This window comes from Pempheris klunzingeri, chromosome 11 (genome assembly GCF_042242105.1).
Source record: "Pempheris klunzingeri isolate RE-2024b chromosome 11, fPemKlu1.hap1, whole genome shotgun sequence".
In the NCBI taxonomy this organism is placed as follows: Eukaryota; Metazoa; Chordata; class Actinopteri; order Acropomatiformes; family Pempheridae; genus Pempheris; species Pempheris klunzingeri.
The window spans coordinates 12,898,056-12,964,053 of NC_092022.1; the positions used below are offsets into that span (position 1 = coordinate 12,898,056).

At 41.4% G+C, this 65,998-nt stretch overlaps 5 protein-coding genes and 1 long non-coding RNA gene across 6 annotated transcripts in view; 2 read left to right on the forward strand and 4 right to left on the reverse strand.

The window, feature by feature from the left end:
• Positions 1–594: 594 nt before the first annotated feature.
• Positions 595–18,631, forward strand: LOC139210381 (rho-related GTP-binding protein RhoA-D). Its single transcript, XM_070840417.1, has 5 exons — positions 595–703; positions 12,688–12,843; positions 15,006–15,126; positions 16,448–16,578; positions 16,681–18,631. Exons 2-5 carry the CDS (start codon positions 12,688–12,690, stop codon positions 16,852–16,854), a joined length of 582 nt encoding a protein of 193 aa, XP_070696518.1. The 5' UTR covers positions 595–703; the 3' UTR covers positions 16,855–18,631.
• Positions 18,632–18,667: 36 nt separating this feature from the next.
• Positions 18,668–31,174, reverse strand: LOC139209541 (putative helicase mov-10-B.2). Its single transcript, XM_070839290.1, has 23 exons — positions 30,940–31,174; positions 30,750–30,852; positions 29,710–29,891; positions 27,404–27,497; positions 27,163–27,304; positions 26,808–27,060; positions 26,580–26,693; positions 24,931–25,111; positions 24,297–24,439; positions 24,000–24,176; positions 23,249–23,361; positions 22,895–23,091; positions 22,574–22,671; positions 22,305–22,402; positions 22,125–22,223; positions 21,861–21,963; positions 21,641–21,758; positions 20,501–20,692; positions 20,323–20,391; positions 20,114–20,239; positions 19,946–20,034; positions 19,702–19,814; positions 18,668–19,588 (listed from the first exon to the last, which is right to left on the reverse strand). Exons 1-23 carry the CDS (start codon positions 31,071–31,073, stop codon positions 19,527–19,529), a joined length of 3,000 nt encoding a protein of 999 aa, XP_070695391.1. The 5' UTR covers positions 31,074–31,174; the 3' UTR covers positions 18,668–19,526.
• Positions 31,175–32,798: 1,624 nt separating this feature from the next.
• On the reverse strand, positions 32,799–35,845 carry LOC139209542 (putative helicase mov-10-B.1). The gene is made up of 11 exons (XM_070839291.1): positions 35,710–35,845; positions 35,116–35,213; positions 34,930–35,028; positions 34,627–34,732; positions 34,372–34,489; positions 34,095–34,283; positions 33,771–33,839; positions 33,554–33,679; positions 33,242–33,330; positions 33,039–33,136; positions 32,799–32,912 (listed from the first exon to the last, which is right to left on the reverse strand). The coding sequence occupies exons 1-11, from the start codon at positions 35,775–35,777 to the stop codon at positions 32,878–32,880; spliced, it is 1,095 nt and encodes a 364-aa protein (XP_070695392.1). The 5' UTR covers positions 35,778–35,845; the 3' UTR covers positions 32,799–32,877.
• Positions 35,846–36,249: 404 nt separating this feature from the next.
• LOC139209279 (putative helicase mov-10-B.1) lies at positions 36,250–37,807 on the reverse strand. The gene is made up of 5 exons (XM_070838926.1): positions 37,744–37,807; positions 37,494–37,639; positions 36,788–36,955; positions 36,452–36,558; positions 36,250–36,281 (listed from the first exon to the last, which is right to left on the reverse strand). Exons 1-5 carry the CDS (start codon positions 37,786–37,788, stop codon positions 36,250–36,252), a joined length of 498 nt encoding a protein of 165 aa, XP_070695027.1. The 5' UTR covers positions 37,789–37,807.
• A 41-nt stretch (positions 37,808–37,848) lies between these two features.
• Positions 37,849–39,304, forward strand: LOC139209543 (uncharacterized). The gene is made up of 3 exons (XR_011585220.1): positions 37,849–37,978; positions 38,530–38,635; positions 39,130–39,304. It is a non-coding gene; the product is annotated as an uncharacterized lncRNA (long non-coding RNA).
• A 14,189-nt stretch (positions 39,305–53,493) lies between these two features.
• LOC139209460 (protein Wnt-2b-A-like) overlaps positions 53,494–65,998 on the reverse strand; it is a 12,758-nt gene continuing 253 nt past the window's right edge. Inside the window, exons 2-5 of the mRNA XM_070839181.1 lie at positions 62,744–62,968; positions 57,300–57,573; positions 56,197–56,461; positions 53,494–54,745 (exon numbers count right to left, since the gene is read on the reverse strand). Coding sequence (XP_070695282.1) covers positions 54,516–54,745; positions 56,197–56,461; positions 57,300–57,573; positions 62,744–62,968 — 994 coding nt within the window. The 3' untranslated portion in view covers positions 53,494–54,515. The remainder of the gene's footprint in view (positions 54,746–56,196; positions 56,462–57,299; positions 57,574–62,743; positions 62,969–65,998) is intronic.

Consider the following 65,998-nt stretch of genomic DNA (forward strand, 5'->3'; position numbering starts at 1 on the left):
TACTTAAAGTTCCCATATTGTGCCAAATGCACTTTCTAATGCCTTCTCAAAATAAATGTGTCCAGTCCATGTGTTTATTCCCCTGCTCCATCTTTCAGTAAATGTGTGAGAAAACACCTCATTCAGATTTACCTCCCTTTATGATGTCACAAGGGGATCTGTTGATCATATCCTCCAGCCAATCAGTAGGTGGACTGTCTCCACCCATGAAAACCTCCTGAGTCCACCTTGGTGTCCGCCATTGTTTTTTCCTCACTAAAACCAACTCAGGGTAACAGAAAGATGGTGAATGCAAAAGCAAAGCACAGTTTGTCCTGTTCATCTAAAACAGAGTGTGCAGAAAGAGGCTGGAAAAACTGCAGCAGCCCTCTCATGCACATTAAACCATTTAAACCTATTCTAGTAGGACCCCCAAATACAAGTATGGACTTTAAAATGAATATAATATGGAACCTTTAAATAAAATATCTGAGAAAAATAAAAATTATTGTCAGTTGCAGCCCTGTTTTCCAGCGAGCACAGGCATAGATGAATGCTAAATGTTCCGAGGGGTCATGAATGCAGCAGTATGGGAGGGTCTAGTGAGTAGCAGTCTGGCCGCTGCCTCGGTCCTTCACTCCGACCACAGCTGCTTCACGGGAAGGACTCCAGCGGGAGGGAAACACGGAGGTCTCAGACACTTGAAAGCTCACTGTGGGAAAAGGTAAGAGAACAAACTGTGGCTTTTTGTCTCTTTGGCTTCATTTCACAAGCGCCGAAAAGCGCCTGGAGCCGTTCGAGCGAGTTTGCGGTGTGTAGGAAAAAAGTAGTTCAGGCGAGCACCGATCTGTGAAGACACGCTAATGAGCCGAGACAGCAGCGGCAGCTCGGCCAGCTGAAACCTGTTACTTGTTTAGAAGTTTTCCAACGGAATGACTCTAGTGTTTCGACGTTTGGTGGCTGGAAATGCCGGAGAAAAGTGTGAGAAAGTGGGGACACTCCTGTTTGTCCTCTCTCTGTCTCTCCAGCAGTATCCTGTCGGAGATATGGATCATATCAGCATTCCTGCCACACAAACCCAGCCCAGTCTGTGCCCATAAAATACTTCAATACGTATTTAAACCATATGGACTTGAGCTGTGGAGGCAGACAGACGATATTTACCCGCTGTAAAAACTTTATCTTTTCTTTCTCTTTGGGAACCTGTTTGGCCAGTAAAGGGAAAGGATGGTATCGGATGTTTTTTTCCTCTGGACAGGGATCCCTGGAAAGCAAAATATACATATATAAAAACCACTTTTATGCTAACGACAGAGTATTTTTCACGTTTTTATCTGCTCAAGAAAAGTCTATCCTCTCGCCTGTTTAGAATAATTGCTCAAACATTTGTCTGTCCCGAGGAAATTCCTCTCTCCGAGTCACCACACCCTTGTTGTGTTGCTCGGCTACTGTAGCGCAGACCCTCATATCTCTCCCAGGCTTGCTCCCTTGTCTTGACATGTCCCCCATAGCAAAATGCACCACCAGCATCGACCGTCAATCCTGCAAAAGTCAACCATGCATCCACTGGGTGGGTTACTCCCTTTTGTGATTGTGCTCTGGCACACAGAGATGATGCTAAAAGGCAAGACACAAACAGGATAAGGATGCATGAAATGTTTTCCTACATCTTCATCGCCTTATGTGTGCATGCAAAGTGTTTGTGTTTGTGTGGCTACTACAGGAGAAAGTATGATGTCATTGTAGCTGAACAGCTGAGTGCTGACCAAGCTGTTTGCAGGTGGTGGTCAGAAGTGGAAGTGTTACCCAGTGGTATACACAAACACAAATCAGTGTCAATGCAGTGGGAGGAAATGTTGTGGAAATCCCCAATCTAGACTATGTTAGTGTAAAAGCAGACGTTAGGATGTCTGCTCTTCACATCCGTGTGTGGTTTTGACTGTGGTTCCACTAAGTGATGTAATCCAGAGCCACACTGTGTGAAGTTAGCCGTGTTAAAGGAAGTAGTTTTAATGGCGTTATATGCACATATAAGTGCTGTGGATTCTGGGTTGGATATTTTAGTATGCAGACAATAAGTAAGAGCCCACACACAGTGGGAATTCCTGCAGAAATGTAAGTGGGGAAATGGTTGAAGATGAATATCTCTAGTCAAACCATTAAATAATTAAATGTTTTGCAGAGAGTTCCAAGCATTTAGAACATAAACAAGCTAAAATTTAATATATTTCTAAACCATCTGTCAATAGTAGTACAGTAGAATGAGTTAAACACAACAAAATATGCAGACAGATATATTAATGTAAATATGATTACCAGCCAGGTGGTATTGTCATTTCTTGATTGCTTGTTCGGTTTTATAAAATGTAAGAAAGTAGTGAAAAATGTCCATCACAGTTAATCAAAACTCAGTGTTACGTCTTCATGTGTCTCGTTTTGTCTGGCCAACAGTCCAAAACCCAAACATAATAAATGAATGTAAAACTGATTAAAGCAGCAAATTCTCACATATTGGAAGCTGGAAGTTAGTTGGTGTTTTTGCTTCAAAAATGACTTCAATGATTAATCAATTAACAAAATAGCTACCAATTGATTTTTGGTTGATTGATTAATCAGTCCATCAGCCAATTATTTCAGCTCTATACCAGAGGTTGTTATACTGATCTAAATGGACCATCATATCCCTCCACTTTTTTTAGACCTGAGTCCTACTTTTACATATTTTCATGTCTAGATGACTTTTAGGTAGAAAAACTTTTGTAATAATCCACTGGACCTTTTCCAAAAGTTTTTGCACCAGTCATTTCAAACCCAAAATATGTAAGTACAGGGGCCAGGATGACATATATTTGGGTTATATTTTAAGTAGATATAAGTATCGGATGGGGTATCACTATCGGCAGATTCATCGTTAAAGGACTCTGGTTGGAATCGGGTCTAAAAAAACAAAAACGCTACCTCTGCGAATAACCTTTAATATCCTAAATTTCAAATTAAGATAACAAGACAAGGTGTTTCATGTTGACCGAGTTGACATTTGGATATGGTATCTTCCATCTCTAGCTTGTGAGTTCTACGTATTTTTCTTCTTGCCATATTGAGGTCATTTCAGAATACCACTCAATAAGCTCAGTAGGTCAGGATGAAAGCCTTCATGGAAAACTATTATGGATCAAAAGCTCCATATATGCCAGGATCGCCAGAGGCCATTTCACCCTGGTGCTGCGTCTCATTTTGCTCCCCGTGACATGCTCTCCACCACCGACCGACAATGAGTGTTTTACTATTCACCAGCCGGAGCTTCAGGGATGGTGAACATAGGAAGTACACTCAGAATAGTTCTCCAAAGCAAACCCCCTAAACAAATATTTAGGAAAAGTGCATGAACAGAAGGGGGGTTGCTCAGATGGCATTTTTTCCATCCTTCCTGCTCATGTTATTACGCTATAGGTGCTTATCAGCAGGGGTATTCAGACACAATGCTCCACAGTATCCTTTCTTAGATTAGTCAACTTTCCATCAGTGGTGATTTCCAAGGAGGCCAGCGTCATCCTGAAAACTAATTTTACTGCAGTATCTTTTACACAGAGAACACAGGAAAATGCTGAGTTCAGGCTCTTAACTGATTCTGTTTCCCAGTCATCTGATGGTGACCAACGAACATGTCCGCATGGAAAATTGTGTCTGTGGCCTGTGGGGTGTATCAACCACAGACAGCAAGCCAGATGAGCAAATCCTCTGTGGTTTAAAAAAATAAAAAATAATCTCTTGGAGAGTTTCCTGTTTGGATCTTGGTGCTTGCTGTCTCAGGAAGTCCCAAAAAGGACATTTCAGAAAGCTGAACACTTCTTCTGAGTTAGCAGCAGAGTCCGAAGGGATGGTTTCTGATAGCCGCTTCCATTTCGGATCCAGTTCCCGCTTAGCTAATTACCCAGATTTGTTTAGCTCAGACACTAACGAATCTTTTTCTCTCCTCCACAGTTAAACCTTAACTTATATGATATCGACATTTTGAATAGTTCCGAATCAGGACCTTCAGTATTTGGAGTAAAGAGGCTACAGCTGTTAATTAAATGTGTCCAACACATTTATTTAACATGTCATATATTATACTAATTATCTCATTCCCAGGTCGTACATGATGTGAACATTGATTGGGCTGCCAGTAAAATTAGTGTTTCTGTCTAGTCAGCCAGTAAAAGGCAGTTAGACTATCTCAGTTGGTTAGCCTTGAGTGTCTCGCAGATGTTAAGATGATAAGATTCAATAAAGGATTTGATAAAACGAAACTGCCGAGGTGATGTGGGTGGTGACTCCATCCAGGCTGCATGCGTGTCTCAGCTTCTGCTTTCATTTGTGCTGTGTGAGTCGGAAAGGAGGAATGCAGCACCCTAAGGATACAGAACATTAGCTCCCCGATGGTGACATCACACTGCAACACAGGAAGAGAGGGAGAGGCAGAAAAAGGAAGGGATGAGAGGAGGACACAGTGTGAACAAGAGCCCGGAGGAGGATGTGTAGAAGAGGGGAAGCTATAAAGGAATAAATCATGAGTGAGTGAGAAAGACGTTGTAATAAAGTTCAACAGAGGCGGTGTGTGTCCGTAAATATGCACACTTTATAATCTTGTAGCAGCAGCGGAAACTTAGAAAACAGAAATGCAGTCATGAAATGCATTCAAATCCTGATTAGCTCCATTCCCAATCCACTCCATGACTAATTCATCCTCTTTTTTTTATTTCATTCACATGGAATATTAATCAAAGACTTGCTTACTTACTAATCTTTGATATGTTTTAAGTTTATCCAAATGTGTTGCTTGTGCTATAACATGTTCTAGTTTTGACCACCACGCCTCTCCTTCCTCTCTTCCCTCCGTCTGTCCGACTTTTCTTTCTGTTTGTACTGCAAGCGGAGGCTCAGGGGCGGATGAAAGCATAATTCTGTGTGATATTCCTCTCTTTCGTCCTCTGCTCTGAGCTGAGCTGTGTGCACTGTGATAAATTGGGCTGGGGGAGTCTCAATGGCTCTGTCCTATTTTGGGCTCCAGCTAGGTTCTCTGACTTGAGCTGCCTCCCTGGCCTGGATCCTGAGCAGCCACTTCTGGTCTCAAGTGTGATTCAACCTTGAAAATTTGAGCTTGGCTTCAACTTCTCAACAAGAATTTCTCTAATCCCACCTCATGCAAAAGGTTGTTTAATAATAACAATATATTCTATAATGAGAGAGAGCAAAAATCTCATCGGCCGCAGCACTATTTTGTAGGTGCGTCTTAATGAGTCTGGTTTGCTCTCCCAGAGTTCGATCCAGTATGTATATATCTTAATTGTATATTTAATTTGTTTTCCCTACACAGCTCCTATACATCTCCACAGTGCACTCCTAGCCTTAAGTAGGTCTACATAAAAATTACGAAAGCAGTCTGAGTGTTTGTCTGCTAAATAGCTCTGCATTAAGAAAGTACAGCCAGCATCTCCCTTAATGGTTTCTATTAAAGGGGAACACCAATGATCTCACACATCAAACTCTGTTTACGGGTTTTAAAGAGTATGGTTTCAAAAAAAAAAAAATTATAATCCAGAGGGAGCTACTTGAAATCTGAAGTTTGAAAATTTGTAGACACTACAAGGCATTCATTAGAAAAGCAAACTTGTTTTGTACGTAAGTACTGTATTCGCCATCCTTTGTCCTGTTCTCATTAAGCAGTTCTCATTAAGTGGTCACATGCACCGTTTTTTTTTGTCTTTTTCATGTTGTCCAGCCAAATTGAACAAAGGACCTCCTCTTCCTGTCAGGCAGCCGTCGTCATGTTTTCTAGCGTGTATGTGTGGAAGGTCTGAGAGACGAACTTTTGCATATTTGGGGACAGTAAGCTAATTGTGAATGTAAGTTTAAACACATTTGTTTAGATACACGTTCTGTATGTTTATGGTAGAGTGTGCTTCATGTATAATCCTGTCCTCAACATTTCAACCCGGAGAAACAGAGGCAGACGCTGCTGGGAGGAGGGATGTTGTGTGTTTAGAAGAAAAGGGTGAGGGGTGTTGAAAGTGGGTGAGACATTCCTCACAGCTTACGTCCTTCCACAGTCAGACAGGGGTGTGTGTGTGTGTGTGTGTGTGTGTGTGTGTGTGTGTGTGTGTGTGTGTGTGTGTGTGTGTGTGTGTGTGTGTGTGTGTGTGTGTGTGTGTGTGTGTGTGTGTGTGTGTGTGTGTGTGTGTGTGTGTGTGTGTGTGTGTGTGTGTGTGTGTGTGTGTGTGTGTGTGAGAGAGCATCCAGTGACCCGTTATTAATCATCATGTGGAATGCATTTTGCTGCTTTGACCAATCAGTGTGTCAATACCTGAGCTGCTATCCCTCAGTTAATATTTGTCTGTAACAGCTCAAATGTTTTGTTCATCACCAGCAAGTGTAGAGGTAGTTTATATTTGACCGGTGGGGGGTCCCAGCAGAGCTTGTGCCACTTTCCAAAGAAAAGGGATTTAGGGAGGACATATTTATTCAGTCGTGGTCAGGTGCAGATCTGTTGAGCAGCTGAAATCCTCCTAGTTTATCTTCTTGTAATTCTATATTTACCCATTTTTCTGTCCTTATTCAGTAAACATCTTTAGCCAAGGTCACAGATGTTGTATGTACTGTCCTTAGCCTTTGGCTGAATAAGGAAAAAAATTCAAGCTGGTAAATTTAAGGAAAGTGAAACCACATTTACCCATGTGTGTACCCAGACTCTTTATTCAGGACAGTACAGAAGAAGCACGAAGTTTTGACTGTTTTCACATCAAGATTTCAGCGATTTCTTTCTATTTTCCTTGCTGTTCTGAAGTGACACCTTCAGTTCTCTGTAGATTTTCATTCAAGACCAGACTCAACGTAACCACTCACAGACATTTACCAACTTTCCTGAAGGCACTCCAATCTGCGTTCTTCAGGCTGTTGAGAGTACCTCACCTCTGTCGAGGTGGTTTGCATCATTGAGCTGGTTTTCTTGAGGAGCCTGTGAGACATGAAATACGGCCCAGGACTTCCACTCAACAGATCTACAGTCTGAAGGCTTCTCAGATGCCAAAACACTGTGCGGCGGTTTAACTATACTCTGAGGCAAGTTATCACACCAGCAGCCGTTTTGCCTTTTGTCACACTGATCACGAGGTAAACGGTAGAAATATGCTGTTCATGTTACAAAGTAATCCTCCGGGAATGTGTGCTTGCAAGTATTTAATTGGTCACACAACAGCGCCTTGCTAGAAGACGTCACATTGCTTTGCATTAAAACTTGAGCCAGGTTTAGGTTCTAACTTTATTGCTGGCTGACCCTACATTTTTTCGCCTGAACCCCCTCATTGCCGGATTGGCCTCATTCAAATTAATTAGGATGCAGTATTATTTTTCCTCGCATAGTTAAAGTCCGCCTGAACACAGCCTAAGCCAGGTGATGAGTGTTGTTTGGTTATGATCAGATGTAACATTTAAGTGATTTCCTAAATTATTTTGTACAATGGCCTGTGGAGTGGTGTGTGGTGGGACTGCCTGTGAAGAGAGACGTGTCTCTCATTGTGGGTGGCAGAAAGGTTGGACAGCTTTCCACGAAACAACAACATACTAATGCTCAAATGTAGCTGCCAATAATTGGCAGCTTTTTTAAAAGTGTTCTCTCAAAATCAAAAGAAACAAAGGCAAGTTTTTATCTTCTTTTTTCATCCATAGCAGCCCTGATTGCATTGTTTGCTGCTGTTTATATCATTTATTGAAACAGATGTTCTCCACACATAATTCACCCATTCACAACACTGTGCAGTTCCACTGTTTTAACAGAGCTCAGTGGGGTGTTTTTCAACAGCTGGCCCATCTAGAACAAACCGAGAAAAGATTGGAAATGCTTTGGGCTTTTTTGAATAGTCAGAATGATTAATGTCTTCAAAATGTAATGAGTAAAACATGTATAGTAACTGTCTGTTTTGATCTTTGGAACTCTTGAGTGCCTTCAGCCTTTAGATAAGTCTAATATCATACAGGATTAGATCAGACCTAACCTTTGCGGCTCCTCGCCCTGTGGGGTTGGATCATATCTTAAAGGCATTTTATCAGCTGGGAAATGTCTCTGTTGTTCAGGTGAAAATACACAAATCCCTGTATGTACTTTGATGATTCTGCTTGAGTTGGACCGGTGCAAGCCTTCGTGACTTAATGAGTAAGCCATGAATACTGAAACTCCTATTATTAAATCATCTTAATGACCGAATCATTATTAAGACATGAGGATGATTTAATTATAGGAGTTTTATGGCTTCTGCATACTCTTGATGGGATGATGTAAATAAAACGAGTTTGCTGATTAGAAACTGGTTGATACTTCAAGAAGAGAGGGTTTCTTATTGTCCCTCCTGGAGCTCACTGGGTGGTTTGCTTTCTCTACCACTTCTAATGAACAAGACCGGCTAATGCGTTACTCCCGCAGGGGTGAGTCAAAACCTGCCAGGGAGAAATGAGCGTATGTGCTGCATGTGCTAGGAATGAGAACTTTGTCCTTTGCTACCCCGCACAGGGACAAACATTACGCAAGACAGGATCATTCATCCCAAGACACGTGTGAACACGCATTCTCCTGCACAGCTATACGCCCGTTCTCCGAGGTGTGTGTGTGTGTGTGCACGTGCGTGTCTGTGGACTGGCACTTAGAATATGTCTTCTGTTCATTTTCGCGTTCTTCTTGTTCTTTGTAACTCAGATTTATGCAGCTGTAATGACATGTGACCAGCTTGGTCTCCGGCTCTCATATATCCAGTTCACTGCTGCTTCTATGAGTGAGTTCAACGCCACACAGATAGCTATCCTTATTTCAATTATTTATGGGCACATTTTGACTGTTTTTTTTTTTTTTTTTAATTATTTTTCCTCCATCACTGACAGAGGCCTACTTAGTACAACATAAAATCCAGGGCACACTTAATTATTGATTGCTGAATATGGCACAGAGTGTCATAATAAAAAGCAAATGGTAAAACAATGAATAGCTGCTGACGCTGTAAGATTTAATTCTTGGGTGCATTTCCTTTGCTTTTAATGAGGTGAATGTAGCCTCTGTAATATGATTAAGTATCATATTAAAATGCAGTTAAACTCACTTGAAGGCCATAGAAAAGTGAAAAGTGTCCCTAGGTAGTACTGACTTAATATAATATTCATATGACCCTGTGTAAGTCTGCTCTCCATGAACCCTCACACACACTATCTTTTAGCAGACTGATAAAATGAACATGGAAATTGCACCACGAGTCCCAGCTGTTTAAAGATGAGGAAAAAGAAGAGGAGTGACTGGTTGCCTTGGACTCGTCCTTGTGCTAATAAGGATTATTTGAAGTGACCCGAGGGGAGAAACTCAGAGAGGGAGACAGTTGTCTTTCCTGTTGCTCATTACTCTCCCCCCTCACTACTGTTTATGTCTTACCAGGAAGTGACAGGAAGCAGAGAAAGGAAATGAGAAAAACACATTAAGCACCTGCAGATCTTTACCAGTTATTTTAACTGAAGACTGACTTCAGCTTTGTATAAGAAAAGTCATGCTTTGTCATCTTCAAAGCAAAGCTTTTACTGTCAGCCACCTGCAGGGAGTGTGAACTGTGCACCAAGAGCATACAAGTGAATCATTTGAGATAATTAATGCAGTGAAACCTTAAAAAATATATTTTACTGGTTCCCCTGCCACCAGCTTAACAGGTGTCGACTCACCTCTTCACTGTCTGGGACTTTGTTTGTTACATGTAAATGTCACAGCTGTCAATTATTTTGTATTATATGTATTTTTATACTTGCATGGTTTGAAGAAGGACTATTCATCTATTCTAGGTCTGAATTCAGTACTGTGTTGTTAATTCAGCTGTGTTGCTTTCCTAATCTCATATTTAAGTTATATTTTACATATATCCTTGCCTTTCTTTCTACCTCTTGATTAACTGATTTCTCCTTTGGATTAGATGCTAGACAGTAGTGAAAATGTTGATCACAGCTTCCTGAAGTGACATCTTCAAACGTCCTGGTTTGTCTGACAAACAGTCCAAAACCTAAAGATATATCGGTTACAATCACTCAGGCCAGAAAGGCTAGAACTCTCTAATGTTTGGCAAGTTTTCATGAAAACTTACTTCATCCTATTTGATTTACCAAAATAATTAGGCTAAATGATTAAATGTTTCAGGTCCATTTGTCTTACTTCCATAAACATCTCTACTACTACAATTACTAGGGGTTTTTCGGAAATTTTCAGTATTAGTCTTTTTGGTTTGGTTCGTGTGTATATGGAACTAATGCACCGTTGTTTTAGCCTTTTTTAGTGCATGTGCGGAACTTAATTTAAAACTCAGTTTCTCTCCGTAGCAAGATATACCCATGTGCTGGGTGTCATCCATTCAGCACATGCACACCTCATGAAGTAATCTCGGTCACCATGCGTGCATTCACAAGCGCATGCCGCAGAGAGATTGCATGTAATTTAGCACAAACCAGTTTGTAGTTATGGCGAAAGCAGATAAGCCGGAGCTGGAAGATCCTCCAGTATCATTTAAGGCTGCTGTTTGGGAAAATTACAGTTTCTCAGTTCACAACAATGACGATAGACTAAGACAGGTGAAGTGGACCAAAGCTATATGCTGGCATTGTTCAGTTGTGATCAGGTATGCTGCAGGCTTCATTGGAGTCCTTGGTGTCACTGCCCCTGTCCTTGTAGTGGCACAGTCCCCCAATACACACCATGTGCTGCCAATGTTGGAGTAGTCAGCATGCTATCATCATCAATAAACTGCATTATTTGTCACAACACAAAATCTGCAGGACAAACCCCGTTTTCTGAAGCTTTCTGGGGCTGCACGGTACCTACCACTCACGTGTGTGTGTGTGTGTGTCTTCCCTCTGGCAGTGACAGTATGATGTATGGAGTAGCAGCAGCCTGCTATCACAGAGAACAGGTGGCTCTCTCCAGAGACAAACTGACAACACACTGGCCTGATTTAATGTGTGGGAGAGAAAAGCAAACTGAACAATTGCGTTTTTTCTTCTTGTGGTGAAAATGACTGTGGCCAATAGAAGCAGAGGAAACTGTGGAGATGCACATTTAATTCTTGAACGTACACAAACACCTGGTCCTGGGTCCTCTTGGTTATCTCTAGGACTCATTGTTTACAGAGCTGAAGAAAATAATGTACACTGCAGGGTTTTGACAGAATAAATTGTTTTGGTCACTCTGCATTGACGAGCCATCAGGCAGTTTGTAAGAATTTAATTGGCTTTAGTTTCTATGAATATTTTGTATCTATTATTTGTATTTTGTGCCTCCCCAGCCCACTCAGACCATTTCAGAGGAACCAACTGTTTATACACAAGTGCAGCAAAACTCTGTTGGAGAGATATTACAGTTGTATATTTGTTGGTGTCTGAGTGGTTTGTTGAGCTGTACTGATTATGAAAGAAGTAATTTTATCTGTATTTAGATTTGCTGTTTTCTTGGGTCACTGTTTTACTCCACAGGATAAGTTGTTTTACTTCTAGGCTCCTTAAACATGTAATGACCGACTGTTAAGCCTCTTGGCAGGGAACACAACACTTAACACACCAGACACATGACCTTTTTAAGTTGACATGGCAAACTTGTTAGCAAACAGTTGCTTATTTGCTGCAGATACGAAGCAACATTATCACTTGTTTGGAGTCACGTCTATGGCCGACTGGCAAATATAAGCCCAGTACTCCTTTTAGGTCCCTACTACTTCCTGAGGGAAATATGAGGCTCTGTAGCTGCTCCACTATGTTCACTAGGGTTAAGAGCCTAAACAGTGCTATGAGAGCGGTTAGAAACCAACGCAATGAGGTGGAAGATGCTATAAAGCTCTGTGGAGTTGAGAAGTGCAGTCGGGTGATAATTTTCTACAGGTTCATCACTATGAGTGACACCTTTCACACACCAGTAGCCATACCATTCACTGTTAATGTAAAACTATTGATTATTTCATTAATTAGGGTGTATCTTTCTACCATTTATCAGCTGTGATTTAGATGGTTTTGTGATGGCGGAGGTGAGAGTCTTTGTTTTGGTCCAGGTAGTCTTAGACTGGTGAAAGCTGATGCTGCTGGCAGGCAGCCAGTAGGTTGTCTCATCACCTACTGCGTTCTCTCCATTATTGTCAGCTTGTGGGTAGATGGCTATTGATCCGTGTGTGTTGGTGTGTGCGTGGCCACGTTGCACTCACACATGCACTCCTTCCGTGGATGAAAGCAAAGAGAACAGGAGAGGATTTGTGTGCAATACAGAGGTGTCATCAAAAACCAGTAAGAGCTGTGGATCACGTGGCCACAGGGATGTAGAAGTGACACATTAAAAATCCTTTTTGTGCCAGAGGCCATGCATGTGCAGCAGTGTGTAGAGCACAGAGGCTCTCCTCCTGTTCTCTTCCCTCCCACTAATGTTGAATCCACAGCCTGGCTCTGTTTTTCACCTCACACACAGGACGCAGCCCAGGAAAGGGAAGAGGGTGCGGCTCTAAAATGGACTTTGATCGTCTTTTTTTCCCCCTCGTTCTAACTCTTAATATATCTGGTTTCATTGTTTCACCTCCGCCCTGTTTGAATCATCTTGTTTTCACCAGTTCACTGATTGTTTGGTCTATCCTATGCATCTGAGTCTTTTCCATATAGACTAACCACAGTTTGTTCTGTTTGTAGATGGCTGCCATCAGGAAGAAGTTGGTGATAGTTGGGGATGGTGCATGTGGGAAGACCTGTCTGCTCATCGTCTTCAGCAAGGACCAGTTCCCAGAGGTCTACGTCCCCACTGTGTTTGAAAACTACATCGCTGACATTGAAGTTGATGGCAAACAGGTACTGTATCTTTAAAATAACTTAATATTTGTTTTGGTGAGATGGTTTTTAATAATGGTGGTATGAAATAACCAAGCACATTTACTCAAGCACAGTACTTTACTGCTAATTTTGAGGAGTTGTACTTACTTTTACATTACTAGTTACCATACAGAAAATGGTTTTATATTAAAAAAGTAAATGTTAGACTTGTAATACACAACACATTGTGAAGATTAAACCAGTGGTCCCAACCACAAAGTCTGGTTTGGGCTCCATGTCACGTTTCAGATGTTCCACCAACAAGACATTTTCCCTTTTAATATCCTCAAATGGTTTAAGCTGTTTGAAGTCCAGAGAAATACAATTATAAAATATTTCACAAAGGAAAAAGTTATAATAGTCCAAAAATGAAATTAGATTCATGAAACAGAACTTTGTTTTGTTTTTTTCTTTCCTGTCCCATAAATCTTCTCTGTCGCCTTGGATGGGAACCTCTTGACCTAACCACCAAACTGTATATAAAGTAGTTAAAACTAGCTCCACCTTAACCAGCTACAACAGTAAAATGATGCTTACACTTTCTTTCATTAGTATTAACAATTTACTAATGTAATATTTAATTACGTAACACTCATGGGGGACATTTTACTGCAGAAAAAATACTTTTACTTTTGATTCTTGAAATGTATTTCGCTGATAACATGTCTGTATTTCTACAGTAAATAGGATTTTGAATGCTGGACTTTTACATGTAATGGAGTACTTTTGCTTGTTGTATAAGGATGTGAATCTATCTTCCACCACCAATAGACACACAGTACTCGGATCAGGCAGCTTCATGTGCCACACACTAAAACTGCTGCTGTAGTGCTAAAAATGTGACCCTGTGACCACGTGCCATCAAGGCCGATGGGGATAAGTGTGTATTGTAAGCAAATCCTTGGTTCTTTTCATTGTTGTAAAGCAGTAGACCTCTAGCCAACAACAGGAAATGGATCAGTGCCACCTTCCTGCCCAGTGTTGGAACCTGCAGACCCCTCATACATCATGACTAATGTCCCGTTTCCTGTTCCTGTTTCCTGTGCTGTACAATACAAAGCTGCTTGTACTCAAAGCTTCTCATCTGTGGTACAGAGATTTTTAAAAATATATATATTTGATGTTGTGAAATATTTAAGATTTACTGTCATTATTGAACTTACAGCTTCCCCCTCTTATGATTCTTTTATATTTACTTGTGGTGACAACAAAGAAAAGAAGGCAGCGTTTCAGGCAGGCAGCATTGGTGGTAAATTAAACTACAGACGAGGCTGACTCCTGAGAGACATCTAGTGGTAAAAGATTTCAAAAGCAGAAATGGACACCAGTTCGTCATGGTGTGGTGTTGCTCACTTTCCCAGACAGACGATGTGATGCAGCCCAGCCCACTGTCTCACATACTGTGGAAAGGGCCCCATCTATGCTAAACTATAAGTCAGGAGGCAGTGTGGCTTGCCAACCTTGCCAATGCGAGTAGTTTGTCAGCCAACAAGCCAGACGTGGCAAGACATGAGAGTAGAGATATGTCAGACAGAACCACTAATAAACTGTAGTTGCTCTCTGGGGGACAATTATAACTGTTTTAACCCAATACTCAGCTGTATCGGGCTCAGAATCCAGCTGTGATTGTAATGGTGGTGATGTTACCATAGAATTAAATCAGCATCATGCAGGATAAGCTAGGTCAAGATTACAGTGAAAGCTAAGTGACCACAGTCAATAAGGAGACTGTTTGAGTCAAAAGCGAAATGTTGTACATATGTAATGACACTTCAAGGCTACTGTGTATACAACACTCCTATAATGGTGCTTTGGGGCTGCATTGTAGCTTGTGCTACAGCAAGCAAATAATTATTTTCTGGGCATTTGTTTTATGTAGAGCAGGTCAGGCACTCTGGGATTGCCAACAGTTTGATTAACAGCCCAAGAAAAGCCTGCGAGAGCCATCTCCACCTCTGGGGAGTTGCTTTTTAGGCGTGACAGCGGAGGAATGAACTGTGTTAAATCCTATTTTTCCTTCCTCTTTCCAGCCTTGTCGCCCAGATTCTCTTTGTTCACTTCCCCCCTCTTCTTCTGTCAGTGAAGTGGAAATAACATATCCTCTTTTAATAATGTGTTGTTTTGATCTTCGTCTCTCTCAGGTGGAGCTGGCGTTGTGGGACACAGCAGGTCAGGAAGACTATGACAGACTGAGGCCTCTCTCGTACCCTGACACAGATGTTATCCTCATGTGCTTCTCCATAGACAGCCCCGACAGTTTAGGTAAGGCTGCATGTAAATTGCTTATCCACTAAGCAAAACTGTGAGTAACATTTAAGAAAACCAGTGTCCCAGCAAAGTCATTTTTTGATGACAGAGGAAGAAGTGTGCAAACCTGATTAAAATATTGATGAAAATAAAGTAATGTTTTTGACCTTTTTGTAGTTGTACTTCAGTGAGTCAAGGCAACTGGTCATGTTTTTTCAGTTTAGACTGAGAACAAGCAAGACGAGGCCCATGTATGGATTAAATCTGCAAAGTTAAATGCAGAATTTGCATGCCATGCTGATACTAAACATAGGCTAATAACACCTGGTAGGGGGTTCCCTCTGAGTCCATAAACCTATTAACATTGAACAAGCTACAATCCTTTTTTTGTTTTTGCACCGATGCAGGAAGGTATTTTGGTTAACGCTCCATTAAATGTCCACATTTTCCACCACAAGGAGAGCCCATCCGTCGGTGCAGTAAAATCACAACTGATCCTCTCTGTAGGATTTTCCCTTCTGGCAATTGATGTATTTTTGCTGAATTTCCCCATTTACAGCCTGTGTTCAGACTTCATTCAGCTAACGATCCATTTTATGAAAACTTTATTCAGATGGTGTTTTTAATGATTATGATTAAATTATTACAGTTGGCTGTTAGTCTGCTTTCATGTTCCTGTTCAGTGATTCAAGTCCACATTTGACTTTTTCTCGGCTACAGAAATATGAATGACTAATTAGGAAGTTAAAACATACAGTAAGAAGAACATGTTTAAATTAATAGTAAGTTGACTGGATCATCACTATTCATTAGATTGTCCAAGATCGATGTAGATGTAGATTGACTGATCAATTCTAAGAGAGACTTCCATTTTTTTTTTATTCAGTCAGTTCCACATTAAAGGGAAGCAAGATGAACAAACAAATTTCCAGACTATAACCAAGCTGCTGCTGCTGCTGTGTGAGACTATGAGGGCATTTTCCAGAGGGATACTCAGAATATATCACATGTATTTCAAGCAAAGACTGAGTGTTCTTGGCCATCAAAAACCTAAATGAAACTGATGGAAAAAAACAGTCTTGTTTAGTAAGTCTCCAGCCCTGAGGCTTTCTCCCAGTGTTTGGAAATGGGCATGCCTATGCTTATCACAGCACGGCATCTCCTTCTAGACGGCACAGATTTTTTTGGCTAGCAGACTCGACTGTGTATCTGGGAGGGACCTCAGTGACCTCTCGATGTTTGTATGGTCACAAGGGAAAGTACAAAGCCTCTCCCATCTGTCCTTGTAGGGAGAAAAGACTGGACTTCACTGTGCAGTAATTTTTCATTCTTGTAGAGAACATTCCCGAGAAATGGACGCCTGAAGTGAAACACTTTTGTCCCAACGTCCCGATCATTCTCGTGGGTAACAAGAAGGACCTCAGGAATGATGAACACACACGCAGGGAGCTGGCCAAGATGAAACAGGTGTGTGTTTCTGTATCATTTGTGTTACTGGCAACAAATGATCCCAAAACTAATCAATCTTCCTGTTTATTTTAACCCACTATGTGCTCGTTACACCTCCAGGAGCCAGTGAAGTCTGAGGAGGGCAGAGACATGGCCAACCGCATCAGTGCCTTTGGCTACCTGGAGTGCTCCGCCAAGACCAAGGACGGTGTGCGGGAGGTGTTCGAGATGGCCACCAGAGCAGCACTGCAGGTCCGCAAGCGCAAGAAGAGAGGCGGCTGCCAGCTGCTGTGAGCGGACACAGTTTGTCAGCCAATCAGCACCTGAGGGAGGACACCCCCCTCCCTCTCCCTGTTACACACAGAGCAAACCTAGAGAAACCTTAAATCAATGGCTTCCGTGGACTATACTTACTTCACAGATGCAGAAATGCCATAGAAGAATATGAAAGACTGACACACCTGTTTAAAAGCAAAACAAATCAGCCTTTTTTAAACCTTATTTCCTCTGCTACTCACACACTGTCGGTTTTGTTTCCTTGCCATTTTGTTTTTCTCCACCAGCATACCAGCCTGTCTGTGTGAAGGATCTGCCCCTTCCGCCTATATGAATGTATGTTTGTATTTATATGTGCATATACTTTACAAATATATCATGCGTCAGCCTCTGTCATGATTGTTTACAGAGAAGGGTCTTGAAGCTCACATACTTACTGTCTCGCTCTCAGCTCACGGCTGCAAGTCGCAGACAGTTTTAGATTTGCTTTAGATTAGTACAGAGCCCCATGCCTCTCTTGAACCTGCATGTACGACTCAGTCTCCTTCAGTCACGATCCACCTGTTTGTCATACCGCTATTCATTTCACACCCTCAAAGTGCTATTTCACCAATTGCTGAGTCAGCAGAGCTCTGTTTTTCCCCAGCTTTCGCTTCTGACAGAAAGGACTAAATTTAGAGCCTGTTCACTCTGCATTAATCCACCGAAACCTACATAAACTGAAGCAGCAGCGACTATTTTGTGCAGAGATTTTGGACTGCACCTAGCTCTGTCTCTCTTTCATGGTGACAGCTTAAACTGGCACTGGAGACAGTGGTCCATTGTCATGGGCACAGTACTCTCAGTCACGCTCACACTGGCTCTGACAGACTCGCCTCTGTCATGACGTCACCTCCGCCTTCCTCCTGTCTGAATTCTGTACTGGGGATTCAGATCCAGTAAACAGTGATTCCACATCACTGTGTCCTGGACTCCCTGAGGAAAACTGTAATCTGCAGGTTGGATAATGGATGCACAGTAAATACAGCCATATTGACATTCAGACAGATCGTAAGCCTGTTCTGTGTATAAAAGTTTTAATGAAATTACCAACTGACTTTATTACCAGTGTGCCATCTCATCAGAGTGGCTCACCAGATCAACAGCTCTCTGGACTATTTGAAATTGGGCCTTGATTTTACTCCATACCCAAGAGGCATTTCCTTTAAATGTGAATAAGGATATGAGTGCATCGCCAGCGTCCAGTCAAATATTTTCTCTTGAGTAGCCCCTTGATAAAAATCTACAGAGGGCGTATATGTCAGGGAACAACTGTGGTGTTTGGCCTCAAAGCTGAAACTAAATTTGAACTAGTTTTTACATCTGTGTCATTAAATTGCAACAGAATTTAGAGGAAAAGCCTGAGAGGCAACTTCATGTGGCTGTTTTCACAATTTGGACTTCAGTAATTTTCTCCACACTTCTTCTTCTCATGACATAAAGTCATCAAGCCACCTCATCTTCTTAGAGCTAACCCTCCGATGCTGTCAGTGTGTGCTTCTGTATCACGACTGGAGCAAAGAGATGCAATACACGTTACTTAACAGGTCCTGTCATGAAAGAGCCCTGAACACACTGTATGTAAATGTAATTTGGCTGTTATGCGGGCTTAGGCTAATTCCTGAAGAGTGCCTCTATGTCTGTAATGTCACACACCATAGTTCAAGAGAAAATGTTGATTGTGATGATGCTTTACAAACAGGAGTTGAATGTGTGGGTGAGACAAACATGTTATTAAAGTATTTTTGGAAAACTACGTAATATAAGCTGGTTTGATTTGCTTGCAGTTTTATTTATTTTTTACAAATTAGCAGTGAAAGTCAGTCTTACAAAGGCTTTTTGTTTTTTTGTAAATGCATTTTTACATTCATGTTCTTACTTGGTTTGTCCAAGTAAGATTTATCAAAATGCTATTTTACTTTTACACAAATTTTACATTCGGCATCTAAAACTAACCATTATTTTTCCCTTTTAAGAGCAACACCCAAAGAAATCAAACCCAACAAATGCCAAATGGGCTGAACAATTTGCACATTTACAGCTCTTTTATTTCATGTTTTAAAATAGCTTAGGTTTTCAAATTCAGAAAATAGTTAAAAATGGGCCATACACAATTTTTATTTGCTAACTGTCAAAAATAGCTCCTAGTGATATAAAACTAGATTGGACACTTTGACACCGTTGATTCAGTCAATCGGCAAACTACACGATTGATGCAAAAACTTAAATCAATTAAGTAACATACCTGAGACTCCGTTCATTCAACAATATACATTCATTTCAAATTGAAAATTAAAATCTCCAAATCATATTAACTGAGTAAGAAGAGCAGAAACAGTGTTAGTACAGTCCACTGAGGTAGCTAAGACAGTCTATACAGCAATCAGCTCCCTGTCCTTCATGGTCTTTGGTCTAGTTCATACAGCTGACATTACAACAACCTGACATTTCAGAGATATTTGGAATGTTATTTTTGTCTTGTAGATACATACCTTTTAATGTGGAAAATGTAAGCTGTTTTCTGAGAATTTGAGTGAAAATACAGAAACCTTTTCATGAATATTTTGTTTCAAGTACTTGACTAAAAGCTAAATTAACTAAAATGAATCCTTTCAAGTGCTCCGGATGGTAGTTTGGGCTCTCCTCTCCCCTCACAGGTCGTGCCTCCACTCGGGGTCCAGGTGCTGCTGAACGCCACTCTCTGCTGTCTCCACTGGCAAGAAAGGATTCACAGACGGGAAGTGAGGTGGGCAGTTTTGAAATCAGTTCAAAATGTTAATTTTTGAAGGGGGGTGGGGTATTAATGAAAATAAAAACGTGTGTCACCTTGAACTTCGATATCAATGTAGAGGGCTGCGAGTCTCGCCACCACGTCCTCGTCTTCCTCCGCTTGAACAAAACCGGTGTAGCCGCCTTCATCTTGACTGTACTGAATGAACCTGCAGACGAGTATTTGAATAACGACAAAGATAACAGAGGCTGTTCTCTTGCATTTAAAATCCAATTTAAATGTTAATGTATATGTATGCTGACAGCCAAAAGAGACCAAAAGTAGCCATGTGACGCTTACCGGGCCCAGGTAGGGTCTGTGCTCAGCACTCTGGGGTTTCCCACCACAATCAGCAGGTCTTTAGCTCGAGTCACAGCCACATTGAACCTCTGGACAGGAAAAGAGCGCCTCAGAACAATGTTTTGTGTGTACATATATAGTGTATGTGCATGTGTTGCTGTTCTGTACCTTCTCATTCTTGACAAAGCCGAGGCTGAACTTTTGGTCTATCTCTATGTAATTGGGGCTGCTCCGAACTGTAGACACCAGGATCACTTTCCTCTCTTGGCCTTGAAACTCCTCCACCGACCCAACCTGAAACAAATGTATACATACACACTTAAGACAATGCTTCTGCTGCGTGTTTCACATTACACAAGAGTGAAGCGTTGAGTTACCTTGAGGGTGCTCATGTCCTTTTTAAGGTCTTTCCCAACTTTTTCCAGGGCCCTACGGATTTTCTGCACCTGTGTGACACCAACACAAATGGGTCATTTATCCACTTCAACGTGTGATCATTTGAACAATAAGCTACAATGCTGTATTCTGTGTGTGTTCACTTAAATTCATACAGACCTGTTTCCTGTAGGGGGCGATGATGCCTATGTGTGCTGGTGAGATGGTAGCCAGGCCTCTCTTGCCTTGCGTCTGCAGCAGTTTCTTCACGTAGTCCATCAGCACCTCCACCTCTGCTACGTTGAAGAATGAAGGACTGCTGGCCTCACGCTCGTCGACTCCGGTCACACCATGAAAGATCAAGGGGAAGCCCTGAGAGATATGTGAAATACATTTTATATTTTACACTAGAAATATTACAGAAAATGTTTTGTCAGAACCCATTTTGATTAGGTGCTGCTGTGAGGTGGAATGAAAAGAACCGTTACCACAGTTCACAACATTTAACCAAGTTTTAAAAGTGCAGCATTAGGAAAATAAAATATAAAAAAAAAAAAAAAAAGTACAGCATTAGTCTTGATAAGCGTGTATAAATCCACGCAGTCCGTTATATGGCTGGTTTCTTGGTCTTTAAAACACATGCACAGTCAAGTGAGTATATAGTGTGTTATACAGAATTAACTGGCACCTGCTTTCCTCAATAATGAAATGGAAATCACTAATTTTGTATTTTTTTTAATAAAGGTATTTATCAATAAAATCATTAAATTAATCAAGATATTAAATGTAATTTATGTCAATGAAAATCATTTGTCAAAAAGGAGAAAACTGCACCTGAAAGTGACTACTAGTATTAGTTAGAACAGTTATTTTCATTATCAATTAGTAATCTTAGAATTAGTAATCATCTAGTCTATGACGTTCAAAAATAGTGAAAAAAGGCTCATCATAATTTGTTGTGTCAGATTGCTTGTTTTTTCAGCCAACAGTCAAAAACTAATATATATTCAATTTACAATTACATAAAAAAAAGAAAATCAGCAAATCCTCACCGATGAGATTAATTAACAATAAATCGATTATCAAAATAGCTGGCAATTAGTTTTATGTCACTAAATTAATAGATTTGGTCAACTTACTCGACTTATTTTAGCTCTAGAATGATAATGAATGTCTACATTATATATTGAATAACAAAGATATAATTAGGTGTTGAGGTGCAGGTGTGTTAGTCACTTTTAATGCTTTGCTTTCTAAATGATCAGTCTCTGTTTGTACATACACTGTACAGTATCTGTGTGCCAAAAGAGGAATGGTTACCTGCTTCGGGAGGTATTCCCAACTGCAGTAGGAGTTGCGTAAAATTTCATCCGCGCAAGCCTGCAGCTCCCCGTCGTAGAAGAGCTCATTGGGAATCTTCAGAATGGCAGGGTGGGACCTGAAAAGGACGAGCGGAGATGAGAAATAGATTGGAAGATGTGCAAACTCAAACATATAATTTCTATCACGGAGTGACTCATAACCATCTGCACTACCATACCTGTAGTTGCGCAGAAGTTTGGTGACAAAGCGATTGCTAAACACACCCTCGTCCTTTCGGTACAGAGAGAAGTCATTCATCATGCGCTCCAAGAGGGACACTCCTGCAGACAGCAGAGCCTTTAAGCTCCAGATACTCCAGAAGTACACACACAAGTACAGCAAGGGTGTGTCAGCTGACAAAAACAGTACTGTAGAACTATTTACCCTCATTTATCCAAACCACAGTGTTACACAGTGGAGATGTGAGTGTGTCTGCACTTACCCATGCCGCATTTTAGTGCAAAAGGGGATCTGAGAATGGGTCCAAGCTGCTTGGGGTCTCCAGCCAAAACAACCTGACCAGACCCTGCATCAAGCAGCCCTGTGTTCCATGGATAACAAAAATCAACCGAGACGTAAAAATCACTTGAATTATGGAAAACACACTGTTTGTTTTCTTTACCTGCCAACGGGACTAAACACTCGGTCTCCACGGCGTGTCCTGCCTCGTCCACAAATATGTGAGTGAAATGACCTTGAGGGATGTCTCCTGTTACCAGCCTGTAGAGATCAGAGAGGAAATGCATGGTGGCAAACTGTTACCATGACTGTTAGTATTTTTGGATGGCAGAGAATATACACAGGATGTGAACACCGTAGTTTCCAACAGTTAAATGCAACTTTTTGACAGCCCCATGCAGGTGAGAGAGCTGCACTGTCAGAGTTAACTACCTTGCAGCAGTTATCAGGGTGGTGACCATGATCTTATACTCCATCAGCTTCTCTTTAGCAGGATAATCATAACACTCCCCTACCAGGTTAGAGCATTCCTGTGAAAATACCACAGTGAAGAAAAAGACTAACACACAAAACACTAGGAAGAGCAGCAGTGTTGCAGCAAGAAAACAAAGAAATGGTGGTGATTCATTTTGACGGCTGTAGACGCTGCTATGCATCATAAAGTCCACTAGGGGGCAGATAGTTTAACTGTGACCAACTGAGCATCAAAGACATGCAGGACAAACATCATGTGTCGAATGCACCGGCACTCACCTTTAGGCTGTCTGAGACACTATCTGGGTTCCAGCTGCTGGCGTACATGCGGAAGACTTTATGCTTGTCCACGTGGTCCACAATCTTCTTGCAGAGCAGATCAGCAGCACTGTTGGAGGGAGCGCAGGCCAGGATGTGGCAGGAGGCCTGGGTCTTCTCTATCTGCTTGATGGCCTCCACCAGAGTCACAGTTTTGCCTGAACAGACAAAGAACCATCATAGTTAAGTCAGGTGCATTGAATCTCTAGCTTTGAGAGCGGTTAGAAAGATAACAGGTCAAACTTAAATTACAGTGCTGCCACTGTATATTGAAAATCAAGATGAAATAATGAGCTGGTTGTTGTGTTGCTGTACCTGTTCCAGGCGGGCCAAACACCAGGTAAGGGGCAGGTTTGGATGAGCCAGCAACAATGTGCTGTACAGCCTGATACTGCTCTGGGTTCTTCTGTAGCTTTGAGTCAAACAGCCTATCAACAGGAAGACAGAGGAACAGAGATACATTGTTAGAGCTGAGCCACAGGTAGAAATAGTCAACCATTATGTTTACACTCACAGCAAATCACAACACAGTTAACTGGTTTTGGGTCAGCGCTGTTATGGTTTATCTTGTAATGAGACGATGAGAAATCTCTTTAAAATGCCTCCATTAGTCTGGTTTTTCGATGTAGTACCGCTGTGTTTGTAGGTGTAGTTGTAAAGCAGAATGCCCTCCTGAAAAAATATGGCTTTGGTTCCACTTTTCTCAGAAAAAAAGTCATTGAGGATGCATCACTTTCATGCTGTTTTAAGGCTGGGACTAAAAGTGTGCGTACTCGGGCATTAGCAGACGTTTGCACAGCCAATTTTTTTGGTTGATGTTTTTTCTTTTTCATTTCAAATATGTCTCCGAACCCAGGGTGGATTAACTAACAAACGTTTACATGAATTTTCAAACAAAAACACATTCCAGCCTTAGTTGACTAGTGGGGTCATATGTTTACATTATTCATTCATTTGTAGAGGGAGGGATAGTACAGACATTCTGGGCTGTAACACAGCCATTTAACACACTGCACTTTATGCACAGATATACATATATATATATATTTATGCTAGCATGGCTAACCTGAGTTGGGGAAGCTCAGGTTTGTGAGAGTAGAAGGCAGGTTCTGAAGGGAACAACACTTCTCCCAGTCCGTATGTAGCTGCTAGCTCTGCTGCTCTGTGCTGAACACGCAGGGTCAGGCGGTTGATAGTGAACTCAACATTGAATTTCATGCCGTCTACAAATCGATCCAGCAATCTGCAATCAAATTCAGACAGTCTGAATCTCGGATACTAACAAACATGTTAAATACCAGACAAATAAATCAATAATTGTGTCTCCTAATTATTGTTCATTACTGTAATGTTTTGATCTTACGCTGAGTTGAAGCCAAGTTTGACACTGTCCAGCTGCACACTGTGGACATAGCCACGGTACTTGACCTTCTCTTCTCCTACGGGATACGCTAGCAGTGCATCGCCTCGTAGCACAGACGGGCGGTTCTCAGACACACCAGGTACCTGGCAGGTTAACACGTTTCAGTGTTAATCAAACTGATTTCAAATATATAATTTGTCTTTTTGTTTTACTATAGTATAGTAGTAGTAATATAGAATAGTATTTTTTCATCATGCGGCATCCCAACCTGGTGTTAGGAATGTATGATATTCTAAAAATAATCCATTAAACTTTAACAGATTTACATCTAACACACATTCCCTGAGTCTACATGAAAGAGACAAAAGCCAGTAGTGGATAATGTCCTTTAAATGAAATCTACACAATTGTGTCATCACTAATACTTGCTTTATATGTTTAAAACGACAGTTCTCTGCCCTGTGGTTTATTACTTGTGATATGCACTTCATCACTTTAATTTGTTCCTCCTGTCCAGACCCTCCAGATGTTATTTAAGTGAGTAGCTTGTGCATCATTTAATTATCTAAAAAAGACCTTTTAGTGAGAGAGAAAATGAGCAAGTGAAGGACTGAATGAGCGAGCACATACTAACCTCCAGAACCAGAAGTCTCTTGTTGACCTTGTCTCTGATCATGTGGGCCTGTTCTCTGTCATTGTTGGGGATGTTGTATCTCTTGATGTCCACCTCCATCTGTTGCTCCTCCAGATACAGCAGCAGGTGAAACTTCTCGCAGTAGTTCTCCCAGCTCAAGGGACTTTCAAGCAAAGCTCTTCTAAACAGACCAAAGGAAGAAGAACAAACTGTATGGCAGTGTTTTGTTTCAATTCAATTCAATTCAATTCACTTTTATTGATCCCCCAAGGGGGGAAATTCCCTTTTTTACAGTGGTGGGGAAAGTGGGGGAGAAAAACAGGAGGAGAGAGAGGGGAGGAGAAAAAACATGCGACACCAGACTGTACTCGTGTGAAGTGCAGTGTGGGACCGGTAAAAAAAACCTCAGCACAAATTTTAGCACATCACATGACAATAACAACATTGCAGCAGGGGAGGGGAAAAGGGGAGTGTAGAATTTCCAGCACCGCAGGAGGCAGGCCGCTGGCTACAGACCCGATTGGACCATGCCCCTCGTGCTGGAGGGGTGGAAGCTGGCGAAGGCGTTGGATGCAGGGCAGGAGTAAGTCCTGATGTGTTTGCTCATCAGTTCCCAAAACCCGCCTCAGTTCATTCGTGGTCGTCGGCGATAACATGGCGGTTGCCATGGAGACGTCCCTGGTCTGGTTCCAGATAAGCCAAACAAGCACCAGGTGGATGGGGGTGGGATGGGGAAGAGCGTCCCAGCTGCAGTGAACTCAGAGGGGAGATTGTTCCAGCAGTGACCTTGGCCAAGGCCACAGTTTAGGGGAGGCCAATTCAGATTAGATTATTTGGGTTAGAGCGAGACAGCCGTATTCAATAGACTTGGCTTACTCTATTGTCCATTCTGGTCACTCAATCGATCCAAACGATCCAATCCTTTCTACAGAGCCGAAAGCTTCTCCACGCGGCCGCGGCCTGAGCCCTGCCTAAGCCCTCAATCATGGTCGGCAGCGGAGTGGGGCCCTTGACTGCTTCCAGTTTTGACGATACATCAGTGCAAAGCAAAAACCAATCAGCAGAGCACCTATCATCATGGATCCAAATAGATAAACATCTTCCACGTCCTCAATGGACAGGTCCGCCAGGCACATGGTCCTCCACTTATCCCACGAGTCGACCGTGTAGCCAGCTGGAAACGTTCCTTGAGGGCATGCCGGTTCCCCAGGCACCGCTCTTCTGGTGCTGAAAAGTTTATCAACTGCATGGAGAGACCAGTTCACTAATTCCATTGTTAAGGTTTAGGGTTTTAGAGAACAGTGCAGAGAGAGGCTCCTAGTCAAGACAAGACAAGACTGAGAGCAGAGCAGGAAGAGATAAGGGAAGGAGAGAGGGGAGAATGCGACCGCCTTCGTCGAGAGCCAAAGAAGAAATGTATGTTTTTGGTCTTTGGTCACTCTAACCCTGTCTCCAAAAAATGAGAAGTTAACATATTGCAAAATTCTTCTGTAATTCTGTATTAACCAAGTGCTACCAGTGTGAGAACATAACCACAAAATTTCACAAAGCAGTAGTTACCACAAGAGCATATTGTATTGTATTGTTACACCAGTGTTATCTTCTAACTACTGACGTGTAGCTGGAAATGACTGAAATGATGAATTCACCTTGAATCGCAGAAAAAAGGAGACTGCTTCATTGACTTGATGAGCTGGTTCATATATTGTGGTATTTTATACATTTTTAGCTCAACCACCTTTCGTAGCTGCATCACTGACAGCCTGGTGAGAGGAGATAAAACGGAAAAGGTAGGATGCATCACTAGGAGACATACAGCATTTCAGTTTTTACATTTGCTGAATATTTGTAACAGTGTGTCGGGTGAACAGTGATACCCTTCAGGTCGCTGTCCATCCACAACCGTGTAATCAACCTCAGGGGTCCATGCAGGGAGGGAGCGAGGTTTGTAGGGGGCTATAGGCGCCAGCTCCAGTCCCAAGGCAGTGATACACCGAGCCTCAATAAAGCGCACAATGTGGAATGCAGCAGAGGAGGGCTGCTGGTCTGGTTTGAATTCAAAGGCCAGTGTGGCTGGATAGAAACCGACCGAAGAGCAGTTGAAGTGAACCTGGATTTCGTAGCTGTCACCTAGAACAAACAAGGTAATCATGTGTTACTTTATTCACAGTGGTTTATTGTGCCCATAAATTCTCTCTCTCTCAGTGGAGCAAAATATGGCATGTAAATTACCTGGCTGTAGATGCAGCGGGTTTGTCTTGGTCACTTTGCGCTTATCCATCAGAGTGAAGTACTTAAGCCAGTGCAGTGGGGTGTAATAGGTGAAATACACAGGTTCTGTTCCAGTGTTTTCCACTTTCAGATTTACCACACACTGTTTAAAAAAAGAAAAAGAAAAAAAATATAGCTTCACATTTGTACCAGGATCAGCAAACGGGCTCATCTGTTTCAGCATGCAGTTTCATAACAATACCTCAAATTCTTCCACACTGAAGCAAAGTTTCCCGTTCTCAAACTGATGGTCAGAGCTGATGTGGACACCATGTTTGTCAGAGATGAAATGAGCCCTATGTATGTAAAAAGAGCAAAGGTTATGATGCGCTGTAGCCGAAATGGTGTGTGACTTCAGACCACCATTAAATCACAGAGCCAAACTTCAAATGTGCATTTTCACGTACACTCCCCTCCAAAAGTATTGGTCAACAGTGAGGCCAGTTCCTTTATTTTTGCTGTAGACTGAAAACATTTGGGTTTGACATCAAAAGATGAATATGAGACAAGAGATCAACATTTCAGCTTTTATTTCCAGGTATTTACATCTGGATCTGATACACAACTTAGAAGATAGCATTATTTGTAACGGAACACCATATTTTTAGGCGAGCAAAAGTATTGGAACAGATAGACTTAAAATAGATTAACGTGAAAAGAGTTAATATTTAGTTGCAAATCCTTTGCTTGCAATAACTGCATCAAGCCTGTGACCCATTGACATCACCAAACTTTTGCATTCTGCTTTTGTCACCGCAGCCTCTTTCAGTTGTGGTTTGTTTTGGGGGGTTTCTCCCTTCAGTCTGCTCTTTAGCAGGTAAAATGCATGCTCTATAGGGTTGAAGTCTGGAGATTGACTTGGCCAGTCTAAAACCTCCCACTTCTTGCCCCTGATGAACTCCTTTGTTGTTTTGGCAGTGTGTTTTGAATCATTATCTTGCTGCACCATGAAGGATCTCCCAATCAGTTTGGTTGCATCTTTCTTTAAATTGGCAGACAAAATGTCTCTGTAGACTTCTGAGTTCATTTTGCTGCTGCCATCATGTGTTACATCATCAATGAAGATGAATGAGCCCATCCCAGAAGAAGCCATGCAAGCCCAAGCCATGACATTACCTCCACTGTGTTTCACAGATGAGCTTGTATGTTTGGGATCATGAGCAGATCCTCTCTTTCTCCAAACTTTAGCCTTTCCATCACTTTGGTAAAGGTTCATCTTTGTCTCATCAGTCCATAAAACTTCCTATTCTTCTTGCTAATGAGTGGTTTGCACCTTCTTGTGTAGCCTCTGTACTTTTGGTCATGAAGTCTTCTGCGAACAGCAGACTGTGACACCTTCTCTCCTGCTCTCTGGAGGTTGATGCTGATGGCAACAGTTGTTTTAGGGTCTTTCTTTACAGCTCTCACAATGTCTCTGTCATCAACTGCTGCTGTTTTCCTTGGTCTACCTGTTCGATGTCTGTTACTTAGTACACCAGTGGTTTCTTTCTTCTCCAGGACATTCCAAATGGTTGTTCTGGCTATGGCCAATGTTTGTGCAATGACTCTGATTGATTTTCCATCTTCTCTCAGCTTCACAATTGCTTGTTTTTCACCCATGGACAGCTCTCTGGTTTTCTTGTTGGTTACACCTCTAACTATAAATGCAGTCTGCACAGGCAAAACCCGAATCTGAAACTGAACGTAGACATTCAGCGCTATTTATTGTTTGAATAATCAATGTAACAGGACACAGCAGGGCAACAAAACACACCTGTCAGTCACATGTTCCAATACTTTTGGTCACATGAAAAATGGGTGGGTTCAAACAAAAGGTGCTATCTTCTAAGTTGTGTATCAGATCCAGATGTAAATACCTGGAAATAAAAGCTGAAATGTTGATCTCTTGTCTCATATTCATCTTTTGATGTCAACCCCAAATGTTTTCAGTCTACAGCAAAAATAAAGGAATTGGCCTCACTGTTCCAATACTTTTGGAGGGGAGTGTATATCCTTGTTTTATAGCTGCATGGAGAAATAGTGCAGGCAGAAGAGACGGACGGCTGTAGCGAATTCAGGAACAGCAACAGATGTTAAGTGACAGTAAAGCAACTAATGAGAAGCTGTATAATCCATAGTTTTGTGGATTGCCATTGTTAGCCCACTAGCTATGATCCTAGCACTTGCAGTTAATGCTTACAGCCCGACCCACTTTATTTCTTGCCCCATCTGCTTTTTGCCACAGCGTGTGAGTAAATTAAGCTTGTTGTGTGCCTGGATTTCAATCAGGACCCTTTGTTTGTTGATTGAGACTTTTTAAATTAGTTTTTCTTATTGTCTATAAAGCAAAATCATTCCAGTTTTCTCTTTTATTGAGTTGCCTACAAAATAGATTAATCATGTTTCACTTCGGAGGATTGTGGTGTAGGACGAAATAGTAGAATTTTGTGTGTGTCAAAAAACATGTGTGCAAACAAATGTACTCGCATAATGTATTAAATACTCAAAAGTGGACTTTGGTCCAGTTACCTGTCTGTTTTCAGTCTGTTCATCAGAAGACTGGCCAGTCTCCTCCGGGCTCGAACTCCCGTCTCTGCTTCCTCTGGAGACATGAAGGCCTGCACTGTCGCGGGACTGGCAGTTCCATTCTGTAAAGGCTGTGGCTGACTGACCTTGTGTGAATGCCACTGGTCCACATAAAGAGCTTTGACCTGTAACAGAGGATCACTTTTGTCAATAACATATATATCAACAACAACAATAATCATAATAATAACTGTATCCTCATCTGTTTTTAAAGATACTTAATCTGCACATAAATATAGTATCAATAAATCTAAATGCCTGTATATATAACAAAGCTTTGTTTTAAGACATTCCAAAGGGCTTATCTGAGACAGTTTCATTTTTGAAAAAAGGGCACCACCCTGTCCAAACACAAACAGCTTAGGTTATTAGGCCTTACAGCGAAGTCTTTGCTCTTGAACTGGCACATTGCTGCTGTCATTTCATAGCATCTCCGAAAATATTTAAATCCCCAGAAAACCAGACTTCAAATCTTCACAACGTTCCTTTATCATTCATTAATCATTAGATATCAAATAACCAACCCACCAGAATATAGTTGTTTGGGACCAAGATTATAATTAGTTAGATTTGTGAATTGCTAGAACACTGTAACACCGATCTATGGTGCAACATCACATCACTGTTGTGTGTGATTCCCAGTCCAGCAGCTTCCTGACCAATTTATACTTATATATACTTCCTGATTTATAGTGGTCAGATGTTTAAAAGACTTTGACCCATCATTTAGAGCAAGTCAGTTTGTAAAAGACAGTTCTTAATAACAGAGACACTCAGGCTACATCCATCATACATCAACCTAACTGTGTGACTCATCTTTTAATATTCTAATCAAATAAATATTTCAAATTTTACTGAAGATTATCCATATTATTCTATGTATTTATATTTAAGAACTTAAACCAAGTTGATATTGAAACAATGCTATCAAAACATCAGTAAAATAGGCTGAGGTGTCTGTCACATAAAGTGGGAGTGCATACCGTGGCAGTGAAGTGAATAATGTCTCCTCGTCTTTTTATTTTGTTGGACACTTTCAGCGCATAGAGGACCGAGCCGAAGTTTGGATCCTTGGTCCCTGGGTTCCTAAGATAAACGCAAAAACATAAACATGTATAATACTGTCATACATACACTACACAGAGATCTCCTGCGTAGTGAAGAACCACTGACCTGCTCCTGAACTCAGCGTTGTAAATGTCTCGGAGTTCAATTCTGTTTTTGACGGTCGCTCGATCACTCTCCTTCAAAAACTCGAAGAACTCCAGTCCGATCTGGCAGCGTATACTTAACTTGATGTTCACCATGGTCTAAAATCAATATGATGATGGTTATTCAAACAAGAAGATTATTTAGCCTAAATAAGAATATGTCGCTCATCAACAGACGGACTCTCTTCGCATCTCGCGTTCAACCCACGGGCGTGTCTGTGCGTGTGTGCGTCCTGATCCGGAGCTGCACTGAACACTCACACACCCACTAAGTCCTTCATGTCGGAGAAACGAAACTTAACGCGCTGAAACCGACAGAAAAGAGAAAAGCAAAACTGGAAACAAACGACATCACAAGAGAGACACTAAAACACTGCATGTGACTGAGACACTGAACAGGTCAGCAATAATACTTGGATGTCTCCGTTTTCGCCTTTATTCTTCTTCTTCTTCTTCTTGTTCTTCTTCTTATTATTATTATTATTATTATAATAGAGTGAAAATCCCAGTAACTTATGGTCTTTAAAGTGAGAGCAAGAGGTTAAAATGTTTTTCAACATCACATCACAGTATAATGGAAAGCTGTAATACCTAGAAGTTAAACTTAAAACTCGTTAGACAAAGACTTGCTGACATTAAAACTAGTTTCACAACTTTCAGTTTCATTTTTCCTCTTTAGAGATAAAAATCGGTGTTGGCATCCAGGATGTCCTGCACCATTCTACTTGTATTGCTGCGCTGCAGTCAGAGCTCTTATCATGATGCTAGGAAGATGATAACCTGCAGAAGTCAATAAACATTTCCTTAGGCATTCATTGAATTAAGAAAAGAAACAAGGACATTTGAAAGACAATCTACAAAGAAACATTAAAATATGATTTGAAAAATTAAAATAGAAAGTAAAAATATGCTTAGATAGAATATTAATAGTCACAAATGTAATTTAATTAAATTAAAGGCAGTGGGGAAAAAGAAAAACCTTAGACCCTGATTTAAAAGAAATGAGAGTTGAAGCAGACTCCCAGTTTCCAGATATATGGCGCATAAAAACTGAATGCTGTGTCTCCATGTTTAGTTTTAACTCTGGTACCGTGAGCAGATCTATCCCAGATGACCTGAGAGGTCCGGGTGCTTCATAATTTATTTATTTATTTTTATTTACCGTTATTTAACCAGGAAGTCCCATTAAGATTAGAAATCTCTTTTACAAGGGAGACTTGGCCATGGTAGCAGCCATACAAAATCAAAAGCTATATAAACCAGATACATGATACACAAATAGACAATAAACAGTAAAACAATAAAACAGATTGACACCTTTTTAAGGATAGTGGCCTCTCAAGAAAAACAGTGACATCCCTCCTTCACTGCATTCTTTATGCACTCTTAAACTCATTAATGGATATGGATGTTTCTAGTTTAGTTTTTGGTACGTGAGTCTGTGTTTTCCAGTTTGTCAGTTGACTGCAGGTGTCACTGATAATTGCATGCAAATATCGCTCTTCTATTTTGTCTTCATTCATTTGAATCTCAGAAAAAAAACTAAGATATGGGCAGTGTTTCAGACGTCTAGAAACAGGATATGGGTTGGGTGGCATACTTCTGAATGAAAAAATGTGTCTATTTTTGTGCAGCAATTTTGTTCACACTAGGTTAGTCAGAACAAGATTTATCTCCATATGGCAGTTTAACGTAAATCACTAAGAAAGTTGGTAGATTTGTAAGATAAGATAAAATTTTTGACATTCTTTAAGATAGGCTGGTTTGTGTTTGCTCTGAGCTGAAAAAGACATTTGTGACTACACGCTTCATTCTTAGTTTCTCATCCTGCTGTTTATTCTTGCGTTTTTTATGTTAAATACTGGAGCTCAAGATGAGCGTGCGAAGTCCGTTTCTCCCGTCAACAGGACCCAGCAGTTGCTGAATCACTCTCCTCTGTGGGGTGTAGATCAGAGGTGCACAGTGAACCCTTAGTCCCCAAGACAAAGGAGAGACACACAAAGTGCGTGTGTGTGTGTGTGTGTGTGTGTGTGTGTGTGTATGGGTGAATGTGTATGTTACCAGAGGTTTGTTGAGTGTACATCGATGTATCTTCCTCTTCCTCTTCCGAGACTGTAATGCCTCGGTAACCCCCCTCTTTGGAGCAGTAATGGATAAATCTAAAAAGACAGAGAGGTCAGTGAATGAGGCATGTAGCAGTTAGATTTGTATTTGTCCAACTCATCCCCCTCCAGTGAAAGGGAACTCGACTAATGAGGACGTACCTGTTCCAGATTTGGTCAGCTTTCAAAACCCTTGGGTCTCCAATCACAATCAGTAAGGCCTGTGCTCGGGTCATTGCCACGTTGAACCTCTGAGGAGATGAGGCATTTCAGTTATTGTGCATGTGTTAATCAGTATATGTGAATTGGTTTACTAGTGCTACCATTGTAGTCTTTTCAATTCAGTCCATATTTTCTCATGAATACGGAAGCGTTTTTCACGAGCGCTCAAAAGGAGCATCTGATTTATTGTGTCTTGCACAAATCTTTTTGTTTTATTACTTTATATATCGTGTGTTATGTAATGTTTCTCACCTTCTCATCATCAACAAAACCTAGAGTGAATTGTTGCTTGTGCGCCGTCAGTTTGGGATTGCTGCGCACTGCAGACACCAGAATCACGTTGAACTCTTTACCCTGAAACTGTTCCACTGAGCCAATCTATGAAAAATAGAAATGCAAAATATGATTCATGGTTCTGCAATCTCTCTCAAACATGTTTTGCAACACACAATCACTTTCTCTCGCCTACCAATATGTTTTCCAAGTTTTCCTTCCTGAGATCTTTGTCTATCCGAAGGGCGTTTTGGATTTTCTCCACCTGTCAGCACACAAACAAAGGACGATGCTAACAGGGTTGCCTTTACCAGTGGTCTTGGTCATTACACTGCTTCGTGAAACTCATATGCAACTATCATCTCATCGGTAATGTGAGAGATGTGTGATTGCATATATATTTATGTGAACTGTTGTATGGTACTCGGCCCCTGGGAAGAAATGGCAGCATACCTGACTTGTAGTGCAGTATCCAGGCATGTGAATATATAGTCACAGACTATTGAAAAAACATACTCACTTGTTTTCTGTATGGGGCAATAATGCCGATTTCTCCTGGTTTAATTCTGGTCCTATCCTTTTTGTGATGATGGACAAGGGCTTTTAAGTATTCCTTCAACACCTCCACCTCTGCCATGTTGTAAACAGAGGGACTGTCATTGTCACGTTCATGAGTACCTGCCACTCCATGGAAGATCAAAGGGAAACCCTGAAACACAGAAAGAGAATTGAGAATAGGGGTAGGGAAAGGGAAAGGGAGAGAAGTGTGTGTGTGTGTGTGTGTGTGTCTACGTTACTTTCTTGGGGAGGCATTCCCAGGTGGAGTATAAATTGCATTTCTCTGCATGAGCATAAGGCTGAAGCTCTCCTTCATAAAAGAGCTCATTGGGAATTTTCAGAATTGCGGGATGGGACCTGAGAGACAGTGAAGAGGAAAAAAAGACCACTGAAAAAATGTTTAATGACAAAGCATGAGCTAGTGGATGGAGATATTAAGGAGTGGTTTAACAAAAATAACACTGTGAGAAGATAAGCCATCATCAGTGTCGCACCTGTAGTTCCTCAGTAATTTGGTGACAAAGCGGTCGTTGAATCCATGACTCTGATGTGACTTGTAAAGGTTGATGTCCCGCATCAGACGCTCCAACAGGGACACATCTGCACAGAGTAAATGTCCTCAAATTCCTTCAGGTACAGGCAATGATCAACAGAATTTGGATTGCACTTGATTGAAATCTGTTGAGTTAGTAGTTCAACTTTTCACATTCTGCAGTAAATAAACCTTTGCTGCATCAAACACTGGATTTATTACTGAAACTAGAAACCCTAATCGTGTAGGTATGCACGGTGCTCACCCATGCCATAGTTCTTTGCCATTCTGGACATGATGGTGGGACCTAACTGTTTAGGATCTCCAGCCAGCACTACCTGGCATCTCTGTGGTGTCAGTAAACCTGTGGAGCAAACACCGAAACATTGAGGGCACACCTCGTACAGAATATCAAATACTGTTTGTTAAAAAAGCTGAACTTGTTTGTTACCTGCTATAGGGACGATACACTCTGTTTCTGCAGCCTGCCCTGCCTCATCCACAAAGAGGTAAGAGTAATGGCCTTGGGGAATCCCTCCCGTCACTAGCCTGGAGAGGGAGAGGGAGAGGGATACGTTTCAGTTGTATTAACAAGTGCTTTTTGATTTGAGGGTTTTAAACTTTCTTGCACTGAAGTCAGTTGCAGGCTGTACTCTACTGCTCTTGTGAGTATTGTAAGTGCTGTGAATCTCTCGGATGTTAATATCCATAACAGAGTGTTAACTAGGGAATCACATGTTCACAATAAACAAGCTTGCTAAGTAAACATTTACTGTGCAGATCCAAAGAAAGTTGTGTTGTCTTGAAAAGGAGGCTATTGAGCCAGCGTGCCCATGGCCACAATACCTTGCCATTAAATATGCAGCATCATTAATTACACCTGTGTCTATCCTGCTCTGAAATGTCAAACTATCTATATCTATATAATATCTATTGTGAAAAATCCTTATAGGCTATTTGAAGACAATTCTAACAAACGTAGTAAATTCAATTGCATTATGGAAATTCAAATTCAAGTGGCAATTCATTGCATTAGCTACTGTACCTTCCTGCAGTTAGTAGGGTGGTGACCATGATCTTATACTTCATCAGCTCTGCTTTAGGGGGAAACATAACTGTGTTTGTCTCGCTGTCCAGGTTGCAGCAAAACTATAGAATGCAAAACGCATACAGTAGAGGTTTACTAGAGTTATACGGAGGCCAGAATTCAGTTTGATAGCACTAAACTAAAATAATAACACTACATTCACATCTTGTGTCCCTAATTTGATTCATTTATTTGATTATTCCCTGCTGAGATATAGATGTTAGAGCAGCACATAGCATATTCAGGATTTACGATATCAGACAGTGAAAGATGTTACTTGATGGAGGTGAAGCAGAAGAACACTTAATAAATCTATTATTTACTGTTATGTTTGTGGATCTTCATAAATAATTCTTGGTGGAAATTGTGGTAAATGTGATATTTGCTAATGTTATTTTTGAGGCAAAAAACGTGTCCAGACCTTTATGTTTTGGGGAATATTTCTGCGACTATTTAGGGCGTACAAGCGATACACCTGGTCCTGGCTTATCTTTCCTTCTATAATCTTCTCACAGAGATGATCAGTCGCACTGTTGGAAGGAGCGCAAACCAGGATGTTGCATGAGGCCTGGGTTTTCACGATCTGCTTGATGGCTTCCACCAAAGTCACTGTCTTGCCTGACCAATACATGTAAAAGTCAGTTATTCTAAATGTAAATAAAATTATTACATAAGCCATTGACATTTACATGTACATTACCTGTGCCAGGGGGACCAAATACCAGGTAAGGGGCAGGTTTTGCGGAACCAGCTACAATGTGTTGAATGGCCAAGCACTGCTCTGGGTTTTTCTCCACCTCCGACAGCCTAATGGCAGAAATGCAGAGGTGCAGGTTGTCTGAGCCACAGCCAACAGAGTCAGTGTTTACAAGCATGTATCTTTATATGCACAAGGAGAACGCAAATAGAGGGACCAATGAGATAAAAGGCACACAGACTCAGTAAGACACTACTGAAAAATGACCTTGTTTTTATCAAATGTTTTGGATTTTTTCCCTGAATTCTTGAACTTGGGTAGACGGAGATGTAATCTGACCTGTGTAGATGCGAATGGTGGGAGGAAAGTTGTCCAGTGGGAAACAGGAGCTCCTTCAGTCTGTGCCTGCACACCAGTGATACTGCTCTATGCTGGACACGCAGGGGTACACGGTTCAAAGTGAAGTTAACATTGAACCTCATGCCCTCCTTGAAGTGACTCAGGAACCTGCATTCAAATTCACAAGTAGTCATGTGTGATACTATGGACTGAACAGCTAAACAAATAAAATTGGTGAGCAGAGACAAAAACCTCAAAACAGTACTGAAACCAAGAAGCATTTTAGGGGCCCGTCAGTATTAGAAATAGTAGGACTACTACTTTTCCCCCCTTCCTGTGATGCCTTTGAAGAGAAGCAGTGATCATTTACACTGCTGGTATCTCTATCTTCCTTTTCCTTACATTTCCCAGAGTCAAAGAATTAACAACCCAGAGAAAAGGTCTGAGCTATTTCAGTCAAGACTTATATTTGTTGCAGGAATGTAGCGTAACTTATACTATTCAATAATTAAGCAGGAAGAAAACCAGCATGAAAGAGGCAGCGATACCAACTTTTTACTAGTAGCTTGTCTACAGCATCCTCTTATACAGATCTCTCATTTATTTAGTTGATTTTATTCTGCTGCAATACAAAGATGGGTGGCAGAGTTTTAAGAGGTGTATCATTTGATCATATTCTTGTTTTCAAATAATTGTCTGTTCTTACTTTTCATCTAATTTCAGGTAGACTCGCTTCACATCCACATGATGGACCCATCCTTTATGAATTCTGTTTTCCAAAGCTATTGACTGGTCTAAAGAAGTCACCAGCACCTGGTTCCCGGGCAGCTTCGCTGAAAGGTTCTTAGCAGTCTGAGGGGACAAAATGTTTCCAGTTTTATTCTGAGTTGTTAGCTAAAAGCAACAACAGTTGTCAGTCTTAATGTCTTATTATGTGTGTGTGCGTGATGCATCACCTGTAGAATAAAAAGGTCTGTGTCTGTGCCTTTGTGTATGAACATGGGCACATCATCTTGGATATATTTCTCAATTTCTGTCTTCTGCTGGAGCTCCTCCAGATGCAGAAGCAAGTGGAACCTCTTTGAGTAGTTCTTCCAGTTCAGAGGTTCCTGCAGGTCCCTAAACAGATCCCAATGACATGACAAGCAGGATAATTGCTACAGACATGACGGACGGTGGGAAGTTATGACAGTAGGCAACCGAATTTTCTGCCTTGAAAGCTTTTTGTGGCTTTACTTTTGCATTTTACATACTACAGATTAGCCTCAGCACCTTGAATCTCTCAGTTTATAATCTTGCATATATCCTACAAATTTGTACCCTTAATGGTGTGTTTCCACCAAACAAGTAAACAAAAATGATCTATTGATCAAACTTGAGCGAGAAGCGCAAGGTGAATATTCACTTCACGTTTGGTGGAAACACACCATAACAAGCTGACCTTTTTCAGTGCATAAAAATATCTGTGAGAAATGGTTTGATTTTCTTTTTCCAATCACTGAAATTAGCACGTCATGTTTAAAGGTCCCATATTATGCAAAATGCACTTTTTAATGTCTTTTCAGCATCAAAATGTGTGGTGTGTCTACAGAACCTTAAACTATGAGAGAGGTCCTCCCTCTCCCCTTTTCTTCAGCTACATCTTTCAGGAAATGTGTATGAAAATGCTCCATTTAGATGTGTCTCCCTTTATGATGTCAGAAGGGGATCTGTTGATCATGTGACCTCCTCCATCCCTTCAGCAGGCTGACTGTCCTCGCCCAATGAAAACCTCCTGAGTCCACCTCGCTGTCCGCCATTGTTTTTTCCCCACTAACACCAGCTTCAGGTAACACGAAGATGTCGCAGGTGAGAGCAAAGCAACAGATTGTTCTGTTCTTCTAAAACAGAGCATTCAGATAGAGGCTGTTTGTGTTTTTTTGAACATTAAAACCACATCACCCTGTTCAAGTAGGACCTCAAAATACAAGCAAGAACTTGAAAATGTGCAGAATATAACACCTTTAAGACAATGTGCCCATTTAGCTTAAGGTGTACTATTTCCATCCACGATTTATGAGTTGTTATTTGAAAAAAAGAAAAAGAAAAAAAAGATACTGCACATTATAATGCCCTTACATGTTTGGTTGTTAATGTTATCAGTATTTACAATATGCCACGAAAACCTAAGTTGGTTTACCTTGACACAATAACTTAAATTGGTGTAAATCATATAAATTAAATAAATAAATTATGAATAAACATAAATTACAATCACCTTATTATTTTGTGTGTGTGTGTGTGTGTGCATGCATGTGAAAATACATACGTTTTGCATTTTGTGATGTTTTTTATACCGTCAGGCATCTGATAATTATCCAAAGGCACCACAGGATAAAGCCACATCAAAACACTGGAGTGGAACAACAAAGACGGAACATAGGACAGTAATAACTTATCGTGATGACTAATAATACTGGTGACTAGTAATAATAATAATAAATTGTGCGTCTTAAAAAGGCCATGAGACAGGGTATTAACCAATAGATTCTGAAATCTGTCATAATTCACAAACAGTACTGTATTGGATGATTTTACATGTAATGCTGCACAGTGCACTCATAAATAAAATAATATAAATAACATGAATATTACATGATATTAAGTTGTTATACCCTTCAGTGGAGGTAGACTTCACAGGTTGGGGGTCACACAGTGGGTCTTTGGTTGTGGGGAGGAGCTCCTCATTAACAGATGTCTGATGAATGACTTCCAAGAGGCGCATAATCTCAAATTTTTCTCCAGACTGCTGTCGTGTTTCAAATGTAAAGACCAGTAACTGTTCATAGAAGCCAGCATGGTCACAGTTGAATTGGACCTTGATTTTATACGTCTCTCCTAGAAACAGCATGACAGAAAAAAGTGAAAAAAAATTACATATAAATGCAGAAATTGTGAAATACAAATTAAAATAGAACATTTCAAAGCTGGAGACTTTCTAAAAACTTGGCTTTTGCCATTTATTGAAAAATAATACATTACTGTGCACCACATTAAATCATAATAACTGTCATATTTTCTGTCTGCATGTTTCAGTTTCACTAAATCTTCAAGTCAATGTAGAATTTTTGTTCTTTCTCCTTAGTTACGAATAGTGCACACAATATGGACGATTACAGGAAATGCCTCATTTGTCACTGGTATCAATATCCAACAACCACTAAAAACTGCGTAGACACACTAAGTATGTTTGTGTATCTTAGTCATACCTGGTCCAAGCATGTGTTGCTTGACAGTCTTGATAATGTTTCCATGACAGTCTCTGACAGTGAAAATGTTCTTTACAAGGGCAGGAGCCCAAAAAGTTAAATAAACCGGTTTGGCACCAGAGTTCTTCACAGTGAGCGGCACGACTTCCTGTTGGACAGGAAACATGTTCAAGCAAACTGTCAGTGTTATCCCTGTAGTCACACACACACACACACACACACACACACACACACACACACACACACACACACACACACACACACACACACACACACACACACACACACACACACACACACACACACACACACACACACACACACACAAACTCACATAAAAGGCCCCCTTGCCACACAAACTCACCATCACACACATTCTTGAACCCATTAAAAACCCTGTTTTATAAAATTCAATTAAGAACATTAAAGTTGTGTATATTCATCATAGTACATTAAAATCAGAGTACTGGGCTTATGTGGGACAACATGTGTGTGTGAGCTCATACAATACAGTGATGGTAATGATGAGACCCAACTAATCTACACTAGCTGCCTCTACTCAGACATAATAAAAATGTTTACAATGATATCATTAGTAAAAATCTCACAGGCTACTGATTGGTCATTAAAAACTATGGCTTACTAGTTGTCATAGTCTCACCTTGTTTTTATACACAGTGAGGCAGATCTTCTCTTCTGTGGGCGCAGGCTCTGAGGTTACGGTGACATCATATTCATTGGAGTTTAGCTGAGCCCTGTGTTGACAAGTAGTAAAACAAGGCTTGTCTGAAATTATATCATGCATAACATGGACTGACAAACATGTACAGTACATCTTGCAAAGCTTTGATCACATCTAATAGTTTAGGGTGTGCAGCCCCCATCCCTCCCATTAAACTAAGATCAACTGAAGAAATACAGCCTGCAGAGTAGATCGGCTCATGTTTTCGCAGCCCTTGAGGACATCTGAAGAAGATTTTCAACAGTCTGAGCTTATAACTGAAGGTTTTCTTACATGTATTGCTGAAATAAGTGCGCCATTTTCTGACGGGCTTGAACCTTTTGCTGGGCCTGATGCATCTGTGCATCAATGGATGCATTTTGTGGCCTATTCAGAGGACCACATTTTCGTCGTCTTGTATTCTGTACTGCTGGCTGCATTTGTGGCTGCTGCCACTGCCGGTGGAGTGTGCTCATTTGGTCCTGATGGTACTGAAAAAAGAACCAGAGAGGATCATAAACTCACTGTTTGAGTAGTATACATAAATTAAGAAACCTTGGCCACAATATAAAAAAGGTCTGAGCTCACTGATTAACCACTGCAAGCAACAAGCAGTCATTCATCCTATATAATTGTGACTGATGATTTTGATTTCTCTTTCCCTACTGTTTAACTGCATTTAACCCCAGAACAGGTAACTAAAATTACAGCTCACAGTAGTATTAAATAGGCTAAACCTTTAGCCTTGGCAACATATACATTCATTTTTATTTTATAATCCCCTTACTAGCTACTGCCCTAGCTACCAACATTCATGTCAAGTAGCTAACGCTAGCTAGCTGGCTACATATAGCGCTACCCGCTAGATGGCAGTGGAAAAGCAGAAAAAAAGCTAGCGTCAACAGTGTGGAGCGAGTTTGAGCTTGGCAGTGAAAGTCAAAACATAAAACAGCTGGGTACTTCGGTAAGTACAGCTAACACTAACGCTACATGCCCAGCGTGGTCTGTGATGTACTTCCCACATATAACCTAGCTAACGTTTGCTTTAGTTAATATGCGTGTTTATGCATGTTTAGTTTGCTAAATGCTAATATCGTGAAAAGAACTAGCTAATCTTGATCTCAACCGCAGCAAATGGCAGTAATACATTATTTAGCAATTGAGCTAGTAACTTACTTTACAGACGCATGAGAAGTTGCAGCATGGGAGAGTAGCCTGATTAAGTGGATAAAGTTTGGTCTTGATTTGAAGGTAAACAGGTTGACAGCGCATCCTAGCAACAGCGAGTGATGCAGCTTATAGCACAAGGGGGCCATGCCATGTTTGTAATATATCTAAGGTCCCTGAACCCCACTTAAACAAATATAAACTTGAGTTATGGCGCACATTTCTTGCGTTGTTCAGCAGGTGGCTTTATGCACTACAACAGAACAGAACTACAAACATGGCCCCCTTGTGCTGCAAGCTGCATCACATCACCGTTGCTAGGATACACTGATACACTATCAGTCTGTTTACCTTCAAATCTTCAAATCAAGACCAACCTTTATCCGCTTAATCAGGAGAGAGAGAGAGAGAGAGAGAGAGACTCCAGTTTTCTTTTTTCTTTTTTTAATACATTTGAACTTTTGTCACTAGGGGGCAACAGAGACTAATTTTTGCTCAGCTTGTTAAAGGTGACATAGTATAGTCATTTGAATAATGTTTTAACAAATTGTACATTGTGGTAGCCTTATTTTTTATTTGTTTTCGGTCTTGAAATGTGCTATAGCCTATAAATTAAGTTTCATTTGATCTAATTCAGTTTGGTCTCTTCAGACAGCAGCTTTTCTGTACAGATTTACAGCCTGTCTTCACTACTTAATGAGCTTAGAGTGACTGTAATATTTATGTAAGTATTGAATTTGTTTTGCTGTGATTGATTTATCATATCTGCATGCTTTAAATCACTAGTATCAAATACAAAGCCGCTTCATAAAAGACGTGACCTGTCAAGTCAGGCTAGACGTGTTTAATGTTGTCCATCAGTAAGCAGAGGGGGATCTGATGAGGGAGCGATTATTACCATGATAGTTATTATGATTTTAAGATTCAAGCTTTCTTATCTTTATCATTTCGCAAAGTACAACCAAATTAAGTGTGCACATACAAATGGTGAAAGCAAGTATGGTCAAAATAAGGGAAAATTGTGTGGTTCAGCATGCTCAGTAGTTCCTCAGGAGAGACACTATAGGGTTTGGTAAGCCTTTATGCTGGTTGTGAGTTCTGGCATTTAGGCGGGGTTAGTTTGTGTGCGTGTATCTGAGTGTAGGAGGTGTCTGCTGATGACTCTGAAAAGTTTGGAAGTGGCCAAATGAGGATTAGAGGGACGGGGGGTTGTTTGACACAAAATCTTCAGAACAACCAGAGGTGTTTGTTTATGCTCATGCCGATCAGTGTTAGTGCTGTGCATGCATCTGTTTGTGTGCTCTCTGTCAACCTCCTATCTGTCTGCCTATCCGTGTTTGTGTTTGAAGCTGAATTCCGTCCGATGACTATTGTCTTACTGTACAGTCTGTCATCAGTGACTCAGTGATCATCTCGCTGTCCTGGCGGCTGTGACCCCACATGAGCCAGAATCACACCCAGACAGCAGAGCTTGTGTGTTTCGACATGTGTGTGCCCCTGATAGCAGTGTGCGCGTGTAACTGTTTATCAAACCGACATGTCGATACATTGTGTGTTGGTGTGCGTGTGTGTCAATGACCCAGGGAGACCAAGAAATGACTTAAACGGCCACAGCTGCATTTCCATGGCAACGGGGTGTTTTAATGGAGGGACATTATGGGCTAGAGAGCGGGGTAATGACCGCTCTGGCCGTCGGAATGCCTTGATCTTATCACCATGGCGAGAGGGGATGCTCCCACTTTCTGATGGTCTAATAGCCCCCTCTCTAATAGACAGACAGCCTGGGCCACTGAGGTCACCCGGAAACACAGGACCACCGCTCCCACACACACACACACACACACACGTATACTGGCACACACACCAACCCAAACCAGTAATGTTGCTTTACTCACCTTAAGTGCTCTATATCTGGTCTCACCAATCAAAACACATACATGCAGCAAGTATATTTGTGATGGAAATATAATCAAAGGGCATTACTTCTAGGAGAGAAAGAAACAAGGGAATGGATGAGGAGAGTGTAGAGGAGAGATAAGAGCTTGTTGTAAACCTGTTTGTAAAAGAATGGCCTGTCACTGTTTTGGCACCGTCACACACTCTCGTACTCATGTACCCTCCTGAGTCTCACAAAGCACGGCAGAGTGTATACATGGACAAATCCTATAAATCCATTTGAATACCACAACAGTCTTCTTCTAATCTGTTTGTTTGAAATTTGTGATGAATCGGCAATTTTCAGCGGACCCAACGCAGGCCTTATCCATGCCTATTTGTCCATGTTAAGGGTTGAGTTATTTCTCAGCACAATTGGTTGGATGCCAGTGGAGGAGTGTGTGTGTGTGTGTGTGTGTGTGTGTGTGTGTGTGTGTGTGTGTGTGTGTGTGTGTGTGTGTGTGTGTGTGTGTGTGTGTGTGTGTGTGTGTGTGTGTGTGTGTGTGTGTGTGTGTGTGTGTGTGCGAGAATGTTCCTCTTTATCTCACTCAATGAGTGAGTGGAGGTTGGCTGTAAGGCTATCTGTCCCTCTCAGACACCCAATCTGTCTTTGTCACTGTGCTCGCAGCCACACACACATACACGCTCACACACAGTGACGTTACCATTGATAGACGCTGCTGTTGCACCAGTGCCACGTAATTGTGTACTTGATTCTAGCCAGATCGAGAAATGACAGTAATAACTGAAGTGTGTACTTTTTCAGTTGGACTTGGCTGTAATCAAATTAATTAGTCTCCACCCAAGTTGAATTTATCAATCAATCCCTGTCTGGCAGACAGACAGTGCTCAGGGTGAGAGCTGTGCCTGTGCTGAAGTGTCCCATTGAATTTGCTGAAGTGGACTTATCTCCTACCATCCCTCCTCGCATCTCGCCCTTTCCTGGATCCTGACAGGCCTGAGCGCCACACTCATCTGTCCTCCTTACACCAGAGAGGCCTCTCTCCTCTGAGCTCAGTCGCACACTCAGACCCCCTCAACCACACATCCTCCTCACAGCTAGCAGAGTGCTGCATGATGCTCAAGGCAATGATATTGTGTGTGAGGAGTGGACAGTTGATGGCGACAGTGATCATGCTGACAGAAATATTGATGACACCACTGAGTTTAAGTTGACAGTAAAGACACCGTCAACCATCTGGTTCGCTTGAAAAAAAGTAAATTTATGTCATTGAAAATTCAGAAAATTACATCCTACAACTTCTTTGTAAGTGAAAAATCCAGAATCTGAGAAAGTAAAATATTGTTTATAGTTTATTTCAAAGTTTTTATGTGAAACTACTGGACACAAGATGTCTTTTACTTCACTGAAAAGCTAATTCTCTGTTTATGTGCTTGGGGGACTTCAAGTATCCACATCACACTTTATAATGATGACTGTCTTCTCATGTAATGCGTCTGTTCCTTACTGGAGGAACAGATGGAAGGATGAATGTGAGGAATCCACACGTCTTTTTATCAAATATTTCTCAAGTCAAAAGAAATTTGGAATCAGTTCCTTATGATGTGTTGGATGGATGTGTCACCTTCAGCTAGACATGTGTTAATTTCTTGACGCTACTTAGTGCGATGTCTGTGAGGTCATCACTGCAATATGTCTGTATACTATCCCTTAAACTTGGGTCCATTTTAATCCTATCGGTTCATCTTTAGCATCCAGTTATTGAAGAAATTTACAGCAATGCCTTTTAACTGATAGTTTCATGCCACTGTGTCATGTATGACGTCTGAACAGTAAATATGTGATTTACACAATTTTGCCAATTTTAATCCAACTGAAGGCTTGTGATGTTATATTGGACTACGTAAATAATATTAATTTGACACGATTGACTGCCACAGGTTGTGTATAGCACAAAAGAGCCCTGGCTGTCTTAGAAGTAAGTCTGTATCATTGCAGCTACATAGATAAATACATGCAGGGGTTGTGTGTGCAGTGAAATTACATGGCTGTCCCAAAATGACCCTTTGGAGCCACCATAAGCTCCACCTCATCACGTGCACATACTATATTGAAGTACTAAAACTATGAATTACGAAAAACCACTCTAAAATATAAATGAGAGTTCAACAAGAGTTTAAATTTTGCACGAGGATTGAAAAAGTATATCTGCAAGCAGTAATGCTTGAGGTTGGCCCATGGCACAAATATAACTGGATGTTTGAAATCCTACAACTGTTCAGGTCTTCTGTGCACACACAGGCTATTTGTGTTTGTCCTATGGACAAGGACCTCACGCGCAGCTGCATGCAATTATTTTTTTTTTATGCTTTCTCCCTCACGTAAAGTCTAATCCCTGTAACTGATCTCTTGTTTGTATTTTGCACTGGTTTTAGTATCTCATCCATTAAACAGCCTCTGTCCTAAACTCTCTTTCTAAGAGGACAGAGCTGCGTTACCAACATTTGTCAATTGTGAAGTGACTATGGGACTGTTTCACCATATATAATCAACTCATAATCAGCTAAACGTCAGGGTTGGAGGACCCTGTGATGGGTTGCCCTGGAGATGACATCTGCTGTGTGTTTTTTGTTTGTTACATTATTCTTGCATGTATATCATGATGGCTATCTAGTTTCTTTGTGTGTATAGCTGCATGTAGCTTGGTCTGGCATGGTATGTTGTTGTGAAGTGGAATCAGGTTTATTGATTTGTTTACCAGGAGTAGGAAGCTTTTCAAGCATGCGCATGGCTTTCATCCTCTCTCCCTTACTGTCCCTCTTTGACTTTAAACTATTGGGTGAGAGAGGACATTCACGTGCAGGGTGGTCATATTGTCACAATCCCCCAACCAAACCAAGACACAAACCCCCTTTAACATCACCTTCTCTTACAGCGTGTTACTCCATCAGATTACATGTTCCTCGTGCTGTTGTTGTTGTATGCGGCTTGGCTCTCTGTGTGGTAAACAGCTGTTGGTGTGTGCTTTAGTGTTTGATAAACACATTAGACTGTTGTTTACTCTCCCCTAAACTATCCCAGTTCAAACACTTGATAGAGATGGAGCTCCGAGCCAATAATGAAGATGTGAGCATCATTATAGTACTGTCAATAGAGAGAACAAAATCATGCTGCTCACATGCATAAAATATCTTTAAGTCATGCACATTGTTGACATTTATCAGTCCTGAGTAGCTAGGATGAAAACCATTTTCCAGGTGTTGTACCATTCCACCATTCTTTATCTTTATATCAACATATTTGTCACAAAGACCCTTTTAAGTAGGATTTGATTAGCTAATTTCAGTCTTTGTATACAGTATGTATGTGTGCATAGAGTAGCTGGTCTGTCAGTAACTCAGAAATAGCTTTTTCTAACATAAGGGGGACCGTGAGACCTTGCAACATACGGTATAAGAGTGATGCATGTTTCTACACCCACTGTTTGTATGCGTGTACCTGGTGTAAATGGGTGTTTGCATGTACAGCGAGCATGGGTGTGTACGTCCTTTCATACATGTTAATGTGCTGGATGTATGATCTATAATGTACAATTTGAACAGTGAGGTTGGTGCTGCTGCCGCCTCCCCCCTACAGCCTCTGCACAAGAGGAGTCAAAACACTGTGAGTAGTTGGCTTTAGTTACTGGAGGGGGATGTGGACTCAGCATGGTATTGCCAAAACAAGGTGTGGCGTGTCACAGCCTCTCTAGCTCACAGTGGGTATAATTAAAATAGCAATCAAAGAGTACAATTTCCTTTAGGCACTGCCATACCAATGTGATCTGACTGCGTCCCTTCTCTCCTGAGCTTTTGTTATACAGATTATGGTTGGTATAGTATTATTATTGTACAATATTTCTCATATATTACACACACATTTAGTTTTGTTGGGAATATTTGTGTGTATGCTCATTATTGTGTAATCTGATCTTTTCTATTATAATGCCTAAATTTCTTTAAAATGATTTTGATGATGAAAATTAACATTAACATAGAAAAAGATTGTTTCATTTATCTCATTTAGCTCAGATTTCAAAATGAAAGATCAAATCTCTGTTAACAAAGTGCAGATAGTAAGACTGAAACCTCTCATTTATTGACATGGAGTTTTTTATTTCATTTATTGACAATTTTAGATATATAAGAATATATGAGACCAGGCTCTAGATTTAGGTCTTGTAGCATTTGTACTGGGTTAAGCCTTTGTGAAAGCTCTATTAGACTTGATTAAATTATCTCCTCAGAGAGAGTGGGATGCCGAAGCATAAACAAGTCACTCTGAATGGAGAGAGGGACAGATGAGTTTCCTTCTGTTGTTTTTGTTTCACCAGCACTTTATTGTAAAACTGAAATGATATCGTTCCCGTGGCAGCTCTGTGTAAATGTTTTGTGCGCAGTATTCCTCCATTTCATGCCGAGTGCTTGCTCTGTTTACCAGTGTTTACTGAGCAACTGAGGCTACTGTACTGTGTCCTTGCTCTCCATCAGCTGTCTCTGTGCTGGTAGAAGGTGAAGCCCAGCCGGGGGTGGTGTGGAGGCTTGTTGTGGCACCAGCACTCTGATGGTCAATATGAAGACAAAGATGATCCCAAGTTTCAATTATTCTACATCTGGGCCAATTTAACACACAGTATACTCCAGGAAGATGAAAACTGGAGAAAGCTGCACCTCTAAACACAAACAAGACAGTCTCCAACATTCCACATGGAGAGTGTTTGTTTGCGTGGTGTGACTTAGGGATTTGTTGTATGAGTGAATTTATCTTTCTTGTTGTATCTTTAGTGGTTTGTGTTATTAAAGGTGAGGAGTCTTGGAGACTGGGAGTGGGATGTTGGCTTCAGTGATGTGGTAAACACATCTACTCAACTCTAAGCAACAATAAACACACAGTTGTAAGCATGTTTGAGTACAGGTAGACAACCCCAGTAGATACTTTCACCTTTCACCCATTTGGCTACGGCCTTATGTTTTTTTTTTTTCTGTGTTTAGACTGGCATCTGGTACTGTGATATTTTTTTCCCCAAGTGGTAGACGTTTGAGGAGTCAGAGTGTACCACCCTTTGGCGCAGTATGTGCTGATTAAAAGTCACAGGGATGAGTTTCGGTTTGATTGTGTGTTCACGCTGGGATGGTTCGGCGCTATCTATCACTGTCACTCAGGTAGCCGCAGTATCACTGTTAGTGTCAGCATCAGTGTGTGTCAGCTGGTATCACTCACTGGTATCTATGTCTGTGAGGCCTACACAATTTGACCCTGACCCTGTATCTCTCCCGTTTCCCACACCTCTGTCTCTCGTTGTCTGTGTGTGTGTGTGTGTATGTGTCAGTGTGTATTGTCAGCCCAAACCCCCAGATTCCCTGGTATGTTGGTGGAATTTCGACTATTTTACCAGGTCACTGTTGTTTGTGCCTTGCGAGGTGTGTCTGTAAATTCCCACACAGGGAGGGAGATAAACACACTCACACTGTCACACGCATATACAAACCTCGTCACATGGCATCCCACACCTTGCACGGAGAAGGTCCACTGCGACTGTCTAAATGTCCGACTCAAGTTCAGCACAACTACAGTCTTTGTCCTTTTAACCCTAATGGTGGCTGTCATTGAGTCGAACCTGTGGAATATTCTGCTTCCCAACGCTAAGCTTGACTTCTGGGCTTGCAGCGAGCAAGTTATATCACAAGATAAATTAGGGATGACAAATTAGTGCTGTGTCAGGTCACCCAGGCTTTCTATTCACGGAAAATTCATTGAGGTCAACCTACATGGGGTTGTATGTGTCAGCAGTTGGAGCAATTATAGAAGCACCGGAAATGTTTTACATGCAGTGGTGAGTGATTGCTGAAATACTGCCCTGCCAATGAAGACTAAGGAATTGTTAGGGAAAATTACAATTTTATTCTTGCAACTTGCCAGATCAAAGAATTGATTTGGCAACCAGTTTCCTGTTGGACTAATACTTTGAGTGAAGGAGAACCGCAGTTGCTGCAGTATATTATAGAGGCACTACTGTGATGCTATCCAAATGTATTGCTGTGAAGCATTATAGGAGACGACAGAGCAAAGGTGGAAGTTAGTGAAAGTTGAGGGCCTGGGGGGTAATGGGTGGACATTTTTTTGCTGTAGCTTTCAGGAGATAAGTGTTTTGTGTTGAAATCCCCTTTTTCCCTCTGTGCAAACCCATATTTTCTCTCCGTCTGTGTCTCTACACCCCTCGGGTCCTGGCAGGTCACGTAAATATTAGTCTGAGCTCCCTAATAAATCTGCATGTCCTACTGCTCCCACAGCCTCCCAACCCAAACCTGTTCCCAACAAAGCTGCACCACCTAATACCTAATAGCTGACACCCACCTCATCAAATAGAGGCAGACCGAAAGGATGAAAAATGAATGGAAGAGTTGACACTGTAGGCAGCTACACTGTAGGCCAGATTTTAAATCCAGCAGAGCAGGTGTTCTTCTGAATAGGTTCACCTCTTTGCCTGCCAGCCAGAGAGGAGCTTAGCTACATGAACAAGCCGTTAATGTTTAGGAGGTGTCAACAGGCGACGGATCAGTGGTGAGCATTCATAGTGCTGAAGGTTCTCTGTTGATACACCTAAACTTTATGACCCCTGACCTCCCTAGACTCCTCTTCCAACCTCTGGGAAAAAAAATGACCCAGCTTCTACCGGCCCTGAGGGGTAAACTCATCCCACCACACATATACACACACACACTTGTATGTTTGTATGCACTTTCTGGACACAAACAGTGAGTGACAGAGCAGAAAGGCTTGCTAACACACTGAGGGTTTCACCAGACAGGTGATAGGTGAGCTCAGGGGGCACTGGGGTGGGGAGGGGTCCTATCCTCGCCTGCAGGTATGTACATGTGAATATGTGTGCGAAACAGATCGCATGGCCGACACACCCAGACCACCCCAAGGTGAATGTTATGGGGCAGTTGTTGGTGGGGTCTCCGGCTAAATTCCCACACACAGAAATCTGTATCAGAGCGAAGGAGGAGGAGGGAGGTGGAGGGTGGCGGTCAGACGGAGGTGGCAGGTGGGGCGAGTAATGATGATGAATTGTGGGGAACGCGGTTCTTTCTGCTCAGATTAAGATCTTCTGATAAACATGCCCGCTAGGTCTCTAAGTAACCCTAGACATTTCTCTCTTACCTTCATCCATCCATTTGCCTTGCTGTCTTCCTTCTCTCCTCTCACACTCCTTTAGTTTCTATTTCTCAAGTGAGGCTTCATTTTAGAGCTAGATGTGACGGTCAGCTGTCACACAGGCTGTGAAGTCCATCCTCTATTCTCAGGCTTGTTGTTATTTGACAACCAAAGGTCAGACTGACATGCATTACAGCCTGGACATATGGTTGATACATTTACATAACTGTCAATGGTATGGAGACACTGGGGTGGGAGACGGAGGGAGAGAATATAGAACAAGTGTGGAAAAAAAAGGGTGACACAGTTCAGAATAACTGTGACAATGTTGAATAAATGAATGGCGCACTGTGTGTCTGTCTGTGTGGCAACAGTCCAACGTGTGTGTCAGTGTACCCGTTTAGTTTGTACTGTGTTCAACAACTGCGCAACCTTCACTTCTCAACAAAAAATACAGAATATTCAAGTGAGCCACAATTTGATTTGTTCCACTTGTGCCTGTGATTTTACCACAAAGCTGCTGAGCTGAGGGCCCAGTCAGATTACTTGGCCTTGGATGATTCTGATTTATTACAATTTCGGTCTCATTTTTCAGCTTTGACCAGTGTTGGTTATGATAACACACTAAGTTAATTGCTGAAATCCAAGAACATGGCAACATTACTACAGTGGGGAAATTAATCGGAAGCAGTCAAGACGTACAAACAATCTGTGAACAATCCAACTGATTATCTAAACCACTTCATCTTGAAGTAAAACCAAGTTAACGCACATGTTATGTCTGTAATTACATAATAATAATAAATCACCATTACACAGAAAAACTGACTGCTCCTGTTTCTTGTCCTATCGGACCTCTTTGTAGTAATGTCACCACTCCCAGTCCCAGATCCCAATAATTTACTCAGTGAGTACAATGTTATCATAACCAATAGAACTGATAGCCAAAGCTACAAAAAAGTTTTTGGGATAAACTAGAATTAACTTTTAAATCTCCTGTGTTGCTTGATGCCATTTCTGTGTCCTGGGTAAGTACAACCTCCCTCGCCCACAGCGCTGCCTGCCAGCTGTGAAGACTAATGGTTTGCCTGTGATAGTCTGTAACAGGAATGCTCTCAGCCTGGCATCCAGGACACAGATAGACTGCCATAGGAAGCTGGCACTAGAATAGTCTCAATGACTGGAATTGCTTGATAATATTACCCTGAGGGATAATAAAGCTTATCTTATCTAACAATATGGGCCTCCCGTGGCTACTCAGACACCACTTCTAGGATGTTGAGGGTTCTTCTTTTCTTTTTTTTTTAAACTGCTGAGTGAATCATGAGTAGCCTAATATTGGTGCATCAAAAACTGTGATTATAAGGCGATGTCCCATTTAAAAAAAAAAAAAAAGATTGTGTCAATTGAAGACACTAAGGAGAGTTCAGTGTTTTCATCTCAGTTGTTCTTCTGTACTGTACATTTCTGACTGCTTCCTGCATTAAGGTATCTCCAGGGCAGATGTCATAGAATCAGTGTGTTCAATCCGGCCTGAATGTGGCTGCGTCCTGTCCCAAGCCTGGGTAAGGAGACAGGATCTTATCACCAGGGCACGTTGACAAACACAATCTACAGGGTAAAACCTGACAGAAAAATGTAATAGTGTCATAAGACAGTACAGATATGCTGAGTAAAAAGGCAATAAATTAATGCTGTGTCATTTGGCCTCTCCAAATAGGCATCTATGCAGTTGGGTTTACACACTACTTTGTCTTAGGGTTGCGCTTGTGTACGTTGTCTTTTTTTGAATTCACATTATCAGGAGTCTCTCGGCTCTAATATAACAGAGACTGAACTGGACTGAGAGTCTGGGGAGCAGAGGGGGCTGATGCAGAGAAGATTGCTGGAAAGTATTCCCTTTGATAAGCTGGCCAAGAAGCCTTTGATTAAATGTGGTCCCAGCAGGAGCCCACACTAGGTCCTCTGTGGCACGACCATGTCCAATCACCAGCTATCAACAGCCCCGGGTAATTACAGCCATCTAGTCATTAGCCTGGGACCCACCTGGAATTCCACATAGTGAGGGGTGGGATGAGGCCAGCAGGGGTTGGGGTTTAGGTTGGCCCTTTAATCAAACACTTCCCTCCCCTTGACTGATATAGCGCACCCCACCCCAACTCACACAGAATCAACCTTTGTTACTGACATAGATTGTATTATTACTGCCCCAGTGTCTCTCAACTCATGCTGGTGAAAAGCAGCCATGGTGTGTATACATGTGTGTGAGTGTGTGTGTGTGTGATGGGAATAACACTAGTTGTAGAACAGAACTTACTGAATACCCTGCGCAGTCATCACAACGATTAGTTCTGCTCTGTTGGCACTATCAAGTCTCGTTCTTGCCTTCAACCTCTATGTTTGTCGGTCTGAACAAAAAACAAAGATTCCAGTGTCATACTAATGCACCATATATTTCATATGAACATCTGTTTAGATAAGGCAATATACACAATGTTATACAAGCAAGCTGGAGAGCAGAGAAGTGAAATCTGTCTGATGTTGTGGTTATGTGTGACCGCCTCCTCCTTATTCTTCTTCTTCTTCTCCTTCTTCTTCCTGTCAGCGGCAGTCAGTCATATTACACACTGAAAACTAGAGTACACTGTATAATCATAATAATGGCAGTGCTCTTCTCCTACTCATGTCAGCCAATGTAGTGCAGTCTCATCTGCAGATGAGAAATGAAACAACACTTTACAATTTAAATAAATCACTTTAAACAGGTTTTTTTTTTTTTCTTTTTTTCTTTTTTTTTTTTTACATTTGCATTCAAAGTTCCCATGACGCATTCGTCCATTTTTTCATCCGGTGTCCATCTCCTTGTCCTCCCTTGAAGTCCTCTGCCTGGACTTCTGTTTGGCCATACACAGCCAAACTTATGTTTGGATGTCCACTTCTCAAAGTGCACTTGTCAAGCTACTTCCCAAAGTCCTACCATGTTTTCATTTTTGGCAGATAAAAGTGAATTTCCCCAAAAAAAGAAAGAAAATTATGTGAGTATATGATGTTTTTGTAATAATACTGGATACGTTTGAAGGCTCAGTTAATGTAAAAATGTGTCTTTAAAGCATGATGAAAGCAGCAAACCATTTTAACCCAGAACCACACGCTAGAAAAAAAGGCCATCTGGACTGAATCTTTGATAAAAGCCCAATCCACCAAAAACCCAAGAGTTCGCTGGTTTCACCGTTCATCGTCTGATCCCAGGAATTCAGTCACACGGCCATTCACAAATGGGGGCTAATAGGTATTAATTCATATTGATGGGTACTGAATTCTAGTGCTTTCACAGAGACAGGTAGAAAAGCCATGCATGATGAACTGAGGTGGGGGCAGGGGAGGGCGGAGACGCAGAGCACTTTCGGACAAACTTTCCCAGAATGCCATGTTCCACAGGATGTCCTGTAAAGGGGAAAGGGGTGGGGTTGCATTACAGGGGGCAGAAAGGGTGTGTCCTCAGGTCTGGTCCAACCATTCAGCTCGTTTGGGGGCTTTGCAGGTGTGTATGTCCACCGCTTCCTCACAGTCCTTACACTCCACGGCACAGCACCATTTGAACTTGCACTCGCACTTGGTGATTTGTTTGACTCTCGTGGTGTCGTAGCCCCGCCCACAGCACATGACCTCACAGCCGTCTGTGCCGCGTGACGTCTTATTGCAGACCCGGCCAGCTGTGCCCAGGGAGCCTGCACAAGATTACAGAAGAATGTTAGCTAATGAAAAGCTAAACGACAACCAAAGCTAGCTTCTCTCAACTGGTCATTTAAGTTTTACCTCTCTGCAAATTCTTCTGCTGAAAAAAACACAACTGGTGGGTCATTTCATAGAGAGCCAAAGTCCTTACCAGAGCGCAAATGATTGCTTGATTGGGAAAAATTTGGATAATTTTTCATGCTAAAAATCCAGAGAGAGAGCAAAGCAAGAGATTTAAACAAATGGAGTGAACTTTAGAATATACCTGAAACAAGTTGTGGAAGAGGACCCAGAAGTTTTAGTTTCCCTTTAACTCTCTATTTGCTTCAATGTACTATCTGCAGTAGCCTGGCAGGCATTGTTATTGAGCGTATGAGAGAGCAGTCTAGCTATTACCTAATGCAGTGGCATATTGTCTGTATCTTATGTGAATGTCATCCCCACAGAGATTAGCGCTGGTGTTTCGTGTGAGAAGCTCCCGGTTTGAACTGCTACCTATCACAACAAGCTGCCCATAGAACAACAGACCCACACACACAACTATGCAGTGTTGGTAGAGTGGCCTATAGTTACACTGCCTTTCCCAAGCCACTGCTCCCTTTGAAGTGTGTGTGTGTGTGTGTGTGTGTGTGTGTGTGTGTGTGTGTGTGTGTGTGTGTGTGTGTGTGTGTGTGTGTGTGTGTGTGTGTGTGTGTGTGTGTGTGTGTGTGTGTGTGTGTGTTTTAAATGGACAGTGGAGCGTGACAGACAGACAGGCTCTCACACTCTGAGGCCCACTTTGCCCTCCAGCTACGCTTAGTTCAGACAGACAGAGAGGGAGAGACTGTGACAGACAGAAAGAAGTGATTTTTTTTTTTTTTAAATTAGCTGCTTGTGTCCCTAGGCTGTGGATTCCACTGGGAAGGTGAGAAAGAGGGGGAGGATGGATGGAAGTGACGAAGCGAAAGGCAGACAAAGGGAGAAAGGATGAGGGAAAACTGGACAGAGGGATGGATGTGTTGCTGTCAAATGTTATAAAAGTTTGTCAGATGGGTTTTCATTCATCAACCGGGCAATCAGAAACAGTCCTGGCTTATTAGGCGGATTGTATAAAGGTTGATCAACACATCTTCTGACCATTGGGTTGTGTGTATGCATATGTGTGTTGACAGAGACTGATAGAGGTCAGGTGGTCACAGAACAACCAAGTCCCCAGGGTACAAGGATATTAGCTTCCACAGACATCACACAGGAGGCCTGCTGTGTTACCTGACTACCATTGCACACACACACACACACACTGACATTCACCCACACAAACACACTAGTCATGCATGAACATATACACAACATACACATAACACAGTCGGGGCAATCCATCAACATCCATGAGAAACTGCCTCTCTGCGTCTTTCAGTCCAGTCCACCTTCTTCTTCTTTTTCTTCCCTCCTTTTGACATCTTACCTGCTGATTTGTCTTGTAGGCAGTAATCCGGAGAGTTCTCAAAGTAGACCAGGTCGTTCTTGGTGGCCTTCCTGAAGGCTTTGTTAGCTACAGTGAAACCTGTTCCATCTTGATTCATCGTCACCTCGATGGCCCCATTGTATTTCCTCCTCAGGTAGTCACCAGTCTTCCTGAAGTCTGACATGGCCATCCAACATGTCCGCAGCGTGCAAGACCCGCTCACGCCGTGACATTTACACTCCAGCTTCATGAATCGCTTCACGGCCTAAATACATTGAGAGAAGTGGAAATTGGTGTATATTGTTTAAGCCATTGTGAAATTTGGTTTTAATTGTTCTAAAAATGAAATGCTAAGGCAGGAACATTTCCTAAACGGTTAGTTTAGCTGTCATGAAAACATATTTTTCACTTACTGAACCACTAGTGGTATCTAGTCTTGCAGATCATTTTTGGTTTTTGGATTTTGCTCCCCATTCATTTCTATGAGAAGCAGGGCTAGATATTTTCAATGACCATCTGTTGTGCTTTGTGCAGAATGAAATAAGATTAAGCTCTAAAATATGAAGCTAATTTAACATTCAGCTTGTGCATTGCTGCTGTTAACCCGTTATTCATGCTAGCACTCATAGTTTGATACCGAAACAGATCAATGGTGCAATGTACTGCTGGAGTGGAAGACACAACCTGTTAATGCTGAAAAAATAACATTTTGAGACTGAAGAGATGATTACAGATCAAATTAAGTCTTTTTCCATGTTTGTTGTGTACAGTTTTGCTTGAGTTTTAAGAAAAAAAAAGTTGAAAGTCACCTAACTAAATCTTCCACTAGCCCACCTGCTCCTTCTACGTGACTTCCCTATTGAGGTTCAATCACAATGCTGGTAGAATTGAGATAACGAGAATGCATATTAATACCAGGTGTAAATTTAAAGGCCCGTGATCATTATTATACATGTACTGTTGTTCTATGCAGATTGCATGTAAATACCAGGTGTAAATGAGGCCACAGGTGCAGGTATATCAAACCTTAACAAAATAAACTGCAGAGCTAGACACTAGTTATAAGTGAGAAAATATGTTTTCTGCTGTATTCGCACACTTACTGTTCTGCCACAGCGGTTGTTGTGAAGGTTCATGAGTGCCCGTGCATCACGGACAGTCCTCTCTTTGGCATCTATGAAGGCTTTGGCAAACTTAATCCCATAGTTGATATTATCGCTACAGCCGCCCCAGTCAAATTCTCCTCTCTCATCGCTAGCCCGTCCTCGCTTGTGCGGATCGCAGTTGCACGTTTTCAGCTCCCCCTGGCTGCAGGCTCGAGTGAGTGCATACACCACTCCTGCTGAGGAGATGGCATAGACAAATGCTGCTTCACGACTGCCTAAGAGAGAGAGACGGAGAGAGTACAAGCGCAAAAAAGAAACACAGATGTTAGACTGCGGTAGAGGTTAGAATAACACAATTTATTATTGATTACAGAAATTACAGTTACTGGGGTTTCCACGGTCATGGAAAACCTGGAAAAGTCATGGACTTTCAAAATCTTACTTTTCAAGCTTGCAAAAGTCATGGAATTATTAAAATCCTTTAATGGTTTGGGAAAGTGATGGAATTTTGTTGTGTGAAATGAAATTAATTGTTTCCGTAATCTTCAGTAAAATTCACATAATATAATGGCAAATTTGCCAGCTGCCTGAAATTATGTTTGAATAGAGTTTGAATCTGATATGTCGGGAAAATGTACATTTTATATTTCATGGCTCTCTAATGACAAACTTGTGGGGTTGGGTCAGTTTCTGGTTTTGCTGTTCTCGTCCATTGCATGAGCATTCGTCGTTATGAGATGTACTTGATGACACATAATTATTTCTGGATGGAAGTCTGAAAAACGATGCAGCAACAAAAGCAGTATGTGCTCTCACGTATCAGCGGTCTAGCGATCTCACAGTCTGGAAGCATTTTCAAAAATAGGCCCCCGACATCACTACAGGAACTGCATTAATAGTGCGACCTTAAGTACAGAAGTATCTCAGAGGCCAAAGTCACAATACCAATGGATGCTGGTATTACATTTAAAGTGCTTTGCACAGACTGAACTCTGGTCGGAGGCAGACCCTGGTCCACTTGGTCTTACTGTGGTTTTTATCGAGTAGAAAAACATCTGGAATGGTACACCATCTCTCACGGTCTTCTCATGTTGTATGTGCTGTGTTTCCCTTGCATGACTCGCGAGGGCAGCCTCCCCTTTATTGGTAATATCAAAGCTATTCTGCAAAGCTTACATCTTGCACATTGGTCATTCTCTTGTTTAGTTTATAAACCAAGTTTGTAGGCTTGGGCTGATGGAAAAAATGTCAAGCCAGTTTGATATTAAGTCCCAAAATTTGTGACTTTGCTGCTCCCAAATGGAACATAATAACTGCCCATGAATGAGGATGTAGCAGCACCAACATCAGGACAACTGAACAACCATTAAACTTAACTTTTCTTCTTTTAAAGTTTAGCATCGAAATAAAAAGATATGATACTTTAGAAGAAATTGGGAATTAGGGCCACAGACAGGGTCGGAAAGACGTGGAAGTTAGCAGCTGGTGTCTTGTCCGCCCAGCTGATCTTTGTTTTTAGCCTTGATGTTTATTTAACAGGACTAGTGTTAACATAAAGTTTCACAATGCCATAACAACAGAGGATTTTACCAGATAAAACCTTCTATGGAGCTCTGTCTCTCTGGTTGTGACATTAGATGCTGTGTAGACATAACAGATACTAGTGGCTCCCTGTATAACCACACAAACATAATATTATTTGTTTGTTTGTGTAAGGCAGGATGTTATATTGCATATTACTAATACAGAAGTTAGATTTGGCACAGGTTGCTGATGTCCCTGTAGTGATGTCGGGGGCCTATTTTTGAAAATGTTTTCGGACTGTGAGATTGCTAGAAATTTAGGTATGACAACACATACTGCTTTTGTTGCTGCATTGTTTTTCAGACTCCCATCCAGAAATGATAAAAATCATGTGAGAGTTGTCTGAGATCACTGACCGGGTGTGGCCCATGAGGTAGGTGTGTGTTTGTGTGTGTGTGTGTTTATACTTAAATGCATTAACTGATAATAGAATCAATTCAGTTTTCCCTGATGCTTGAAAGCCAGTACCAGATTTTCATTCAGCCATTGTTTTAATTACAAGTGTTTGTTACAAGTGTTTGTTACTTATACATACTACATACTTATATTTGCTGCATTTAAGTACCGTGATAGTATCAGTTCAGTTTTCCTTAATGCTTGAAAGTCAGTGCCAGACTGCCTTAAGTTACTGCAAAGCTATTTTTTGAAAATATATATAAATATTTGGAATAAAGTATACCATACAGTTCTTATATGTTGTGAATGGTCATGGAAATTTTATTCAGTGCTTGGAAAGTCATGAAAAATTTTGAAATTTTGTCCATGAAAATGCGTGGGAATCCATATCATGCAATAAAGTAGATTTTCTAAGACCTAAAGACTTGTTGCTTGTGCTTTCCACATGTTAACATGCGTGCACAGATACATGTAATGCCATGACCAGGCCTGGGCGTGAGCCATCAGGACGTGAAGGTGCAGCTGACGGGAGCATATCAGGCCTGATGTGAAGTATAGGACAGCTCTGTTTAAATATTATCATGGAAATAATCCTAGCTGCGGGGCTCTCCACTCCTCACATAAATTGTTTAAATACAGACACAGTGATACCCCATTAATCAGCAGCAGGGTGATGTCATGACAGCATTTTCTACCATTGCTGTGCTTTTCTGGTCTCTTTAGTTCCTTCAAATATGACTCATCTATTGTGTGGCCAAAGACACATAGAGAATTAGATTTAGTGTTTGGTCACAGTTGCTTTTTGCAGTGCCTGTGGGAATGAATAGCCCCCAAAAAACAACATGGCAGCAAAGGCAGAAGAACTTGTCCACTTGGTCAATGTAACAGACATAACTGGGGTTTTTTTGGTGTTGCAGAGTAAGTTAGTCAGCTAGTCTTGTTTGTTAGTGCTGGACTGCGGTACTTCACTAGCATTACCTAGTCTCTGAGCGATGAGTGCTAAGTATCCTCAAAATACTTCAATTCTTAGTTATTAAAGTTATTAAATCCAAATTACATTCCAACACATTTTGAAGATGAACTACAAAATAACTCCAGCATGAGCACACTGAACATCACTGAGGTGCTGCACTGCACCTCAATGGCTGCTCCTACAGTTGAGTTTCACTTTCTTTATTACGGCAACCTCAATTTAGGAACAACATAAAAAACAATTTGGGGCATGTATGAATTGATTCAGAATCATTGAGGGTAACAAGAGTGCTCTTAATTGATTTCTTTTTTTTATTCTAATGCCCATCTAACTCCGGTCAGTCAGTTTGTCATTTTGTCTGTCAATCATAAAACACTTCTGTCCAGATTAAGATATTTTAACAACCATCAACCATGAAATTTGAAATCAACCATGAGTCAATGCTTTGAAACAAGACAAATCCTCTGAAAAACTGTTGGCTTCATTTCTTTTAAATTTAGTGTGGATATTTCATGGCTCCCAGAGCATGAATTCTGATGTTTTTGTTCCAACCATCCAACCTTTTCATCTCGTGCCACCAGCAAGCCAAATATTTTACTTCCACACAGGAAACATCAACTTCTAATAAAAATTGTATCTTGATTGAATGATTAAATATTCATGCTCCCCAGATGATGAATCTCTGCTGCTAAGCGCATTCAGTTCCCAAGAGGATAAACCATTTTTTTAAAAACCCTGTCGAGATTTTAAAATGTTTCAGTCATCCGTCTCACACTCATCTGACATCCCAAAGCTTGAAAAAAAAAATCAAGATTTAATTTAATGGCCGTATCGGCCATCCGTAGCTTCTATTTTAATCAATACAGCTGTCTACAGAGGTCATATACCAGCTCACGTTTCACTTCCGCTCCACACATTTAACTGACTTAAATCTGCTATGCATTGATCTCTCATGCAGCCTGTGTAAACAGTATGTTAAGACTTTTAATCTTGTTTTATATTAGAGACTGCTCACAATTGCATGTTAAGAAAAGGTGCATAGGATAAATAAAAATGCTAAAACAATGTAGTGGAGCACAAGGGTAAAGTTTCATGAAATGGAAATATTCAAGTATCAGCACTTCAAAATAACGTAACAAAGCTAACTGAGATAGCGCTGATAATAAATGACAAAGGGTGGGGTGCTTTTCTGAAACAGGGTATACATTCACACTGCAAACCTATCTGAACCAGCCTGGACCAAAAGAATTTGTGCGATCCAACCTGCTCTGCTCTGTATACACTGGAATGTCCCATCCCATCTCAGGGGTGAGGAGAAGGGGGCAGTGGGTGCTGCTGGGGGGGTGTATGTGGGGGAGGATGGAGGAGGGCAATGCTGGTGATCATTCAAACCTGCGCTGTTTGTCTGACAGTGAGAAAATCTCTAAATATTTACATCTACATTACTGTTTATTCCTTTCCACCACACACACACACACACACACACTGACACACACACACTGACACACACACAGCCTGTATCTACATATCTGCTACTTTTTTCCATGCATCATTGGCCCCCACACATGCTTAGGATGGCTGTAAGAGGGACAGTAACAGGCCAAGGAGGGTCAGTGACGTCAAATACTAAGTCTGTGGAAACAAGCACCTTATTTTGTGCAACCATAGTCCAGATGCACTACAATGAAGTGCCGTAAATTAGCCATGTACCACTGTGTCTTGCTCAAAAAGCAGCAGAGTCCCAAAAAAGCCTTATCCACAAACATAACGCTTAAGATATGGCATCATAGTCACTCTTTTTGTTGGTTGCCCTGCATGCAACAGTGACTTACAGGTGTGTCACTTTATCCATGTTCTGCATTCAGAATTCATTCAGAATTCATTCATTGCAAAAATAATGCCTTATAGAACAGACACCATTTAAGTTTGCACGCAAAGTAACCAGCAGACACCGAGACACAAATGTAGCTTGGAAATCAGGTGTTTTTACGAAGAGCTCCCTTCATTCTTGTTCAATAAATATTCATGATCCAGACTGGCTGCAGTTACAAAACCTTTCATAAGGAGGAATTAAACTGTATATGCAGTACCTACAAAGATAGCTGGAAAATATGTTAACATGCATGTGCGCCTGTGTGCATATGTATATAGGCAAAGCACAGAGGTCTGGCAGGAGTGGAAAAACAAAATGACGACAAGCCCGCGTCTCGAAGCCCGTGTGTTTATTGACGAGGCGTAAGGCATTACAACAGTCCATTAGCGACTATAAACACGGAGCGCCAGTATACGTGAGAATGAGAAGGACAGATCGGAGAAAGAACAGAGCGAGGGGAGAAGGACAGAGAGCAGAAGGGAGAGATAAGGCAGTAAAAGTGAAGAAGTAGGTTGAGAATGAGGAGTGAGATAGTAACAGACGAAGCTCATGTTCAGGCTCAGTATCTATGCACACTGGCAACACAGTCAGTAGTATGTAGACACACGCATTGACTTACTCCTTAGTAAGACGCGCCCAAACACGGTGTGATCTCGGTCCAGTGTGCTGCAGTTCCAGCGATGGTGTCTAAACTGGTGCTGGCACTCTCTGATCCACTCCTTGGTGCCCTCACCGATGGCCTGCATGATGTCTGGGTGGCGCTGGCAGAGTTGCCGCTGCTTGTTCACCAAACCCGGGATGTTGTCGCATATCACTCGTGCCCCCAGCGCACCGATGTACCTGATAATGCAAAAAAAAAAAACACAAGAAACTTCTAGGTGATTTTTGAACTGAATCCATACTGTCTTGGGCCATTTGGAAGGACTCATATGCGAATTACAAAGCTGTGATTGATTGTATATTGCAGTTGATTGTCGCACACAGGCCCCATCATATGCTAGGTGTATACACATGTGGATACACAGACACTCAAAGGTGGTGAGTGGCGTGAAGGAGAGCCGCAGCAACAGTCCTCTGTGAGTCAGAGTTCACTACACTTAACAGTTTAGGGTTTGCGAGGAGGAGGGGAGTGGAAACCATTTACTCCGCTCTCCAAATAAATAAGCACTTAACCTCTCCCCACAAGACCTGCATGTGTATGTGTGTTTAAATGTTTCCCAATGGGATAGTTGAAATCATGTCGTCACAAATCAGAGCACAAAGTCTGGGGCCTCCAATAACCCTGTCAAGCCAAGACCCCATTTACTCACTTTGCTCCTCTCTGTCTCCTGCCTGTTCACTCTCATTCTCATCTTACTCACAGCTCTCCAGCATGCTTCTTCCACATCCATCTCCCTTCCCTAATAAAACAGGACCTTGCTGTATCTTAACAAGATAAATGCTGCGTTGAGCTTGCTCTGAATAAACTCTGAACTGTGACGCGCTCCTGTGTGTGTGTGTGCATGAGACCTCTTGCAGCTCAGTGGCTGCAGGGCTTTGGCGGGTCAGGGAGCGTGTAGCTGTGTGGTCGTGTTTTACGAGGCCAGGCGAGAGGATGGAGACTGGAGGCTCTCTACTCCCTAGAGGAGGATTAGAGAGGAGGAATAAGAACAGAGTGCTCATCAAAGGAAAAGGCCAGAGCTCCAATTCACACTTAATTTTCTTTCTCTCTCTCTCTTTCTCTTTCTCTCTGAGAGTCGGGAGGACTTGTAGATTTTATAGCACAGTAAATCATTATCCACAGGTCTAAAACAACATGCTGAAAAGCTTGGACTCTACTGTGAATCGTAGAAGAAAGACAAGTGTGAGACAAATAGGGAAGGCTTTTACTGACTTCTGATGACACAGCCACAGCTACATCCTATATTGCATTGGCCTCTTTTTGCTCAGACGTCTTATTGGAGCACACAGTAACCATTGAAAAACGACTTCGCTGCATTATCAGTAAGAAATCATTTGACTTTAGTCAGAGGATTTCCTGACTAATATATTAAAGATGCAGCAAATAAGCACCTTAATGCTCAAGAAAATCACTTTAATTTTGAGTTAGGGATTAAAATCGAACTTGGCCACAACAAACACGTCAAACTTGCAACAACACAGGCACGCACGCACGCTACGATTACCTTTGACAAGTATTTGGAATCTTTGGGTATTTTTTTTTTTTTAAACAATATCTTTATTGGGCTTTATATAATGAAATAATTAACAATATACTCAACATAAATCAAACAAAGAGCAACATAGTCCCCCCAAATAAATAAAAAAATGAAAGAATGAAAAAATAAAATAAATAAATAAAAATAAATATAAACACAGCATGCAGCTCAGCAATTCAGCACCACTTTCAAAATTAATTGGCCTTGTAACATCTGAGAAACTCCGTTAAAGGTGACCATATTCTCTCAAAATCCCCTCCTCTTCCTCTGACAATATAAGTAAGTTGTTCCAGTACAACACAAGATGCCATCTCCCCCACCCGCATATGTATTGAGGGTACGTCAATCTTTGGGTATTGTTAATGTATTTTCCATTACATTATAGTCGTTTTTCACGTCTCAGATGGTGGGAACATCTCACAATCATCGATGACGTGTTAAATCCCCAGACCTGTCCATATCATCACTTACTGTACACCCAGAGAAATTTGATAAACAGTGAAATACTGTATCTCCTCCACTAAATTCCCCTCAAAGCCAATAATGCCCAGCTAAAGCCTCCACACACCCTCTTCCCACTACTCCCCATAACTGCTTTTAATCTACACAAACTATTAGGCATTCCATCACCCCCATACCCGCCCACACACAGACACTTCTCCTATAAACACACTCACACACATGGACATTTTCACGTATGTTATTGCGCAGGCAATGAGATATTTTTTCACCCCTCACCTATTCTCTAGATGGCTGGTTTTGGGGTATTTTAGTGAAGTGTGTGTGCGTGCGTGTGTGTGTGTGCGTGCGTGTGCGTGGTACCTGGTGAATTAATGACCGCTCTGCCTTGTCGAATACAGGCTCCAGCTGAGTTGAACACGCGCTCAGCCAACAGCGCCGACATAAATTACATTTATCGCTCTATTATTATTGCTCAATATGGCAGGCCAACAAACTGACACGAAGAAAACGCATTTTAGAAACAAAATCCTAAAGAAGCTTGAATCTAGTTCACAATCTCATAATTTAGGTTGGGTTTTTTTTTCCACCTTTAATGCCCCACGGTGTTTCTTACTCCTTTTTTCCTCAGGAGCAAATCATTTTGACTTAAATTAACTGATGACAGAAAGACACATTTAGAGTTTTTCTTTGCAGTCATTTCCCCATAAAAATTACAAGTGCATGCAATCATTCGTGACAAATAATAGCCTATGGAACTATTTTTAATAAACCTCAGTGCGCGTAGATTATTTGCAGCAAAAATGCACAAATGAGAACGAGAGTGATGAAGTTTTAAATGGTGCCAGCAGTTGCGCAGAGACAACACAGATGAGAAAAAGTACAGTGAGCCCGCGATAATAAATTAACTGATACAAACCCTGAGCCCTCATAATGGCCTTGTCTGTCTGCTGTAGGAAAATCGCTGCTCCAAATTAATTGGAACGACTTTTGCTTTTGCTTTTGGAAAGCGGTTATTAAAATAGTCATCATAAGTTAAATTCGTTGGCAGTTTGAATCCCTTAAGTTTCTAATGAAAGACCCAAAGCTCGGCAGGAGTCCCAGCTCCGCTTCAGATGATTAAGATCAGTGAATGCTGTTCAAAGCGTGTGGCAGCCTCGACTCTTGATTTAATTTGGCCAGTATTATTATTGTTATTATTATTATTATGTGC

Excerpts from the sequence above, each read along its gene's own strand:
- LOC139210381 (XM_070840417.1), top strand. The coding sequence starts at position 12,688 with ATGGCTGCCATCAGGAAGAAGTTGGTGATAGTTGGGGATGGTGCATGT. Across the intron at positions 12,844-15,005 it reads TTGAAGTTGATGGCAAACAG|GTGGAGCTGGCGTTGTGGGA; the intron begins GTACTGTATCTT and ends CGTCTCTCTCAG. Across the intron at positions 15,127-16,447 it reads AGACAGCCCCGACAGTTTAG|AGAACATTCCCGAGAAATGG; the intron begins GTAAGGCTGCAT and ends TCATTCTTGTAG.
- LOC139209541 (XM_070839290.1), bottom strand. The coding sequence starts at position 31,073 with ATGGTGAACATCAAGTTAAGTATACGCTGCCAGATCGGACTGGAGTTC. Across the intron at positions 30,853-30,939 it reads AACGCTGAGTTCAGGAGCAG|GAACCCAGGGACCAAGGATC; the intron begins GTCAGTGGTTCT and ends CGTTTATCTTAG. Across the intron at positions 27,061-27,162 it reads CCCGCTGCATCTACAGCCAG|GTGACAGCTACGAAATCCAG; the intron begins GTAATTTACATG and ends TGTTTGTTCTAG.
- LOC139209542 (XM_070839291.1), bottom strand. The coding sequence starts at position 35,777 with ATGTTTCCCCCTAAAGCAGAGCTGATGAAGTATAAGATCATGGTCACC. Across the intron at positions 34,490-34,626 it reads AAATTACTGAGGAACTACAG|GTCCCATCCCGCAATTCTGA; the intron begins GTGCGACACTGA and ends ACTGTCTCTCAG. Across the intron at positions 33,680-33,770 it reads AAAACTTGGAAAACATATTG|ATTGGCTCAGTGGAACAGTT; the intron begins GTAGGCGAGAGA and ends TATTTTTCATAG.
- LOC139209279 (XM_070838926.1), bottom strand. The coding sequence starts at position 37,788 with ATGTTCATACACAAAGGCACAGACACAGACCTTTTTATTCTACAG. Across the intron at positions 37,640-37,743 it reads CAGACCTTTTTATTCTACAG|ACTGCTAAGAACCTTTCAGC; the intron begins GTGATGCATCAC and ends TTGTCCCCTCAG. Across the intron at positions 36,956-37,493 it reads TACCTGAAATTAGATGAAAA|GTTCCTGAGTCACTTCAAGG; the intron begins GTAAGAACAGAC and ends ATTTGAATGCAG.